Source organism: Solanum stenotomum, chromosome 1 (assembly GCF_019186545.1).
Source record: "Solanum stenotomum isolate F172 chromosome 1, ASM1918654v1, whole genome shotgun sequence".
In the NCBI taxonomy this organism is placed as follows: Eukaryota; Viridiplantae; Streptophyta; class Magnoliopsida; order Solanales; family Solanaceae; genus Solanum; species Solanum stenotomum.
In genome coordinates, this window is record NC_064282.1 from 16,323,787 (window position 1) to 16,391,102 (window position 67,316).

Below are 67,316 nucleotides of genomic sequence, written 5' to 3' on the forward strand. Positions count from 1 at the left end.
AGATAATTCAAGATTTGAAGTTTATGAATTTTTATCATAATCTCAAATTATATATAAGCTAAATGAGTTAATTCTCGAGAATTCGTACCTGAATAGTTGGGTCCAGTCCTGCCTCATCTCAATCTGTCTCTTTTTAGAACTGAAAATGCTATAAAAAAACTTCTATAAGGGAAGTTAAATTAGTTAGATAGCTTATGATAATATTTTCTACATATAATTGACCATAATTAGTTTGAGATTTAGTCATACATAATAAATTGGTTTGATGTATTTGTCTTTTTTAATTTACTTGTCATCTAAAATTCTAGACCACTAGCGTATTTGCTTCAAGGTAAAGTTTTTTCTTTAAAAATAAGTGTAAAGTTAAGAGAAGTAGCTAGTCCTTTTCTTTAGTGCAAATTAAAAGCCATGAATTCTTCCTAACTTTTTGTTTACAAATCGTATTTCTTAAGGCTATTTTCCGAAAAAGAAAAACATTGTAATAAACTAATATTTATTATTATTAAACTGCATAATCTTGCACATAACTAACTTTTATAATTGACTTGTGGTACATTAACAATTAATGTTAGAAGTCCTTAAATATTGAACAAAAAATTAAACTTATTACATATAGTTATGCAATTTGGTTGCCTTTGGATAATGGGATATTATCACAACAAAAAATTTGAAAAATCATATTAAACTTGAAGCTTTTTAACTTTGCTACTAATGTAAACAAAGTAAAAACTTGCATTTAAATCCAAGTTAGCCAGGGTTCCTTGTGTAATGGCTTTTTGGATATCAGCCACATTATTTCCATGCATTACAATTACAATATAATCTCTTTCATGGATATTAATTATTCTTTTGTATATATATGCTTCAAGATTTCAATTTACTTTAAAAAAATAAGAATTCTTTAGTTTACTACCATTGTTGTTGCTTCCAGTAATCATTGAGCATATTGTATATGACAATGTATTCTATTTCTAGAGTTAGTAGGTTCAGAATGAATATTTGTGTTGATATTGAAAGTTCAGTTGAACCTGTAGAACCTGTTCTAAAATAAGGAAAAATTATTACTCCTTTCATTCTCAACAAGTTGCACATAATAATCAACCAATCTTTATCCATCTTTCTTCTAAGACAACCAATCAAAATCCTCAAAATGAAGTTAAGTTAAAAGTGTCCTTCAGATCATCTTTCTTCTCATTAATTGCTATTACCATTATATTGTACCTAATAATACTTTTGCATGTCACCAAACCTTCCATATCACTAATGACACAAGGACTATTGTGTCTTGTGAAAATGTTGAGGAACAATCACTTCTGTTGGCTTTTATCTTATCAGCTACTACTTCTTATCTTGATCTTGACTGGCATTGAAGCTGTTGAAGTAGATAGAAAAGAAGTACTCTTTTACTACACTAAGCTAGTACTGTGCATTTTCATAATCTTGTTTTTGCTTGTGCTGATCTGCATTGTATTGCAGGACTTTTACATTGTTTTCTTGAAAGATAATCCGGTGAACGAAGAATCTGCATTTCAGAGACATATTGATGTCCTGTCATCTTTAAAGGGAAGGTTAGTTAAATTAGTCTGTCATTCTCTCATGTGATCCAAGAGTAATGCAGTTCTTGAAAGGAATTTTCTTGACTTGTTATGTTGTAATTTGTACTAGGGATGCAACAGAATCTCATGTTTATAGCTATACAAAAATCTTCAATGCATTTGCAGCAAGGTTATCTCAATATGAAGTTCACAAGTTATCCAGTAAGTAGCTAGGATCCCTCTGCTATAACTTTTGTTAGTCTTTGGCAAATTTCTTTGATGCTAAAATTGAGTTCTTCTTCTCTAGGCATGGATGAAGTGGCTTCTGTCATACCAAATAGATATAGGAAGCTACATACTACAAGATCATGGGAATTTATTGGTTTGCCTGCAACAGCGAAAAGAAGATTGAATGGGGAGAGCAACATTATTGTGGGAGTCTTCGATACAGGTTTAATATCGTTTGGATTTTTCATTTTGGCAAAGAAAATAGAGTGCAGCAATCATATTTTCTTGAAAATATTTTGACAGGGGTAACTCCTCAATCAAAGAGCTTTAAGGATGATGGGCTTGGTCCTCCTCCAGCCAAATGGAAAGGAAGTTGTCACCTTTTTGCAAATTTTTCTGGATGCAACAAGTAAATTATATATGCCCTTGTCATCAGTTTTGTCTTACACATCATTGACATCCATCTTGGAATCTACTTTTGTTCTAGAAGCATAACATGTAAAATCTAACATAAATAATAGGTAGTTCTGAGTCACACTTAACCAACCAGCCGCGCACAGTTCAAAAAGTGTGTCTGAAATTTAAAGTTAATACCTTCTTATGTTGTCCACATGGTACCCTAGCCTGCATCTGTTCCTCACATGTAGAGCATATTACTAAAGAATGTTATTGTTTGTTTTACTAGGATTGAAGACATAGTAGCCTCAGCCATTGCCTTAAATTATTTTTTTGATTCAGAAATTTTCTTTATCTGTATATCCTAACTTACATAAATGGACCTGCAAGAGATAATTTTTGTGCATGTTTTGTTTTTGTGATCATCAAGCAAGCTTATAGGGGCAAGATACTTCAAGCTGGACAAAGTACCTGATCCAAATGACATAATGTCACCAATTGATGTGCACGGTCATGGAACACATACATCATCCACCCTAGCGGGAAGTATGGTACCTGATGCAAGCTTATTTGGTCTTGCCCGAGGGACAGCACGTGGAGCAGTTCCTTCTGCTAGAGTAGCTATGTACAAAGTCTGTTGGGCGACATCAGGTTGTTCAGATATTGACATTCTAGCTGCATTTGAAGCTGCCATTATTGATGGTGTAGACATAATATCCATCTCAATTGGTGGTCTTACTGGTGGTTATACGACTGATGTGATATCTGTTGGGGCCTTTCATGCCATGAGAAAAGGGATCCTTACTGTGGCTTCCGCTGGAAATGAAGGACCTAACCTCAACACTGTCGCAAACCATGCACCATGGGTGCTAACTGTGGCAGCTAGTGGCATTGATAGGGAGTTCAGGAGTAAGGTGTTGTTGGGAAATGGGAGAACAGTCTCAGTAAGTCCTCTACCTTCTTAACGAAAGCTGAGTATGCAAAGGAGAAAAAACAAGTCTATTGGATCACTGCTTTAGATCAAAGTTTTACAGGCTTTGGGTGGTTGTATTTTATCCCCTTATCTCTTACGCATTTACTCATAGCAGCATTGTGCAGGGAATTGGAGTAAACGCGTTTGACCCAAAGCAAAAATTGTATCCTCTTGCGATGGGAGTTGATATCGCCAAGAGCTCTGATACTCGAGAGAGTTCAAGGTACTAATTAAGTTGCTATTAGGCATATCTTTCTTGGAAGTAGCCTTTCATATAATATGACACTGTCACAGGTACTGTAGTGAAGGATCAATGGACCCTAGAAAGGTAAAGGGAAAACTTGTTTATTGCCAATTAGGTTCTTGGGGAGTTGATTCTGTTGTAAAAGAACTTGGAGGAATTGGCACTATTATTGAAAGTGATCAGTTTCTTGATTCTGCCCCAATTTTCATGGCTCCTGCAACAATAGTTAACAGCAGCATAGGGAAAAGTATGAATAGCTATATGCATTCAGACAGGTAAAAATGTTATAACCTGTTTAGTCCATTTCCGAACTAGAATTACTGATTGTTATACTTAGTTGTGTGATGCTTTTGAAAAATGCAGATTACCTTCAGCAGTAATTTACAAATCACAAGAAGTTAAGATCAAAGCTCCATTCATCGCATCATTTTCATCAAGAGGTCCAAATCCGGGAACAAAGCACCTTCTGAAGGTAAATTTAGATGGAAGTCAGAGTTCATTGTTTATGTTAAATTTCCAAATTAGCTTTCTGATGCAGCATTGTACAGCCTGACATTGCAGCTCCAGGAATTGACATTTTGGCTTCTTACACCCCCATGAAATCACTCACTGGTCTGAAAGGCGATACTCAATATTCAGAATTCACCCTCATGTCTGGCACTTCCATGTCATGCCCTCATGTTGGTGGTGCAGCTGCCTATGTAAAGTCATTTCATCCTCACTGGTCTCCTTCTGCTATTAAGTCTGCCATCATGACTACTGGTAAATCTACAAAATCTTTGGTCTAAAAATCAGTACCCCTAAGCCAAATAGGTAGTGTAGCGAAAAAAAGATTAGTCCACTTGAGCATCAAATCATCTAAGACTGCACAACAACAAAATACTTGTCAAGCTGTAGTTTCTAAAATTTTGATCTTTTTCCTTATGAACTTGAAGCAAGATCAATGAGCTCAAAGGTGGACAGGGAAGCAGAGTTTGCGTATGGTGCTGGACAAGTTAATCCGATGAAAGCAAGAAGCCCTGGATTAGTCTATGACATGGATGATATGGCATATATCCAATTCTTATGCCATGAAGGCTACAATTCATCATCAGTCTCCAGTTTACTTCGACAACAGGTAAATTGCTCCACACTGATTCCTGCAACTGGCGAAGATGCTATCAACTATCCTACAATGCAGCTTGGCCTAAAGAGTGATCAAGAACCAACCATAGGCATTTTCAGGAGGAGAGTTACCAATGTTGGCCAAGCCAAATCTGTTTATAATGCAACCATCAGAGCTCCTAAGGGAGTGGATATAACAGTACAACCAATGACTCTCTCCTTCACACGCCCGATGCAGAAGAGAAGTTTCAAGGTTGTTGTGAAGGCAAAACCAATGTCAAATGCTATAATATTGTCAGGTTCACTCACTTGGAAAAGCTCCCGGCACATTGTAAGAAGTCCTATAGTCATTTATGATCCAAAGGTTTTTGATTAAGTTGTAATGTGATAATCTCCATGAAAAATGATACAGAAGAGGCACAAAAGAACATTAAGAAACAGAGATTATAGATGAAATTGAAGGTCATGATGTGACATATGTGAATAATTCTACATGTATATTCCTTCATATATTACTACTTTTATTATCACTTCTGCAACATTATACATACTACTCCTATTTACTTATGACTTCAAGAAACAAGTCTGAATTAAGTAGTTGAACACTTGTGCTAGAAATTCATTGGATCGATATATGCCATTTCATACTAGAACTTGCACATTAACCCTTTAGTACAGTGGATCTGATGCAAGCCTTATCTTGAATGATTGCGGGCATAAATTGTTTACCTACTACATTAGTTTTGAACCAATGTAGATTATTATCTATTATCATCACCAAATGGAACCCAAGGTAGGACTGAAAAAATATCTTTTAATAAAACTATTGGTAGAAGTCATCATCTATATTAGGGGAGCATAAAGTCATTTGTTATAAAGCTAAGGACATTTTTGGGGTCAGCATAAGGTGATTTATAAATTAAACTCTTATTAGTAACATATAAAAAGTCATCCAACAAATCTCTATAAAATCTTTTTCTATGTGAGTGCATAGCCAACTTATAATAAAGGAGGAGAGTTACTGTTAGGTTGATATCCAATATAAAACTGGTCCAACTATAATAACTAGTAAATCTTGCAAGTACATATATCGATGACCTGTTATATGAATATTAAAGATTTATATAGTTGACCTCGACTAATCAAAATATATATGGAGAGATATATAAGTGATTGATAATAATCCACAACTTTAAATAAACATACAAAAAAGTAGTAGTGCACACACAGCCAACAAGAGTCAGATACAGAATGCTAGGCCACCACAACCAATAGTGATATCTTGAAACACTTCCAATTCCATGTTTTTTCTTTGTTCAGCAATGCAACAAATTTAGCATAAAAGAAAGGGAATATAATTTCTAAGTGGACTGAACAAAATATTACTACAATGATTGTGTGCAACACTAAACAACCCCACTATAGTGTCTAGTGTTAGGTATTTATCATCTAGATCTTATTCTGCAATAAAATTCAACTTATATATACTCGCCTTTACGCTCTTTTATGTCACTTAACAGATGAGATAACTACAAGTAACTGCTCGTGATAAACAAAATTAGTAACTTTATGGTAGACAACCTGTTACAACAAGATAATATAAAAATTGGTTACACTAGCTAGTGTGTATATATATATATTTTAAGTCGAGCCGAATATTTTATCTATTTTTGTTTAACTCGTTTTTGATCGGCTCATATTCGACTCGACTGGGATGAGATGCTTTTGGCAGCCGCGTAATGCAAGAAAAGTGCCAAAGATAGCATTTATGCAAATGATGGAAAACAAAATAATGGGTTAGATTTTAGGTGCACCAACAAAATTATGGTCCAAAAATCAAGAGCCTTCTTTTATTTTGGCAGCACTCACATTTTTCAACTCTAAAGTAACTGAACAAGCATGCGTTAATTTTGTACTTTGCCCTATTCGGTGCCAAATGCCAATCATACCAAGCATAAGCAGTGGCGAATGCAGAGTATGATGTACGCGATTATGAACCTAATTATTATTGTATATTTACTTGAGGTTGTTGTAGAAATCCATAAATTTCAAATTTTAAATTTGATCCCTCTAAATTTTTATTACCAAGCCATGGGGGTTTTTGCATTAGGCATTATATAAAGCATTGCATTTATTTTTGGGAAAAGGGACGGATTTACCCCCGAACTTTAATAAATGGTATGTGTATGCCCTCCGTTTATACTTTGCGTCCACATAAGCTCCTGCCGTCCAATTATAGGTACACATATACCCCTCTCACTAACGGACCCCTAATTTCTTACACGTGTCTTAATCTTATTGAACTACCCGTTTGACCCTTTTTTTTAACTCATAACCCAACTATCCGCCCCATAACCCAATACCCACCCAATTTCCTCTAAAGGATCCTAATTAAAACACCAAAATCCGTCCCTTTTCCCTAGTCGGAGGTCCCCGCGTATCCCTCACACCAAAACCCTAGTCGTCGCCGGATTCCAGTTTGTCTTCGTCGATTCCACTTTGTCTCGTCGATTTCACCTTGTCTTCGTCAAATCTATCGTGTGTTGGTCATAATTTTGCAGTCAATTTTTCATCTATCTGTCGTCTCCCTCAAATCAGACCTAAAACCATGTCTGAAAGTTCTTGTGATTCAATTAGTAACTCAATTAGAGCTTTGAAACTTTTGGGTAGTGTACTTTTTGGCGCGGGTGAGTATAAGGCAGCTGTTAAGGCATTAGAAGAGGCCATTTATATGAAGAGTGACTATGCTGATGCACATTGTGATCTTGCTTCTGCATTGCACGCAATGGGTGATGATGATAATGCTATTAAGGAGTTTCAGAGAGCTATTGATTTGAAACCTGGCCATGTTGATGCCTTGTACAATTTAGGTGGACTTTACATGGATATGGGTAGATATCAGCGTGCTTCAGAGATGTACACTAGGGTACTAAGTGTTTGGCCGAATCACTGGAGAGCACAGCTCAATAAGGCTGTGGCTTTATTGGGGGCTGGGGAAACTGAGGAAGCTCAGAAAGCTTTGAAAGAAGCTCTGAAGATGACGAACAGAGTGGAATTGCATGATGCAGTAGCACATTTGAAACAACTTCAGAAAAAGAAGTTAAAGGGGAATGGTGGTGGCAATGGGGAGGAGACCTTTATCATTATTGAACCCTCTAAGTTTAAGTCCGTGGGTGAGAAAACCACATTGAGAGCAGATTTTGGTGTTTTAATTAGGATTTAATTAGGATCCTTTTAGAGGAAATTGGGTGGGTATTGGGTTATGGGGCGGAAAGTTGGGTTATGAGTTAAAAAAAAGGGTCAAACGGGTAGTTCAATAAGATTAAGACACGTGTAAGAAATTAGGGGTCCGTTAGTGAGAGGGATATATATGTACCTATAATTGGACGGCAGGGGTTTATGTGGACGCAAAGTATAACGGAGGGCATACACATACCATTTGTTAAAGTTCGGGGTAAATCCGTCCCTTTTCCCTTTATTTTTTTACCGACACAAAGAGGCAACACGGTTTGTTGCTTGCTTGCTGTTCACCATATATATATATATATATATATATATAAAATGAAATCTTGAAATTAAAGTACCATTTATTACACACAGAAGATATTAGTAAAATACAATTCAAGCAACAGAGGTCAACAATAACTATACAGATTTTCAGCCGTATTATTGGTTACAAGTAAGAATGCAAGTTATTGGGAGCTGACCAAAACCTAACATTTAATGTTTTTGCCACCACACATGATTGATTATATCTTACATTTTTGGTTGGTCACAACACAAGAAAAAAAAACAATCGACAAAGATTGTGGTGGAGTGGTAAGTACTCATTCATTTTTAATTAGAAGTCTCAAGTTCGAATCTCCTAACTACGGAGTCATTTTTGTTAGAAAGCTAACACAAATTTAAATTTAATCGAACTTTAATGTGAATACCTAATATTACTGAGCTGGAAAAGAAGAGAAAAAAGGAAACAGCAACACCACTAAGTCAAACATATAATACAGTTACGAAACAGCAATTAGATTGCTACATTTATGAGGGACGTCACCGAATGTCTTTCCGGCAACTAATCTTTTATCTTTAAGCAAAAATATTATATGTATTAACCCATTTTCAAGATAGGAGTGGAGCCAATATTTTTAATTTATAAATTAAAATTCACAATTATTTTTTTCGTATTATACATAAAATAGATTATGCATACATATCAAAGTTTTTTCAACTTAATTTAAGGATTGAACCAAAAATATTATGTTCGGTAGGACTCATAACTACAATTAGGGGTGTTTACGGTTTGGATAAAAATCGATCCAAATCGAAAAACTGAACCAAACTGATTAAATAAACTGATTTTTATTTGGGTTAGGTGTGGTTCGGTTTTAGATTTTTAAAAATCGATAGTATATGGGTTGGTTATGGTTTTGATCGTAAAAACCCGAAGAAATAACCAAATCGAACCGACAAATTATATACATATATATTATTAATATACATACATAATATATTATTTTTATAAACAATTTTAAAGATTGTTTTATCAAAATTTATTTATAATTTACTTATGAAGGAAAAAATGTCCAAGGTGAGGATATTTATCTTATTGGTTTTATGTATATGAGTGTGTCTATAACAATTCTTTATAAGATTGAAAATATCACTTTCTCTTTCTTCTAGGCCAAAACAATGAATTTTGAAGCTTTAGTCCGAGTAAATTCAATGATTGAAAATTCTGTAATGTCAGTCATTCTAACTATTTTCATCTTAAATGGATTGTTGTCACTTTTTTCATGTTTTGAGTGAATTATTTCTTTTATTTTTGTCTATGGTTAATAACCGAATAACCAAACCGAACCAAAACCGATAACAACCAAACCGAAAAATATATACTATATTTGATTTGGTTTAATTTTGATAATTTAAAAACCAATTAAGTTGGTTTGGTTTTGGTTTTGATTTTAACCAATAACCGATCCAAACTGACCCGTGAACACCCCTAACTACAATGGTAGTTCTGATCCTGATTCAAGATAGTACCATATCCTAGTTTATGTACACTTTCCTTTTAATTTATTTATTTGATTTTGACTTGACACGAAGTTTAAAAATATGACTTTTTTTTAAAAAAAATTCTTGTCTAAATATATGTACAAGAATCTAAAAAGATAATAATATGAACAACATGAAGCTAAGTAACTTTTTTTTTCTTTGGTGGGGTCTAATTATTTAACAATTATATTTAGTATCACCATTTTTAAGTGACCCAATGAATAAGAAATACAACTTCTTTGAACAATGATTGCACAAAAGTATTTTTATATATATAGCACTATAGAAGTTCCTAAAAGCCAGCATTATTCCATCATATCTCTATTTCCTCTCAATTGTTTAAGCTGTTTTTCCACTTTTTTTTTTTTTTTTTTAAGTTTGCTTTTAATAATATTTTTCTTTATTGCTAACTAGCAAAAATAAAGTGCCATAATTTGTCACACTCTTTCCCTTGGCCTATTTAAATTCTCCATCAACCTTTATCATTCCTCAGTACTTGAGCTGAATATCCCAAAACAAAGGTATGTTTTCTCCTTATATTCATGTTTACAACACCATGCACATTATAACATTCCAATACATGTACACAAGTACTAGTGGCGGATTGAGAATTTAAAGTCAGTCGATTCTATTTCTTTTTTATGTACATGTTTTTATATCTTTTTCTTAGGCAGTACACATGTAATTAAGCTTGTCGTGTCTACTCCAGATTCGCTATGGCACACAACTTAATTATTAGGTAGACAGACCTTTTAGGTAGAAATTAAATACATGTACCAGTTTCCTTTATGCTCTAAATATACGTGATATATAAGATATTTCACGTCTAAATAGTACAAGTTAGTTTTGCTTTAATAGCTTCACATTTTCAACCTTAATTAGATGTAGTGGTTTGTGGTTGAAGTTATTGCTTCACGAGTATGGCTTCAATTTAGGGGTGGGCATAAGTACCGGAAAAATAAAAAACCGGACCGAACCGAACTAATTCGGTTCTTCGAAAGTTTGATTCTTCGATTTTATTTGGTGTAAGGGTCTTGAAACTTTGATGAACCAAATTTTTAGTAATTTAATTTTTTTTAAAAAATAAAAATAGTATACTAGTATATTTTTTTTGACATTCAGATGGTAATGTCATTGTCTTGTCACTTTTAGAGTGCATTAGTTTTAGCTTTTGCTCACAAGAAGTGACTGCAATTCAAAGTACTCTGTTCATGTAATTAAATCCTACAAGTATGAATGCTTTTGTTTTTGTACGGAGTATTTAATATTTTCTCATAATCAGAGACGGAGCTAGGTGGGGGGTTCGGATGAACCCACTAGCTTTTCCGTAGACCCTGTATATATATTAAAAAATTAAATAAATATATATGTATATTAACTTGTGAACCTTCTAACAAAATTGAGTGAAAATGCCGTTTACACTAGTTATGTGGGTTCAAACCCCACTATCAATCTTTTGTCCTAAAATTTAGAACCCCAAACTCCTCCGCCTCTATTCAAAACATATTATAAATGAAGTGTTGTATGTATGAACTTTTCTCATATTTTTCTAATTTTGTCCCCTGTTTGGCCAGTGAAGATGAACTTCAGAAACTGCATGTTTTTGTTAGCATGTACAGTTTCAGTGATTTCATCTACTTTAGCAGAACAAGACATATATGTTGTTCATATGGACAAGACCAAAGTCAGATCATTAGACAGTAATCTTGGGATTTCCAAAAGATGGTATGAAGATATTATTAGTTCTATATCTGCCGATGATAGTGAAGAGGAACAAGAAGAAAAGCCTCCTCAGCTTCTCTATGTATATGAAAAATCCATTTCTGGTTTTTCGGCGAAACTCTCCAAGAAACAACTTGAATCACTAAAACAAGTTGATGGATTCCTTACAGCTGTGCCAGATGAAATGCTAAGCCTACACACAACTCATTCACCTCAGTTTCTTGGGCTGAAAAGTGGCAGAGGACTTTGGAGTGGTCCAAATTTGACCTCTGATGTGATCGTTGGGGTGATCGATACTGGAATTTGGCCTGAACATGTAAGTTTCCATGATTCTGGCATGCCACCGGTGCCTTCTCGTTGGAAAGGCAAATGTGAAGCTGGAACAAAATTTGCTCCATCAAATTGTAATAGGAAGATTATTGGTGCAAGGATTTTTCCCAAAGGATATGAAGCTGCTGCAGGGAAAATCAATGAAAAAGAGGATTATAGATCACCGCGAGACTCACAAGGACACGGAACACATACTGCTTCAACAGCAGCTGGAAATCTTGTCAATGGTGCCAACCTTTTTGGTTTGGCTAAAGGCTTGGCTGGTGGTATGAGCTATGGATCAAGAATTGCAGTTTACAAAGCTTGTTTCAAGTTAGGCTGCTCAAGCTCTGATGTTTTAGCAGCTATTGATCAAGCTGTTATTGATGGGGTGGATGTATTGTCACTTTCTTTAGGAGGCTTGCCAAAGCCATTTTATGTAGATAATATAGCTATTGCTGCATTTGGTGCAGTCCAACATGGGGTCTTTGTTTCATGTTCTGCAGGAAACTCAGGGCCTTTGAATTCAAGTGTTGGCAATGCAGCACCATGGATTATGACTGTTGCTGCAAGCTCGTTGGACCGCAGCTTTCCAACTACTGTCAAGCTCGGAGATGGACATGTTTTTAAAGGGGCTTCATTGTACACAGGCAAGCCTACAATGCAATTGCCACTTGTTTATGGAAGAACAGCAGGTGGGGAAGGAGCTCGATTTTGCACCAATGGGACACTATCTTCAAGATTAGTCAAAGGCAAGATTGTTGTCTGTGAGAAAGGAATCAATGCCAGAGCTGAAAAGGGAGAGCAAGTGAAAATAGCTGGTGGAGCTGGAATGATTATGGTAAATAGAGTTGACGAGGGCGATGAACTTTATGCCGATGCTCATGTCCTGCCTGCCACATCCTTGGGAGCTTCAGCTGGCATTACTATCAAGAATTACATTAACTTGACAAAAACTGCCACAGCTTCAATCAAATTCGAGGGGACAGTTTATGGCAATCGCGCACCTATAGTGGCTGCCTTTTCCTCTAGAGGACCTAGTGCAGCTGGACCGGATATTATCAAGCCGGATGTTACTGCTCCAGGTGTGGACATATTAGCTGCCTGGCCTCCAAATATCAGCCCATCAATGCTAAAGAGCGATAAGAGAAGCGTGCAATTCAACATTCTTTCTGGCACTTCCATGTCTTGCCCTCATGTCAGTGGACTAGCTGCATTGCTTAAATCTGTCCATAGAGATTGGTCACCAGCAGCAATCAAGTCAGCACTAATGACAACTGCTTATACCCTTGACAAAGAAAGAACTCCAATTGCAGATGCTGTTTCCGAGACTTCAATATCAGCTACACCATTCGTCTTTGGCTCAGGACATGTTGATCCTGAAAGGGCTTCTGATCCAGGCCTTATCTACGATATCTCAACCGAAGATTACCTACATTATATCTGTAGCCTAAACTACAACTCTTCCCAAATAGCCCTTTTGTTGAGAGAAAATTATACTTGTCCTAGTCATTCATTTCAGTCACTTGGTGATCTAAACTACCCTTCTTTCGCTGTACTTTTCGACAGCAACAAACAACATCTGATCCAGACATTTAAAAGAACTGTGACAAATGTTGGGACCCCCAGGAGTACTTACAGTGTACAAGTGAAGACACCTTATGGAGTATCAGTCACTGTGAAGCCAAAAATTCTGAAATTTCAGAAAAAAGGTCAGAAACTGAGATACAAAGTGAGGTTTGTTACAAGGGGAAAAAGGAGTCCTGGTGATTCAACATTTGGTTCACTGACTTGGATTTCAAGAACACATATAGTTAGAAGTCCCATTGCTGTCACTTGGCAGTAACTCAAAGGGGTAAGTAAATTTGATGACAGCATCCAATTCTTGAAACTGTCAATGTATTCTTCTGAATAAACTAACTATAGTATAATCAAATACTGTATTGCAGTTTCAAAGAAAAAGAAAAAAGTTAACCTTATTGGCCAAAGGAGGAGCCTAACACTCTGAAACATTCAAGGGATTTTCTTTCTTCTATTTGTGACATTTGAACTATTTCCCTATAGGGTCACTCGATCTTATCTAAGTATCACGAAAGTTGCTAAACTATTTTTTGTCAATAAAATGATTCAATTTTACCTTGAGTAGACATTTGGTCCGTGATAGAAATGGAACTTGCTTAAACTTTGTTGTTCTCCATATTTTTCCTAACCATTGTTATCGACACTACTATTAGCTATAACCATTAGTCACCACAATGATCAATCATCCAACATCAACCATCACCACCGCCACTAACTACCAAAAACCATAACTAACAATTGTATAAATTATTTTTCTATACTTTGTTGATATTATTAGATTGCTAAGTGACGAGAGGGAGTTGTTCGAATGGTAAGCACCCCTCACTTCCAACCCGAAGGTTGCGAGTTCGAGTCACCAAGGGAGCAAAAGGGGTGGGAGCTCCTAGGGAGGGTAAAAAATAAAAAAAATTAGATTGCTAAGTATTTTATTTGAGTTTATATTTATTAATTTTAATATAGACAAATTTCTATATTCAGATGAGAAAATGAACTAAAATGAATGTTATTACATTAGTTATTCTTCAAATTTTAGTATTATTTCTGAATAATCATATGTATATTTAAATTCAAACTTTTTAATCATTACAAAGAAAATGCAGGCCTAATACACTTCGATTTGGCTTTTACAACTTATCATATTGACCGTTGATTAGCCTAAAATAAAGAAAAGCCCACAAATTCATAAAGTATGTTACCATTACACCACTTAGTTAATTTTTAAATAATTTTAGAACCAAAAGTAAGAGCTAAAAGTCTAAAATTGGTTGAACTCATCAACAGTTAGATAATCTAACTTGTTTAATACTCTAATTAAAAACTAAAAATACAATAATCAATTAAATTAAGTGGTTTACCAGATACTTGAACAAGTGACGCCATCACAAGACAAATCTAAAGATTTTATAATGTGACAAAATTAAACTCAATACAAAATTCTCATACTTTGATTTTTTAATCGGTATAAATTTGTTATTTAATTTGATTTTAAGTGATATTTAAGTTATTTAATTTTGAGTATTTACAAATAGATATTCAAATAGAGTATGAAATTGAAAAAAATAAACACACGGGTTCTACGCGACATACATGCATAACGTCACGTAGGACACGTATATCTATTTATTACTCCTTTCGTTTCTTTTTACTTGTCAAATTTTGACTTGACACACCTATTGAGAAAATAATGATTAATATAGTGAGTTTAACATTTTATCATTATTAATTGATAAGAGTCCCAAATATATTTATTCAGTACATTTTTCAAAAACATTAACTCAATGTTAATAAATTGAAATATAATAAAAAAATATTTTTTCTTAATTTGTCAAAAATGATAAGTATAAAGAGAAATCAAATTAGGAAATATTTGACAAGTAAATATAGATAGAAGAATTATTTAACTATATACAAATTTAAGTGTTTACTTATGCGCATATCAAAAATTAGAGAACCATATATAGGTAAGTTGAATCGAAATTAAATGACTTTTATTATGCCTTTTTAATGTTATTATTTGTAATTTCTTATATCCTTGTATGAAACTGCCAGCAATGACGCTGTTAAGTGAATTGAAATGTGCAAAGTAGCAGAAAAAGTCTCTCACCGTCAAAGAACCTTTCGGACTCTGTCAAGATAACGGCACCCACCCTGAATCCCTGTCATTCTTCAATATCGCCGAAACACCTTACATACACGCACAAATTCGCCATTTTTGTGGCACAAAGTTCAATTGCTGTCCTTTTTGGGAATCTTCTCCTTCTCACCTGATCCTGTTATTCTCTGTGATCTTTTTCTTTTAAGTAATTACTCATAAGGTACTTTCTTTTCTTGATCTTTTGCGTTTCATTGCTGAATTAGCTTCTAGTTTTTCTTTCACATCATGAATATATTTCAAGATTCAAGGACCCCATTTGATGAAATCGATTTCTTCACATGATCAATTTTATGCATTTCGTCTAGAACATCTATCTTTCGCAATCCCCTCTTCCTAAAGGGACAAGGAAGTTTGTTTAAGCCTTGTTTCTTGTAATGGTGTTAATTTGGGTAAAATTCAGGATCTTACAGACCCTCTTGTTTCTTGATTCATTGGTTAGGTTTGATCAGTTTGTATGTTAGTGTACACCAAAGAACAAGAATAGTGCAACCTGGTAGTGTGTACTGATGGACAATTATAACAATTCTTCACATTCATACCCATATAACACTGGTTATGGGTACCCTCCACCACCTTCAAATCAACCATACCCCCCTCCCAGTTCTGGTGCTTATCCTCCACCAGGTTCTGGTGCATATCCCCCACCAGGTTCTGGTGCATATCCTCCGCAAGGTTCTGGTGCATATCCCTATCCACATCAATCCCCTCAATATCCTCCCCCTTACAACACACAACATTCTGGTCATTATAACTATCATCCCTATCCATCAGCTCCATCAGCACCTCCAGCGCCCACTCTCCATCACTCCAGTTCTTTCGACTATGGTTACCCTTCGCCATCACCTGGTGCCTCTCCTCCCTATCCACCCCATGCATATCCACCTCCCCCAACATCTGCTGTGCCTACTACTGAACATCAAGGCGGTTACCAATATGCTTCACCTCAGCATTATCAACATTCCTGGCCAGAAAGGCCTTTGGAGAGCCAACCGTCCAAAGTTCATGACTCTCTCCAGCGCCAGGATAGTGTTTCATCTATTAGTAGTTCTGGGGCAAGCTATGATTATTGTAAAGATGACTCCTCCACCCGCCCTTCAGCTTATCCACCAATACATGATCTCGTTGCAAATATGAATTTGTCTGAAAATCACCCTTCACATTCTTCTCCTCCTGCCCCGGCATCAGCATCAGTTCCTAGTTCCCCTGCAACTTATCACTTGGGGCCGAACCCTGTTTCCGCAAAGTACAATGCTCAAGGGAATATTTATGGACAGCCAAATTCATCCTTTTCAAGGTGGGAAGCTGAGTCAGCAAAACCAACCTATCCAACTTCATGTGCTGAACCACAGAGTACTCAAGCTATGCAGGTTGTGCCATTCATGCCTTCTAAAACCTCTTTAAAAGTTTTGCTCTTACATGGAAATCTGGAAATTTGGGTATACGAAGCAAAAAATCTCCCAAACATGGACATGTTCCACAAAACCATTGGGGATATGTTTGGGCAAATGAGTAATAAGATCACAAGTGATCCATACGTCTCAATTAATGTAGCTGATGCAACGATTGGCCGGACTTATGTCATAAACAATAACGAAAATCCCGTGTGGATGCAACATTTTAATGTCCCTGTTGCACACTATGCAGCAGAAGTACAATTTCTTGTCAAGGATGATGATATTGTAGGTTCTCAGCTTATGGGGACAGTGGCTGTCCCGCTAGAACAGATATATGGAGGGGGTAAAGTAGAGGGGCTCTTTCCTATCCTGAACAGTAGTGGAAGACCTTGCAAGGCTGGAGCAGTTTTGAGGATATCAGTCCAATATTATCCAATGGATAAATTAAGTATTTACCATCATGGAGTTGGTGCTGGTCCTGAGTATTATGGGGTTCCTGGAACTTATTTTCCACTGCGGATGGGTGGAACAGTTACTCTGTATCAAGATGCTCATGTGCCTGATGGATGCCTTCCAAATGTGATGCTTGACTATGGAATGCAATATGTACATGGGAAGTGTTGGCGTGACATCTTTGACGCCATACGCCAAGCCCGACGGTTGATCTACATTACAGGTTGGTCAGTATGGCACAAAGTCAAACTTGTTCGAGATGATGCTTCTGTTGAAGGTTACACTCTAGGGGATCTTTTAAAGTTAAAGTCACAAGAAGGTGTTAGAGTGCTGCTTCTAATATGGGATGACCCTACATCAAGAAGCATCCTTGGCTATAAAACGGTAAATGATAACATAATTATTTTGAACTTCTGGCTTTTTTATGTGCATAAAATTAATACTCAAGCATCATCTAAATATTAGATTAAATTTCAGTGTCTTAGGTTGTTATCAACAACATGCCTCAGATATAGGTTTGTTTATATTCCTGTTCCAAACAATCATTTAAAATGTCTGGAGAAAAGATTATGTGAAATTGTACATGTATCCTATACACACACCATCTGCTTATATGCTGTTAGTTACTCAACAACCCTTCTACTCAGAATTTTAACCATTAATCAGTTATGTGAGAAATATAAGAAAAGAATATTATTGAATTGTTGTTATGTCTACATTATTACATTGAGACTCTATTTATAGACCCTAGAATACAATCCTTTACCAAGTAGGATACTATTTAGTATTCCTATTTCTATTTCTATTCCTATTCCTATTCTAATAGGATTGTATAAACCTATTCCTATTCTTATAGGATTGTATAAACCTATTCCTATTCTAATAGGATTGTATAAACCTATTCATATTCTAACAGGATTGTATAAACCTATTCATATTCTAACACTCCCCCTCAAGCTAGTGCATACAATTCATGTACCTAGCTTGTTACAAATGTAATTAACACGAGGACCGATGAGGGGCTTGGTGAGATATCTGCAAGTTGATCACTCGACTTCACAAAATTGACAATAAATTTCAATGTGCTTGATCTTCTCATGAAATACTGAATTTGATGCATAATGCCGATAAAACACAGAGTGATAAAATTACAGTGTTGGAACTTCCCAAACCAAGCTTGCAAAGACTGTTTCAGACCATAGAGTGACTTACGTAATCAACATACAAGGCTACTAAACTCCCCCTGAGCAACAACATTAGGTGGTTGCTCCATATAGACTTCTTCACAATGCAGCGAACATTGTAAGTGCTCAAAATCTAGTATAAAGTACATGGTTCATGTTGGAATCAATAGACAGTCGATATTAAACAAGTCACCGAAAAAACTGGCCAGAACATGCTCATATGCCGGAGTATTAGATTTGATGGCTAAAAGTAGTCACAATCTAAGAAATAAAATTATATGGGTAGGGTCAGAATGATGTCACAACCCAACTAGAAAATAGAAATAATATAGGATAGTTCGAATTGATGGAACGACCCTATTGAAAAAGAGAAATAATATGGGTAGGGTTGGAATGATGGCACAACCCTACGCAAATCAGATTTGAGGAGTCACCGGAAAGACGAATGGAACTATGCAAATCAAATCTGAGAAGTCACTGAAAAGACACATGATGCTATGCAACTCAGATATGAGAAAATAGTTCGGAAAAATCCACGGTACTACACAAATTAAATATGAAAAGTAGTCCGGATAGATGCACGGTGCTACGCAAATTAGATATGCAAAAAAAAAGGTAGTCACCGGAAGGATGTCACGATGCTACAAAATTATATATGAAAAAGTAGTCACTGGAATGATGACACAGTGCTACACAAAAAAGTAGACACCAGAATGATGGCACGGTGCTACAAAAATTAAATATGAAAAAGTAGTCACCGGAATGATGGCACGGTGCTACACAAATTAGATATAAGAAAGTAGTCACCGGAATGATGGCACAGTGCTACACAAATTAGATATAAGAAAGTAGTTACCGGAATGATGGCACGGCGCTACACAAATTAGATGTGAGAAAATAGTCACCAGATAGATACACGGTGACCCAACTTTTGCTAACATAATCATTGGCCAGACGGGCAGCATATATGGGTGCCACCCGCCGGCAGCGGAAGCTCTTTAATTCTTTACCAAGTTCGTAGAGGCTTTGATACCATGTGAGAAATATAAGAAAAGAATATTATTGAATTGTTGTTATGTCTACATTATTACATTGAGACTCTATTTATAGACCCTAGAATACAATCCTTTACCAAGTAGGATACTATTTAGTATTCCTATTTCTATTTCTATTCCTATTCCTATTCTAATAGGATTGTATAAACCTATTCCTATTCTTATAGGATTGTATAAACCTATTCCTATTCTAATAGGATTGTATAAACCTATTCCTATTCTAATAGGATTGTATAAACCTATTCATATTCTAACAAGTTAATAGACCATTATATACATTCATAGACAATTTATTAATAAAGTAAATCAGAAGCCTGCTTTAAGTTAATGTTCTGTGACTGCCAAGTCAAATTACAGTCAAGGGCAAGTTTATCTTTTTTCAGCCTGTAAAACTAGTGCATCAACTAAGACAATTGGAAAGAATCCATGTCCTGGACGTGCAAGGTAGATTGTGATTCTGTTATACTTACAGCCTATGCATATCTTGATATCCATTTATTTCAGTAAGATTATTTGATGATCGACTTCTATTTTAGCATTTTTCAGCAATGCTAATAGGTGGTGGCACTCTAACCAATTTCTGTTTTTATCTTGTTGTTATTTGCTGTAGATTGTCCCCAAAGGCGTCATTAATTGTAGTTTCTAATGCTTAACTTTGAGCTGCAGGATGGTGTTATGGCAACCCATGATGAAGAGACTCGCAGTTTTTTCAAGCATTCTTCTGTGAAAGTGCTGCTTTGTCCTCGAGTAGCAGGGAAGCGCCACAGTTGGGTCAAGCAGAGGGTAAGTTAGATTTTGACATTTCTTTCCATGGTTCTTTGTGTGGTAAGTTATATGAGACCAGTAATCAAAAAGATTTACTTGAGATCAGTAGCCCTGCAGGAATTCTAGTTTAGAATTATTGCCACATTGAGCATCATGAACTGTTTTAATACATCTAGAAATGTTTATACTTGCATATTTGTTTTTGAATTAGCTTCCTTGTTCAGTGGATGGATAACTTCCTTTTTCCATACTGTTTTTACTGAGCTTCTTTGCTGGCATGTTCTGGTACCAATCATTGAAGGTGTGCCCCGAGTCCCTTATCATGTGGATAGAACAATTTTGTTTGATATTATTTTTGTATGACATGCCTCTTCCCAGTATATTAAAAGAGTTGAAAACTTTTGCTCGATACCACTAAGGTACATTTGATGATGTCTGATGCTGTTATATTGCTGGACTACTTCAATTAAGTTAATTATCTTAAATACTCCATAAGACTAATCTTTTGTGAGTTTTGGTCTGCAGGAAGTTGGAGTAATTTATACACATCATCAGAAAACTGTGATAATGGATGCTGATGCCGGCAACAATCGAAGAAAAATCATAGCATTTGTTGGAGGACTTGACTTGTGTGATGGGAGATATGATACTCCGGAGCATCCTTTATTTCGAACATTAAAGACAGTGCACTCTGAGGACTATCATAACCCTACTTATGCTGTAACTTATCATCCTTAATATCCTTTTGCTTGTTTTCAGAGACATTCATTGCCGTTGTTAATTTTCTGATTTTCCACTGCATATTCGAGTTATATGAACAAGTATGACAATCTTCGCAATGAGTTTTTCTTGGGTACTTGCAAGTTCTAAATATATAGGATTTGTCAGTAATACGGACAGTACAAAACTTGCTTATTTTTTAATTCTTTAGGATTCTCTTACCCCAAGGTATCAATACCTTTCTTCAATATCTCTGAGCTTGACCAACCCTAGCTATTGTAGAAATAATGGGTGTACATATCTACAATAGTTGGAGTATTTTTTTTGTGTGTGAAACTGAAGCAGTTTAGGTTTTCAGCTAGTGAATCTCGTCTTCTTTAAAAGCTTATTTAGTATAAGAACTGTTATATATTATGATAATGACCATACATCAGGTTATTGTCATTTGTGGTTCCTGTACCAAGCCATCTAGTTGAAAATCTCTTCCTGATTTCGAAATGAAAATCATTGTTCCCCTATTTTGATGTCCCTGTTCAACAAGTTAAATGAGAACCATTTTTTTCACTGGAGTAATATAAGATCTGACTCTTCGTCCTTATTTCCAAATAATAATAGAAATACGTTTTCGACTACTATCTTAATGACCATGTCTGGTCAAAGTACGGTCTAGCATTTAGAAAATTGAAGACTGTGATTTAGACCAGTACTGTTAAAAGCTTGTACCATTTTCAACCTTAAGATCAGATTAAAAATTTTGGCCAAACGAAGAGAATGAGACTTATCTTTCTACATCTTCCTCTGTTGACATTCAGTTTCTTGCCTTAGTACTTATCCTTAGTCTATATAATTCAATTTTGCACCAGGAGAAGATTTTACATACTGATCACTAGTGAACTGCATCAACTTAATTTGTTTTACTAGGCTTTACAATCACAAGTTGAAAAATGCATCTTCTGATGAAAACTTGTCTTATTACTTACCTTTCATTGTGTTTTTTTCCTTTTTGATATATTTCTTGGATGAAGAAGTTGTCTTCTCATCAATTACCCTTTCCCCCCTCAAGTAACATGTTTCTAAGATAGTAATCCATACCTGTACTTAACAGGGGAGTGTAGCTGGTTGTCCAAGAGAACCATGGCATGACTTGCACTCTAAAATTGATGGTCCAGCAGCATATGATGTTCTCACAAACTTTGAGGAGCGCTGGTTGAAGGCTTCAAAGCCTCGTGGCATTAGAAAGTTGAAGACGTCATTTGATGATGATTTGCTTCAAATTGGAAGAATGCCTGAAATTGTCGGTATTTCCGATGCTCCATCTGTGAGTAGTGATGACCCTAACAGTTGGCATGTACAGGTTGAGTGATTAACTTAATATCAACAGCTTAGAAGTTTAATTCGTGTGTTGTCTTTGATCTTAGAGTCATATATTCTTTTTTCAATCATTAAGCAGATATTTCGTTCAATTGACTCGAACTCGGTCAAAGGCTTTCCAAAGGATCCTAAAGAAGCTACAATGAAGGTGAGAAAGATAGATGGAAGGATTGTTTGTGTGCACCAAAACATATACTCCTTCTATCCCAATTTATGAGATGCATTTTCTTTTTTAGTCTATCCGAAAAAATGATACCATTCTATATTAGAAACAATTTAACTTGAAACTTCCATTTTTCCCTTAATGAGGTAATTTGTACCCACACAAATATTTATGGCTTGTTTTAGACCACAAGTTCCAAAAGTATTTCTTTCTTAAACTTGGTGCATAGTCAAAGTGCATCACATAAGATGGGACGGAGGGAGTACTTATTTACTAATTTAAAGTAAACTCGTTTTTTTCCCATCTTTTTTTGCAGAACTTGGTGTGTGGTAAAAATGTACTTATTGACATGAGCATACACACAGCATATGTGAAGGCTATTCGTGCTGCACAACACTTCATTTACATCGAAAATCAATATTTCATTGGTTCTTCATACAACTGGACTCAACATAAAGATGTTGGTGAGAAGCTGTTTTTATGCTGTGTATAAATATTTGCCAATTTCTGAATACATCGAAAAAGCAAATCCATTATTGTCATTTGCTACTTACTATAGAAAAGCCGTCGGAGTAGATTTAAAAATTTATTATTCATGCTCAGCGGAGGCAAAAAACATTAGGTGAATTCTTCTCATATGTTCCAACCCTTGGTTGGCAAAGTTTGTCGGTGCCTGTGCTAGTGGGAAGTAGGCACCCGATAGAATAGTTGAGCTATGCTCAAGCTGGCCTGGACACCACCGTTATCATGAAAAGATAAAAAATACTATTCGTGGCCTATTTGCATCTCTGAGTAGATACTCCTACTTTGTCACAATAACTTTATGGTACCTTTACATCCTTGTTACCTACTAATGGATCCAATGTCAAGCTCATTCCTGAGTTTCAAGTCCAATCAACTGCATATGCAGAGGATTCTTTGGGAGGACAGCTCACTATGTGGGAGACAGTGGGTCTTTGGCACACTGCAAGGATAGTGAAGGAACTAGCTGGAGATATAAGAGTTTTGGCAACAAATAATGGTTGGGTTCGTGCATAGGTTCTGCAAGTTTTTGTCTTTTTTTTTTAAACTGGTAACCTTACTCTATATATCCACAGGTATACTACAACCAAAAGTGAGTTGCCCTTCAAAAGTATTACAATCTATCAAAGCTCAAAACTATATCTGTTGCCTGCAAATAATCTAGAACATCAAAGATGTCTTCTGTTTGAGTTAATAAACTATGTTTACACCAAAAGTAAAATAGAACTAAACACTTCAGAAGTTTTTGTCTGATGTTGCAGGCAAACAAGTATGGATAGTAAATTCTGATGCGTCTAACTGTTTGTATTTGCTAGTTCTCTCTTTTTGATAGTTGATTTAGATCCACTAAAGATTACTTGTGGAGAGACCTGCATGAATCACGTAAATAACTTACGTCCTTGGGTTTTGACATAACCAGCTTTAGGTTATGGCTAATATATCATCTTCTTCCTAATCCTTTTGTATGCTTGTCTTCTTTATTATGTTGGGCTTGGAAGGGTTGGAAATGAAAAAAAATTCTTATACTTGTGAGATTAGATCTGATAGATTAACATGTTAAAAAGAATTTCAGGCTTCCCCTTATCTAACTGAAAGTCACACATAAGGATATAACTTAGCATTTGAGACTTAAACCAAAGCATTTGTGGGGTGCATTGGGTGATGCCACAAAATATTGGAGGTGTCGTGTAATGCTGGCAGACTAAAAAAATGAATAGAAGATGGATACAGATATGCAAAACGACTATTTAGTCAGAGAGGAATAAGAGATGCTTTGCAGATCAAAAACATAATTTTTTCCCCTAAAGAATATAGATGCCTACAGATTCCATACTTTTGGTGTAGGAGTTATATGATAGATAGTATGTCTCATTATTTTGATTTTCTTGACTTTGAGGGAGTGTAATTGTAACAAGCAATGTTGTAACTCCTTTTTGGAGTACCTCCTTGGTACTCTATTAGGGAAATTTATCTTTCCTATTGTTATTTTACCAATACACCTAGACCCAAGAGGGGGTAAATTGTGTCTTGCCCAATTTTTGCGAGTTAAACGTAAGTAAACTAGACACAAACAGAACGTGAAGTGTGGAAATTAAAGTGCACAAGTAGTTCTATGTGGAGAACTCCTTGCTCAAGGGAGTAATGAAACATGACCTACACTTGTAGGATTTACCTCAAAACATCATTGACTTCAGGAGCAGTTTTAGGTTACAATTCTATAATCAAAGGGACTATAAACTCTAGTACCTTTTTTTTTTGAACTGGTAACTTTTTGTATTCCTCAGCATTAAGGTATGTTGGCCACCTCCAAAAGATGATTACAAGAAAAGAAAATACAACAATACTTACAAAGATCCTATGAAGTCCACTAATTGAATCTCATCATCTATATCTTGTTCTTTACACCAAAAGCCTAGAGTAGTAATTACTTTCCATTTGATCTTCTGTATTGTACACTCCTTTCCTTAAAAAATTCTTTGATTCCTTTCCTTCCATACAGTCCATCAAATACATGCTGGAACTGTTCTTCAACATCTTTTCTAACTTCTACTGCCTCCCCTTTTGATCCAACAACTTAGGAGGTCAGAAGTGTGTTCTGGCATTCCAGTATTCATTGACTATGTTAGTAAACAGAGCCCACACCTGAGCAGTAACCTTACAGTGCATGAATAGGTGCTTGTTAGTCTCCAGAGCCTCTTCACAAAGGAGGCATCTAGATCCTAAGTTGATGCCTCTCTTCCTGCACTTCCTCTAAGTCCCCAATTGTATAGTCTGTTCACAGAAAACATCCCATCATTGTGATGTCTCCATGCTAATTTTTCTGGCTCTAGAGTAGTACCATGAAATCCACCGATCAAAGCTCAAGAACTCCACCACTCTATCAATCTCCCAGTCATTAATCAACCTTCTGAATACTAGGTTCCAACCTTGTGGAAACCACATCTCCTCTAATCTGCCATCAGGGTTTGTGCATATTGGGAAAAGACCAGGTCCCTTAGGATCCCATTGCCACACCCGTCATCTGTCCAGAACTCAGTTTTATCTCCTCTGCCCACAATAATCTTTGAGCTGCTTTTGAGAGCCATCCACAAGTTCCTGATGGTCCCCTACAATCAACCCAATTGTAGCAATCCATTTCAATACTATACTCCTAGTCTACTCTAGGAACGAATGAACTTCACAATTGATCATCTACAATAATACTTCTGAAAAGCAAAATAGGTTACAATTTAGAACCAAACACTCAAGCCTAACCAACTCAAGAACTAAACAACTTATTCTTCTGGAACAGGTTCTTTTGTTGAGTAGCTTGAATCAACACCTTCTTGCAATGACTGCTATTTATCAAGAGTAATAATTGTATTTGTGCGAAATAGAACTAGCCTCCAACAACCACAATATGGTGCTTTATATAGGAGTGAGGTTGGTCGAATTCTCTTATACTTTATTCTCCAAAACCAAAAGTATTTTGGTTAAGGAATCCAATCCTACTTGGACTTGGTTGCCTCATTTGCTTTGACCTTCACATGTTTTCTCCTATTTCTTAATTTCTTTCCTTTTGTGCAAATGTATCAACATTTTCACGAATTCCTTGATGCAACGTGTGTAGCCCATGAACCTAATTCTTCAAGAATCCAACTTGCAATAGGAATCGGCTTTGCAGCTTCTTATCAGCAGTCTTCTAAAAACTTTGTTCTTGCGATATCTACGTAGCATTCCTGGAATCCAGTTAACAACATAACCAATAACTCACTCCAAGAGACCTGGTTCTTTTGTAGTTGTTTGTTTATTTATCAAAACCAATTTAAGCTCCGCTCAACATATATATAAGGATATTACTTACTCCCTCTAACACACTTTCCTTTTTAGTCAACCCTTAAAAGAATGACACATTTCCTAATTTGACACATATTTAATGGCACTATCAACATTTTACCCATATTGGGTCCCACTTATTTGGCAAAAATTCCAAAAAAGATGTACTCTTCTATTTAAAAATTCATTTATTTTAAGGGTAGTTTTGGAATATCACTAAGTCTTTCCATATTTCTTTAACTCCATATCTAGTCAAACAACACCACATAAATTGGTACGAGGGGAGTAGCATTTTGAGCATAATCCTAAAAGACAGGGAAGTGAATATTTTCTGGAGAGATAACTCAGAAGGTATTTCAGTAATGAAAACAGGGTAAGAGGCATATTCCTTATTTTTTGGTGTGTGTGTGTTGGGTTGGGGTGGGGGGTGGGGGGTGGGGGTGGGTGTTGCAGTGTCAAGAGGGTAAGAGGCCTTGCATCATATGAACTAAGCGTGGTGTTTAAGTGGAGAAGCGCAGAGAGGCGGGCCTATTGTCCCCGAGTTTCGAAGGTTGCGGTTGGTCCTAAGAGTAGGACCCAGACGGATTTGTTGGTCATAAAGAAAAAGTGGTATTCCACTAGTCCAACACTAATGGTGCATCTTTATTTGGCAAAATGAGTCTGCCTTTTAACAGTTTTACATATCTTGGAAAGTAATATAGTTATCTTCTGGTAGTCAGCAATTCCAATATTTGAATTACCTGTGTGCTGCCTGCAGGTGCAAATAATCTGATTCCCATGGAAATTGCACTTAAAATAGCTGAAAAGATAAGAGCGCATGAGAGGTTTGCAGCATACATTGTCCTCCCAATGTGGCCAGAGGGTAATCCAACTGGGGCTGCTACACAGAGAATACTATATTGGCAGGTAAAGCTACTTAAAGTTCAAATTGCTTGAATTTGATGGTGAGGAATCGTGCCATACTAAGGAAGCTAGCATATGCATTCAGCTTATCGAATAATCAGCTGCTCTCAAATTATTACAAGTTGTGTTAGTGAAACCCCATGTCTCTATGTTGGTTTGCAGAACAAGACAATGCAAATGATGTATGAGACTATTTACAAGGCTTTAGAGGAGGTTGGGCTTCAGAATTCACACTCTCCGGAAGATTATTTGAACTTCTACTGTCTTGGTAACCGTGAGGCTGGTAAAGTTGAGGGAAATGAGAGTCCTAGCGCAGCAAACACTCCTCAGGTACTTGCAATGACCTCCATTATCCTAAATAAAGAATCTGAAAAATTCTATTTATGTCTTGACAGTTGGTCCACTTACCTATTTGTTGAAGTTTCTCTTTATTTTAATTTTATTAAAATTCTCTTTTCTTTTTCCTAATTGGCCATTGCAAGATGTTTTTTTTTTTTTTTGAAGTTACTAGCTCTCTGGCAAGTTTCCTCCTAAAACTGTGCCCTCGACCTGTCTTGCACTGCATACTATTGATCAGTGTCAGAGTTAATGATTTGAATATGTTGTTGCAGGCGTTCAGCCGAAAATCCCGTAGATTCATGATTTATGTTCATTCTAAAGGCATGATTGTGGATGATGAGTATGTGATATTGGGATCTGCAAACATCAACCAGCGCTCTCTGGAGGGCACTAGAGACACTGAGATCGCAATGGGAGCATATCAACCTCATCATACATGGGCAAGAAAACAGTCAACACCCTATGGACAGGTGATTAGCAAATTCAATATTTGTGCTGAATAATTTGGTTACATTATCATTCCAGGAAAAATATTACTTAAACATCATATGATACTTTTTTGATGTGTGTGCTAGCTAATATTGTATGTATTCTAGGAAGCTTAAAGACTTTTATTTTTTTTGTGTGTGTGTATCTGATCCGTTTACTGTCATTGGTGCAAATTTATCTTCCGCAGATTCATGGATATAGAATGTCTCTGTGGGCGGAGCATCTTGGAGTTGTTGAGGATTGCTTCAGACAGCCGGAGTCATTAGAATGTGTAAGACGGGTTAGGTCCATGGGTGAATATAACTGGAAGCAATTTGCATCTGATGAAGTAACAGAAATGAGAGGGCACCTCTTAAAATACCCCGTTGAAGTTGATCGCAAAGGCAAGGTGAAGAATCTTACGGGATGTGCAAATTTCCCAGATGTTGGTGGAAACATAATAGGATCATTCCTGGCAATTCAAGAAAATCTTACCATTTGATTTCCCTTTTTTTTTCCTCTCTTTATATCACCCGTTCAGATTTTTGAACCCAGAAAAAACTATACATCCCTGATTGGGGTATCTACAGCAGTTTTCAATCTATTCAATACAGTTAGCAGTTAGGCAGAGGAAGATGGTGATCGCGGTGAGTATAGTAGAAGTTGTACAGTTCGTTTTTTTAAATTTTTAGATGATTTTGAGAATCTGTACTAGCTACAATTTGTGAATTTTGGTCATAGATTGAACTATTAATCTGAGGAATTTTTAAAGCAACACTTATCATGCAAGAAGAGTTGTACTGACAGTTGATTAAAGTGATCATTAGCATTAGATTCCTGTGTGGCCAATAATGAACAATGAATTTGGCGCGATCATTCTAGACTCTCGAAATCTCACTTGTGAAACTATACTGGTATATTGTTGTTGATTCAGCGCGATCAACAATGACCGAACGAGTAGGAGGAGGAGGAGACATTGGTAGCAGAAGCAGGAATGAGTGACGCACTTGGAACACCCAAAAAAGTAGCTGCTGGCCTAACACTAACACAATTCACCTGAGCTGCACTTTGCCTTGATGATGGTATCAATGGTGTTTGCTGAATTAACCAAACCGTTGACGGTGCTGCCATACTCGAGTTTATTCTCGCCGGAACGGAAAACATTGATCCCACTGGCATTATTGTCTGAGGTGATACTATCGACATCACCGGAGCTAAAATTGTTGCCGTATTGTTCGGTAATTTTGCTTCATTTTCCCGAATTGCATGATTATTTCTCTGTTTAACGTCGATAAATTTAACGTTACCACAATCACAACGTTTGCGTTTGCCTGTTAAAGTGTCATTATTTTCAGTGGTGGGGAATTTGGTGGTGCCGTTAATTGAGACGGCGGTAACGCCAGTGCCAGTGGCGGAGATGATGGACGGTTCAGCACGTTCTAAGAGCCACTGAATAGTTTCACCGTCGGTTTTGTGACCGAGTTCACGAGTAAGCTGGAAGACTCTGGCGGCGCATGTTGCCGGTATTCTTATCCTCCGCCCTCCTCCGTCTACCTTCGTAGGCCGGTCCGCATCATTTCCACGCGGTGGAAGCTGTGGTGGTGGTGGTACCGACGGTCTCGGTTTTGGGGTGGGTAGTGTGACTTTGATAATGGATGGAGCGGGTGATTTCTCAGCCATTTCATGAGGCTCTTGCTTGGGAGATATCAATGGTGGAGCCACCTGTCGCCGCCATGCCGACGATGGCGCTGCCGTGAAGAACTTCATGTTTTTAGATTCCATTAGAGATATGCAGTGTGTTATAGTGATGCGCTCTGGACTGTTTGTGCAGCTTAGCTTATAAATAGAATGAGAACGGAACACCAATAAATGGGAGAATTTTTTTTTTTTCAAACGAAAATAACATAGATGAGTCAAATATGTAACGAAGAATATAAATGAGCATTTTCTTGAAGTTTCATGACATTTTTAAGTTTTTTCCTATAAAACAAATTAGGCCCTAGTTAATTACGTGCCATCTCTAGTTGACAAGGGGCTAAGAAGTAGAGCAGGGAGTGGGGTTATATAGTAGTAATGGTTTGTAGGTGATGGACCAATCTAGTACTTTAATGTGATGAGAATGGTCCATCATCTTAACCTCTAATTAACTAACATAAGATTAAGTTAAATCTATGAATCAATTATATTGTAACTTCTGATCTCACACTCAAAATTTTTAAAGATATGAAACTTCTTGTTGATAGGTTTCTATCACTTCAGTTTTGAAACTTAACCAAGTTGGTCTGGGAAATCAACCAAGTGTGCATTTATTCGTACTCGATATTTACATCAAATTCCATCTTCTACAAAAAGCAAATCTAAAACGAAACTAAACAAAAAAAGAATGCCACCAACATCTAATAGGACTTGTAGTTGGGTATGGCTCACCTACAAGACCAAACTCCATCATATATAGGAGAGTTAGAGTGGGGGACTTAGCCCCTCTACTAAATGGTCCCAAACTGTACTTGTAGCCCACTTCTAACTTAGCTAAGCCACGCTTAATTAAGTAATATTTATACTATCATTATATTTAATCGATTATAACATGTTCCTTGCTTTATTTTTTTTAATTTGCATTCAAATTACCTATGGCATGCACCTGTTATTGTACACCACTTTAGCCAAATGATATAAATATCTAACAACAGATTTAAAAGGGTAAAACAGTTATATGAGTATTTGAAAAAAGACACAAATAATATTATCATGCATATTTTGCCTATTACCGTGTTTGATATTTGTTTTGATGTTTGATTAATATGAATTTTCACTAAAAAGTCATATTTTAGGTGATAAAGCATCATAATCCAGATTCGTGATGGAAAATCTTACTTTGAAATAATTTAATCCGCAAACTAAAACCAAAGGGTTTATTAATCATAGGCGAGGACAAATTTTACCAGCAATAAAATCCAGTTACCTTTTAGATTTAGTTACTTCCTCACATCTTAGAATCGGTCTTCACGCTCAAAAATTACTGTCAAAATTTTCAACTATTCACCAAAGATTCCAGTGAAAAAAAGTTCCATTAAATTGTTTTATGATTCAAATATAGAATGTTTCACGCATAGCTCCTTTTTTTTCACTCTCTAATTTATGAGTCGTTTCCACATCAACTAATTAAAAGATAATTATGAATTACCCCATCTATATTAAATGAAATTAAACTAAAAAATAATGCAAGTTACTAATGCTAGTATAGATATATTCATCAGACTTCCGTCTATATAATTTAAACAGAAAAGGGTCAAATATACCCCTGTACTATAAGAAATAGTTTATATATACCATTCGTTATATTTTTGGGCCAAATATACCCCTCCCGTTATACTTTGGGCCAAATATACCATTTATCCATTAAATATGTGGATCCCAACCTTAGAATAAACATGTGAAAGGTTGTGATTAATTTTAAAAATCCAGATCATTTTTATTTGGTTAATACCCAAAATACATAATTACATAAAGGGTTTGAGATTAATTAGAAGGACCCAAATAATTTATGTCCCTGCGAACAACAAAAATAACCCATAGCCCAACCCCAACAAAGCTTCAAATCTCAACAATGGAGTAATGTAAAAGTTGTTTTCTTCAAATCAGCTTTGATCACTTCAATAACAATAATTTTCAATACTCGGTTGATTTATAACAACTTTCAATCACAAACTTTAAAAGTTCATCGGCCACAAATTCGAAAGGCAAAAATCGAACAACTTTGTTTTCAACTTCTCCACCTAATGTGCATTCTAATTTTGGCACATCAATCCAAATCAATGGAGTTTCAAGCACCACCTTGATTGAAATTTCAAAAACTTCACCATTGAACTCAGATGATAAACTCAACAAGAACAGTATAACACACATTTTTTTTTTAATGTTCTGTATTTTAGAGAAAAAATGGGAACAGTAGTTATAAAATGAGTCTTCATGTATTAGTTGAAGCTAATCAATTGACAAAATTTTTTTTGACAAACAATTCCTTTTGATTTTGTTTGACTTATAGATGGATTTAGCAAGAAAGTATATTAGTGAGTTATTTTGGGTATTAACCGGATAAAAATGATATGATTTTTTAAACTTGATCTCAACCTTTCCCGTGTTTATTCTAGGAATAGGACCCACACATTTAACGAATAAAGGGTATATTTGGCCCAAAGTATAACTGGAGGGGTATATTTGGCCAAAAAGTATAACAAATGGTATATTTAAACTATTTCCTATAGTACAGGGGTATATTTAACCCTTTTCCGTAATTTAAATCCTTATTAAATAGACAGCCAGCAATAGCATTTAATTGTTGCTCCATCTGATGCAAGCTGCCTATGTTGCTCTAACTCTTTAAAAATGTCAAATTGTGTGTCAAATTCTCCAAAAGTATATATATTTGGAGAATCCGAAGGAGTACGACATCAAAAGTGAAGAGTCCGCACAACTGATGCAGCATGGAACCTCAATGCACTTTTGGATAAGAACAAAATTATACACCTTTATTAGTTCTAAATTTCAACATGCTACACCTTTGAAGATTATGATATCAAAATGCTACAACTGAAGAAAAAAAGAGAAGTTTGTTCCCCATTGTCAAATAACAAAGAATGCATAAACACACATTCAAGTAGCTTCCCTTCAAGAACCAGACATGTAAGTGTGTCTAGTCTGGGCTCCAATAAGGAGTTCAATAAGTTTTTCTGCACATGATCAAGGAAAAAACATTTTTGTCAAGAAGGATAATGTCAATTTTTACATCAACGATGTCAACTGAATCAACTTTTGAAACTTGGTAGGAAAGTGCATTAAAAATACCTGCAAAAAATCCAACTACAGGAACAGGTTCTACAGTCTTTTGAGTGCTTTCAAGTCTTCGCCTGAAATAATTTTAAGGCGTTAGCATTTGCTTTGATCCCCATTTGGTTATCTTTTCTGCTGTTTTCTTATATGAAACAATTAACAAGAAATTAAAGGAAAAGAGTATCTTTACCGCGTGTATTTGGAGAAAAATGGATCTCGCATGAGGTAAAGCACCCACAACAGCTTCCTTCTTTTTAACTGCAGTGTTTGGAGTAAAACATATCATTTAATGAAGAAAGTTATATTGCTGCAATAGATAAACTCAAAAGCTATTGAACAAATCAGTTGGATCTTGAAATGGAATAAAGGGTGTGAAAGCAAGTAAGAATTGGAATGAGAATCCGCAGTTTCCCCAAGACAAAATAAGAAACACAGATTGACAAGTGAAGGATTCCTAGTGGAAAGGGCTCTCCTCCTCAGGCAGGAAGTACGAATCACCAAGGGGGGACTGGGAAAAAGACACGTTTAGCCCCCAGGGAGGTGGGGTATTTGCCATATCAAAAGCATAAGATATGCAGCAGATTGGTTCAAGAACTGTGATTTCCAGGACAGTCAAGAAGAGCAACAGACACCAAATAACACGCTGTTCCATCTACCATTGAAAGAAATGTGTCTAAAGCAACAATGCAGAATGCTTAATATGAGATTGGGTAACCGGAACAGTACGCCTCTTACTTTTCCTTTTCGAGGGGATAGAGGCCTTCTTTTATTTGGGGTGGGGGGTGGGGGTGGGGGTATATATACAAAGATTCTGTGCAATGATCTATAATATTCCTTACCTCATCCTTCTCTGATTTAGAAAATTGAAAATGCTGATCTTTCCTGCTGTCTTGGGACATTGTTGTGGCTGATAGCATGCTGTTTCCTATGAGATCCACAGCCAAGGAGATGAACCAAGGAAACCATGATTGTGTTCCATACTTCCTTACCAGCAAGACATATATAAGTGGTCTTAGGACAAACATAGTCTCCCCAGTCACAAATAACCCTCCACGAATACCCTTCTCAGATAAGAAGGTTGACAGACTAGGATTTCTGATTATCTTAGCTGTAATAATATAAGGAAGCTAACATATTAGAAAATTATGGTGTCATCATCAGAAGTAGTTTGAATTTAGCTGAAACCAGCAATTACCTGGAGGTTCCAAAATTGCTTGCTGCAGTTGAACCCTGCGCAACCAAGTCGGCTCAGAAACCATCCTAGCATTCTGACCAAAGCTACTTAAGGCGGACATTGCCCTACCCTCAAGATTCCACGAGTTCAAACCCTGAGGGTGATTGACACCCAGTCCTTGATTTTGGATAGGCTTCCTTAAGTGCCCCATGTTTCCTTGGGGACTCAAATCATCTGAATGTTCCAAATTCTCAGTCTCCCCACCTTGCAAAAGCATTTTATATCCTGTAGTTCTGAAAACAGCCAATCTCACGCACACCCTGGCATCCATTCAAAACAAATTATTATATTTTAATAAAAAATTATCAAATGTTTAAGTAAATAAGCTGCGTTAAGTTAAATATATCACTTACTTGGCAGCCTCTGTAAGAGCAATCAAATTCCATTTTTTATCTTCGCCATAGAGCTGCTCAGCTACTACTTCAATTAATGTTTCCAAGTCTCTCAACAAAGTAAGGCATAATGACAAAGGGAGAAACGAAGTCTCTGCAGAACTAGTATGCACCGAAGTTGGAGTTGTCTCTATAATATGCTCATTTACTGTGGTAACCATTCCAAGGATCGAGGAGACTGCCAAAAATAGGGCGCAATAAATATACATAACCATGTGAGGTAGGAAAACCAACATAAGCTAAACCAATTACTTATCTACATTACACGGCGCTCACAAAACCACTTACAAAGGGTAGTAAACCATTATATTAAGAGAATTAGAAAACCCAATATGTGCAAAATTTTCACAAGATGAAAGCAGAAATATTAACTGCCAATTGTGCATTACTTTCAAAGAAGATAAGAATGGTAGACTTATTTTGAAAAGAAACAATGTATTACGCTGAGTTTTATAAGCAGAAAGAAGAAGCTCAATGTTACCAAAATTTCAAATAAACCTGCTTCTGGACCGATTTCTGATGCAGCAAACCGCTCTGGAAGAAGCCATGTCATTCCCTGGTCATACATTGGAAACGAGATTATTATTTATCAACATCTACAAGATTTTCATCAAATTGATGATTAAAGTGTGCTAATGAAAGTAATGGCAAACCTTATCAGTAAAAGTGAATGACAAAAACTACATGGTACATTATTGCATGAACCAAAAGTAAAAAACAAACAAATGTTTTAAAAAAGGAGACCAGGCAAATTTTGGTAATCTCTTCTTTATGTTCTGATCAGGCCACTATACTAAACAAAATGGTTAATGAAAAAGAGAGAGAGAATACATGTCCTTTTTTAATGATTGTCTTTATGCTAGAGTATATTTTTAGCAAAAGAGGGAAAAAATGTTTGCTTCATTTGTGTAAAAGTAAGATCTTTAAAAAGGATGGAGCAAAGATGGGACCCCCTATGTTTGCCATCACTCTGGCACTTCCTTCATATCACCTGTCATTGGTGAAGGTTTAGCAAGTGAGGTTATCAGTGAAAGGCATATAGCAGAAAGGTATCTCTGTCATGACTGGATCTCATCATATGAGAATAGTGCAGAAAAATGATACTCCCTCCATTTCAATTTGTTTTCTTGGTTTTTGCAAGCACAGAGTTTTAAGAAAGTAAAGGAACTTTTGAATTTTGTGGTCTTAAACAAAAGATATGTAGAATGTACCAAAATACCCTTTAATCTTGTGGTCTTAAACGTGCCATGTGAGCGGTTAGAATAAAAGAGTTGCCAAAAAAAGGAAAGAGACCATTTTTTAAAAACTAACTAAAAAGGAAAGTAACACAAAGAAATTGAAACAAAAGGGAGTAATATTTTTCAATGCCGTAGCAAAAGATTGACATATTGTGATCTATTTCTTCAGTTTGATAGACCAATAGTATAATTTACCAAAACTGATCTAATGCAACTCTAGGGGGGAAAGAATGTTCTGCTGCAATGGTAAGTCATCCGGAGTATCTTATACAATTTAAGACCTAATCTATGTTGGTTCAAGCTAAAAAAATCATTAAGCAAATAAGCATCAACAAGAATGGAAAAAACAACTTGTGCTGAATGATAAACATGTAAAACCTTAAGAGCATGCTGGAGATGAACTTTGGACTGCTTGATTACTGTTTGTAAATCAGCGCCCAAGTAATTCTCCCCATATTGTCTTATATAAAACCAAATGTAATAAGACAAAGGCACCAGAATCCCTCTTTAGTTAAAGATAAGATGCTCAATCTTATACCTATGATAAGTCTCCAAAATACATTATGGACAGCTCCTTGGGGCTGCTTTTTGCTTTTTGAATAACATAACCTGGTTAAAACTATAAATAATTTTCCAAAAGGCCCGTCTTTCCTCTTTCAAATTCTACTTTTTGAGAAAATGATAAATCTTTTTTTTTGGAAAAGGCAACATGGAATGATAATCTTTACAGTCTTGACTTTTTCAATCCCAAACATAGGAATATATGCTTTTCATTTTCTCTTGATGATTGGCTCAACCAAGATAGAGTAGAGTAGAGGAGAGGTAGGGTAAAACATAAGAAGAAATTATACCAGCAGTAATATCAAAATTAACTTCAGGACAGAAATCATGTATAGACATCAGAGTTCCTTCAACTAACTAATCCCCAAGAAATATGCCTCACATGTTTGCAGGGTAACATTCCATAGGATCTTGCTAACAATCCATGGTTGTAACCAGTTTCATTTCTCGAGTTAAATTAGAAAAGCCTTCCAACAGAAGTCTGAATGGAGATTGAAAACCAACCCTCTGTTACTGCCCGCTAACTATATCAAAACCTAGATGACGAAACAACCCGTTCTTCCTTATTTAAATCCAAAAGAAGCATATAACGCCAAAAGAAAAAGGAAGCATCCAACTTAATAAAGATATTTTGGCTCATTAAGAATATTCAAACTATGCCTCAATCCCCAATTAGTTGGGGTCTGCTATACATATCCACTATACCATTTCATTCGAGACATGCCATTCCAATAACAAACAATTGGTTCATCAATAATCATCTTAAATTAGGAGCCAGCTATGTAACTACTCATACACCACAAACAGTGCCAATCTGAAGCAGAATCAAGAATAGCTCTCTCTCTCTCACACACACACAATTGACACTAACAAAACTAATATCAAGATTGCAAGTTGACAGAAGCCAAATAATTAACTCCATTAAAAACCAAGATGCAAGAAAACACTTGTTGTAAAAGGTACTTAAAAACAATAAATGTTAATAAGAAGGGGCATACACTGGCTAGAGAACTCAATTGGCGGACATAATCACGATTCCTTCGGACCCATCTCTTGTAAGCCTCCATAGAAGCAGAAATTATGAATCTTTATTACAAAAACAGTGTCTTTAGAACAGCTCTCGATTGGCAGCAAAAGAAAACCTAAATATTGAAGCCTTTCGAGGATTCAGATCAAACCCAGATGGATAATACGCTGACGGAATTGCCCTTGCTGCTGAAATTTACAGCAAGTTGCAGTCTGCTCATGAAGGAGCCTGCAGAGAAAACCGTCTCGAACAGATGAAACAAGAACAGAAAGAGCGTTGTGGGTGATGAGAGGTGTCGTATTGTTCAGTTATAGTAACATTTTTTTATTTCCTCTTTCATTTCTTTGCATAATCCAGAAATAACTAATTTAATTTTAAAAAAATATTGAATCAAAGAAAGTTACTCAATCTGTCTCAATTTATATGACATTTTTCATTCTTTAGAGTCAAAAAATTTGATTTGATTGGAAATTTGCGTTTGAAATATTTAATTTTTTTGAAATAAAATTTATATATTTGTAAACTATGTAAAAAATGTTATTAATTGATAATTCAAAATGTTTAAAAGATCTATGAAAAATTTACTATCAAAAATATATTTGTTTGAATCTCAAAATTTGAAAAGTGTCACCTAAAATGAGACGGAGAGTAGTATTTGTATGCACCCAAAAAATGATTTCTTCTTATTTTTGCACAAGCACTATTATTTTCATTTTCAATTTCTAGTTTAATTTGTAATTAGTAATAACGGTATAATTCATGACAATATCTTTTAAATTTCACTGACCATTTGTATTGCAATCAAGAATATGGTAACTAAACAAATCAACAAGATTGATATAATATGGTATTGTAATTATGAGAAAATATTTATTCACATTCCATATTTATATTTAAATAATAATATAATAAATTATTATTTTATTTATTATACTTTAAGTGGTGTGCGAAGTTAAATTAGACCAAAAAAAATAGATGGAGGGGTATAAATTATAGTTGAACCATTATTATATCTTTTAAAAAAGAGAAAAAAATACATAAAATCCCCCCTTGAACTTGACAATTAAACTTACTTTAGCACTTTAACTTTACATATGATTGTTTACCCTCCTAATTTCATTTCAAGTGAATTTAAATCCACCTTAAGTTTATAAGACCAGTCTCACAATGGCAAGTGTATTCCACACATTGATAATTATTTAAATTTTGAGTTTTTTATTCCTTTTTTTGTTTTCTTAATTCACAATTTTCGAAAGGAAAAAAAAAATAATCCAAGATTATAAAAAAGAAAAATAAAAAGTAAAAAATTCTCAAAAAAGATCAAACTCCACAGATCCAAAATTCTCAAGACCATTTCACTAAAAATATTCAATCTTTAGGGCACATTATCAAAGTAAATACATAGTTATAACTAAAAATTTAATTTGAGATAAAAAAATTATAAATTTTTCACTAAAAAGAGCTTTAAGTTCATCAAATCAATAAACACCTTCATAAGTAGTGATCTTGAAGCAATAATAAGTTGTTGATTTTTTTTCTTTTTTTTCGTTGTTCGTCACATCTAAGAATAAGTGAGAATAATTTGAAATTATTCTCATTTAGTGATGGAAAATAAATGGGGGTATGAATGTTCCAAAGAAGGAGAAAGAAAGGGGAGAAAGAGGTTCATCGAAGAGGAAGAAGAAAGGGATGAGGCAGGTGGTGGCTGAGACAGTGGAGTTCGAAAAAATAAGAAAGAGGGGTGAGGATGGAGAGTTTGAAGAAGGAGAAATAGGGTGAGGGTGAAGGATTTCGAAGAAAGAAAAAGAAAGTGGGGAGTTCTACAAAGAAAATGAGGAGGTGGTGCAGGTGGTGGGGTGGAAGATGAAGAGAAAAAAAAATTATTGGCTGAAAAGAAAATAAAAGTAGCCCAATTATTTTTTCTCTTTAATTTTTAACTTTTTACCGTGCTTTTCTTTTTTTTTATTTGCCACATGCATCAGCCATTAAGGGGGTATTTAATTAACTTGAAAGTTATTTAGGAGGTATTTGAACGTTCATGTAGTTAAAGTATTAAAGTAAGTTTTGTAGCCAAGTTCAGAGGAAATTTGATATATTTAAAAAACAAAAAACTTTGAAGTTATCTGTTTTTTTAACATTTAAAACTTCCTTTTAACTTCTTTATTTCAAATTAATTGAAGTTAAATTAATTATCACCTATTTTAAAATATCTATATATTAAAGAAGATTAAAATGGAAGTCCAATTCTCATCTCTTGTTATTAGGGAAAAATAGAGAAAATGATCAAAATGATCCTTAATGTTTAAGGGTTAAATTATTTTGATTCTCTATATATATCATCTTATCTAAATAGTCCTTAATGTATACAAAATAATGATTATTTTAGTCCTTATCCCTAAAACTAACCAAAAAGATTAAAAAAAATGTTAACTTTAACAGTGAGTCCCTTGAAATTGAGACCCTTCTTCCTCAATCTGTTCTTTCACCATCACCACAAGCACACCCTTTTCCTTAATTTTTTTTCTTTCACCATTTCAAGTCATGCTCCATACACACTACACCCATTTCTCATTTCCCTCTAAAAACTTCTATTTCATACATAATAATAAGAAGAAAATCAAGATTACTAAAATAAATGTGAACTAAATAAATTGGATAAAAGTCTACATTTTTCCTCCAAGGAGATCGCTATAAATAAACTTTTTTTTAAGTTGTAACTACTTATTCTCTCATATTAAAGTGATCTATGGGAATATAACTATCTTTTCGTTTTAACCTTTTCAAAATTACTAAGTTTTTCTAGCATTGTTTTTTCATTCTATTTTAAGAATAAAAGAGTAAAAATTGAACAAATAGAGATAGAAAATAAAAATCTTACAAATATTCTTTTGAAATTTGAAGAAACTTTTATGAGTATGAGAAGATTTTGGCAGTGGAAATTGTGCAAGAAATGGCAACAGAAAGAAGAAGAAGGAGAAGACATGGCGGAAAAGGATGATGGAGGAAGAAGCTCTACCAAGTGTGGGACCCACTATTAAGTTTAATAAACTTTTTATTCGTTTCAATTAGTTTTTAGGGTTAAGGATCAAAATGATACTCTTTTAATATACATTAAGGATTATTTGGATAAGATGAGATATATAAAGGACCAAGATAACTCAACCCATATACATAAAGAACTATTTTGATCATTTTCTCGGGAAAAATACCTCAATATTGATTGAATAGAATGTGTATGTTCGGTTGGTTTGACCTTATTTTTTCATTTACGTGAGTTTTAAAATTTTTTAAGTTTAGTTTAAAAAACACAGCTAAATTATTCATTATTTTTAATTTTTTATCCAAATTATTAGGAGTGTGAAAAACATACTTAAATTATCATTCATTAATTTGCATAAAATATATTCATATTGATTGGACCTTGAATTTTTGTTCATGTGACTTTTTTTTTCTTATTTATATATATACATTTCAATTGATTTATAAAGAGTGAAGTTATGTGTTTCAATCGATAGTTTCATCTGAGATTGTCACATGTGTTAGTTATGTGTTGTACTTTTTGGCAAGGATAGAATTGTTTTTTGTGTGGCAATTCATGCGACAATTTTTTTTATTGTTAAAAGAGACTAATATATACATTATCATATATTAGTAGAGGGTTTTTTTGTCAAATTATGAGTTATTGTTTAAAGTGTGTTTGTCATCCTTCAAATAAATCAAGTATGAAATTTAAAGAAATTGATAATTTAGGTGTATTTTTTTATATTTGAATTGATTACTTGGAAAATATTTGGAAAAACTTGGAAAGTGATGTTTGGCTACTTATATTTGCGAGAATTCAAAGTTTCCAAATACTAGAAAAAATTAGTTTTTGGGCCAAGTTCTAGTATTTAGAAATATTAAAAAAAGTAAAAAACTATCTATTTTTTAAATATTTTATAAAGATACCCACAATATTAACTTGAGTGACAAAATTGAAAAAAAAGAACAATTTGTTTAAGTGACGAAATTGAGGAAAAAGAACAATTTTTTTTAATGGATTATAATTATAACCGAATCAATGATAAATTTGAATATGAGATTAATGTATTTCTCTTGCATATATTGTTATTTGTTATTGTTGAGTGTTATCAATTATGTTATAAGGTTATTTTTAATGGAATATACTCATTATAAATAGATAATATAAATTTATGAGTATTTTTAATAATTTTTAGAACTTAAGGGAATCATGTTTGTTGAAATAACCAAATATTCTTGAAAAAATTTGAGTTCAAACACATGATATAATTTCACCAAAAATTTGACCGAAATATTATTTGTCAAAATAGTTGGGAACATAGGGCCAAATGGTAGCTATATTTTGAAGAAAAAGTGAGGAAAGTGAAAAAGGAAGAGAAAAAGCTTATAGCCGAAGAGCCTGTTTGGATAGGTTTTTAAGCTGGTCAAACTGGCTTAAAAGTCAGTTTTTGATTTATTAGAGTGTTTGACAATTATCAAAGTGACTTATTTTAAGCCAAAAGCTAAAAGCTAGGTGAGGGGTGTTTTTTTTTTTTTTTTTAACTTAAAAGCCCTTTTATGTTGACCAAGTATATTACTTTTTTGCCCTTAATTCTTTTATACAATTCCCAAATTGTCCATATTGAATTAACCCTAACATCTTCTTCTTCTTCTTCTTATTATTATTATTTTTAAAAAAATAAAATAAAATTTAAGTATAAAAACTTTAAATTAATCAACTTTTTATCATGTTAACAACTTTAAGGATATTTCAGACATTTTGATAAAAAAAAGTGTTTACCAGCACTTATTTGCCAAACACATCAACATCTTTTTTTCAACCGCAATACTTTTATTCAAACACATAACTACTTATTTTAAAAATAAATTTCAGCACTTTAACTTTTTAAAAGTTGTTACTTTTTTAAGTCAATCCAAACAGGCTCTAAAGAGCTCTAAAAGGCTGCCTGTTTTAGGTTTCAATCCTCCTGATAAACCCTACAACATCAAGCCATTTATCACTCTAGGGTTTTGAGATTTTCGAACTCCGTTTAATTAGAGATGCAACTGACTCTTGAATTCGGGTAACTTTTATATTTTTCTTTTATGTACTACAGCCGTATTCAACTAATTATCCATATTTGATCCAATTCTGGGATGTAATCCTTGAAAGACAAGATTTTTAGCTGAAACCCTTTTCAGATTATTTTGTAGAGTGACGATTGCTGAAAGGGGGAGTTGTTTAAAAGGAATTTGGATGGGTGGATTATGAATTTTAGAAGCTGAAGTTAGAAGACTTACGTTTGGGACTAAACAAATTGTTGAAAGATTTAATCTTGCTTGCAATATATGTGTCTTTATTCTGTTTCCTTGTAATTCCTGGCTCTTCCCTGTGTATGATATTTATTACTTAGATAGTCCTCTTAACTGCTCCAGAAGTTGATCCAATATGATTTCTATTTCCATGTTTGAGTGACATTAGCAGTCTATCGAATGATGAAAATTGGAGATACTCATATAGTCAATCCCTGCTGTAATATCACTGTGTGCTTGTTTGTGCTATACGTAAGAGGACTGTGTTTGAGTATCAGCATAATGTTTGCAAAAGATCATTTGCTTAAAGATAATAGTTTCAGTTGTTCGTGCATTAAAAGATCATTAAATGTGATATTTGAGATAATCAAAGTGATTAGTTAGTATGAGCACGCTATGCTGATACTCAAACACAGTCCTTGTGAGCACGTTAGTTTGGACACCAGCAAATTGGGATCTTAAAATCGAAGTGATTAGCAGTGGCAATTTAATAAACAATGAGCACGTTAGTATGGACAACGGAAATCCTGTCTAACTCATGAAACTTTCAAGAGATGGAACTTATACAGTGTTTGATGTCCTCTTTTTCTCTATCAGGTTGGTTAGTTAAACCGCGTCCAAAATCCTTTTTTTGGTTGATAATTAGGACTTTGTTCTAACATGTGACATGTAAGAGATGTTGTTCTAATAAACAGCCCTTCAAGGCTTATTCAAATTTGAGATATAGCGATCTGCTTTTTAGTGTAATGATTTTGTTCAGCACCTAGGAATGTTTGAATTTTGACTCCAAATTTAAAGGCATCCTTATTACCAGAGTGGGATCATTTACCATCTTTCGCAAATGCTTGTTATATATGACGTGATGGTTCAGTGACTATTGCCTGTGATTCTACCTGATTACTTCTATTGTAGTTGTCAGCGACCTGGCACTGTTTCAAGGGATAACTTCTGTGTTCTGCAAATGTGGGTACAGTTGAAAAACTCATACTCCCTCCGTCCCTTTTTAGTTGTCCACTTTAGAAATGGCACACAGATTAAGGCAACAATGATTAGCACAGTGAAGTTACAATTTTACCCTTATGACAACTTTTCACTTCAAAATTACAACCACTTATTTGAATTCAACTGAAATAAATTGGAGGGAAACAACATACACTTTTACAATTTTCAAGAAGTGTAAATAAGGGTATAATAGGAAAAAATTTGTTGTCCTTTCTTGATTTGTCAAAATGGACAACTAAATAGGGACAACTAAAAAAGGAAATATGGACAAGTAAATAGGGACGGAGGGAGTATATCTAGTGACATTGGTTGTTGATAAAACGGCTTAGCTTTCAATCATCTAGCACCAAACTATTACACCACCAAACTTCGTGACCTTAAAATGAAGTACTTGAGAGTATAGTCAGAAACTGTCATTTGTCGTCAGTATGACTGATTGGTTAGCTTTTGTACATTCCTTATCTGTTGGTCTTTCTGCTTCCTTTTAAAATGCTTTACCATGATCTCTGTTAACATCTCTCAATTATGTTTTTACTTTGAAAACACAGGGGAGGACTGGAACTTCTTTGTGATTCTGTGAAGAGCCATAACATCAATGTTGACCCTCAAGATGGGGAGGAGCAGGTGCAACTTCCTCTCTAATGATCTTGTTCATACATAGAACAGATTTCGCATATAATTTTGTTTCTAGGGGAGTATTTGATATGATTTTAGTCATTCTTTTCTTTAACCAGTTGACGATGAAAAACTTGCTCTCTTGGGTACGCACCAATGTGATCAAGGAGAGGCCTGAAATGTTCATGAAAGGAGACTCAGTGTAAGTTGAAATATCTTTTTACCCACCTCGGCAACACTTAAATACACGTCTTTATGCCGTTGTCTCGATAACCTCATCCCCTGCTAAAGTCCTCTTGTTCCCCCTCCAGTTATGCATACCTTACTTAATGGCATAACAGAACATGTTAAGTAAAATGGTGCCACCATCAAATATAATGCAAATCATGTTGAGACCTCCTTATACTCGTCTTGTTTGAATAGTACATACTTGCACAAGCTAAAACATAACTGAGGAGAGCTTTTTAAAACTTGTATTTGTTGCAGGAGGCCTGGAGTTCTCGTCCTTGTAAATGACACTGATTGGGAACTAAGTGGCCAGCTTGAAACTGTGCTGGAAGAGAAGGATAACGTAGTTTTCATCTCAACATTGCATGGCGGTTGACATTGATACTATACTTTGCGAGCTTCTGAAACTTGAGTCTAAGAGAACTCTGGTCATTAATTATGTCATGTACTAGTCAAGAATGAAGTGTATTGAGTTTTAAAAAAACAAACAGAATGAAGTATATTGAATGTATGATGCTAATATAAGTGCATTTTGATGACTGATTCCTTTCTTTCCTGACAGAAGGAAAAATGATATAACTGATTTACCTTGTTTCATTATAAAGAAACTTTTTAGTTGAGAAAAATGCATACAGATTTACTAGTCTTGCTCAAGAAATACCATAGCAAATATACCATAGAGCAGAACTAAGAAAATATCTAATCCAAAAGGTGGCGGTTAAAATCTATAGATTTAGAGGTGCATCCACTGCTCTCATTAGAGCTATCTACACATAGTTTGTGCAATACCACAAAATTATGTAGCCATACTAAATTTGCACCCCCTGCCACAAAAAACATAGAGGAATCCATGGAAGTTGATGGACAAAAGATTAGAGGAACATGGTAGCATTTTATTGGATACTGTTTTAGAGGAATATGGTAGCATTTTATTGGATACTGTTTTGGTTTCTTTGTTAATCTCTTGATGCTGCGGGTCCTCTGAAAACAATCTCCTCCATGAGGTAGGGTTATGGCTTGCGTACACTCTACCTTCTCCAGACTCCACTTGTGGGATTACCTCTCCAGAAATCTCGTGGTGTATGATTGTAAAAAATAAAAATAAAAATAGTATAATCTCGTGGTGTATGATTGTAAAAAAATAAAAATAAAAATAGTATGTTGAGAGTGGGATTTGAACCCACGCCCTTTCGGACCAGAACCTTAATCTGGCGCCTTAGACCAACTCGGCCATCTCAACTTTGGTTATAATGTTCGTGAAATATTTATTTGTACATACGCCCCAACGTTCAAGTGTGCTGTAGTTAACTAGGAGCATTATAAAAACACTTTAATTCTAAAAGAACAAATCGTTATAACAAGGTAAACATAAACCTTCACATTGTAATAAAAATTGCTCATCATCTTGAAAAAACTTCAATGCTTTAGGTTTCACTAACTAAAGACTGGCTTCATAAATCAGTTTACATCTAAAGAGAGCATAGTCCTCCTTCCTCTACTAGTACATTGTAAGACTAAATAACCTGACTTATTAGCTTTGTAAAGGTACAAATGAACTTCCTCAACAATAAATAAAACAATCATACATGAAAATCCTCTTGAGAAATACACAATTATTTGTTCAATGACAATTCCTAAAACATAAAAAAAGCAAAAGGCGACAAAACAGCACACTCCATCGCCCAAGTTTGTATAGGATTTGATTATATCTTCTGTTTGCCTTTTTGAATTTTCTCTAATTCCGCTTCAGCATCTTTCAACTGTTCTTTCAATGCAGCAACTCTATTCTGCAGCTCCTCTACCGAGCCTCGAGCAAGAGAAGGCTGGTATGGCGTTACAAAATGATGCGAAAATTCTTTCAGGGCTTCAACGCCACAAACCTATCAAAAAATAAATCATCAGTAAGCACACTGGCAAAAGGTTCTTGCATTGGTGGTATACTGCAGTATTTTTCATGCTATTGCTACTAGAGAAGATTCATGAATTTATTGTCGGCACTTTTTTTAAGTAGAACGAATATATAAATCAGTAAGAAAAGGAAGCAGATATCTAGCTATGCACAACGGCATCTTCATACCTCTTGTGGCAACAAAGGCAACTTTGTAATGTTAAAGTCATCATATAACATGTAGAACTGATCCAAGTATTTCTGTTGCATCCGCATTCTAGCCTTCAGCAGCTTGGATTCAACAACTGAAAAGGATTACAATGCCTACGAATTAGTTTATCACTACAAGTGGAACATTTATCACTTCAAGTGGAAGAAATTAGAATCCCTATTTAATAAAAGCCCGATTGAGAATTTAAAATATCAGTTTACTATGTATTTTAAGTAGTACTAGTTGAAGAGCATATCGACATACTAATTGAATAGTTTAAAAAGTTGAAAGAATGTCAAATAATGGGGCATGGGGAGATTAACAAGTGATGTGTACAAGCCAAAGAGAATTAATGGAAAAAAAGGGAAAGAACTGCAGTAGTTAAGATGGGAAATGTACCTTCTTCGTCAAAAATCACCTGGTTAATTATAATGTTGTGTGTATCGATCTCAAATTTAGCAAGTTCCTGAACTAGTCTTTCAGTCTCATATAGGGAGAGGAATTCCGGAATGCAAACACAAACAAATGTTGTCAAGTCCTATTAAAAAAAGAAAAAGTACGTCGTGTTAATGCATCAGTTGAACTTGAAAACATAGAAGCGTAAGTGGACAAAGAACGCAAGGCTAATTGGCATTTCATTTGTAATGAGATATATCTGTAATCCTTTTTTTTCCTTCTTTTTTGAAGGGTAAGGTGGTGGACTCCAGCAATCAAAATAAAAGCCACAAAAATTTGAATCAACAGGCAACAAGAGCAAATTCCTCCACAATCAAAGTAAAGGAAGTACAAGAAATGTATTGACTATATCAACATGCTTTTCTCCCGACTTCAAAATTACTCATTGTTTCAAACTTAAAAAGCACAAGGAAACCAGTTTGGTATTATTAAAACCTTGATGGTGAAGATTGAAGAACTAAATAAATAACGAGTGTGAACTATTTTCTGCTGAAACAATCATACAATAATTACATAACCAACAACACAAGGCTGGGTGAACTCTTCACCTAGAGACTAATTTTGATGACATTTCAGAGGCGAAACAGATATTTGAAACAGTAATAGCATCCAGCAGAAGACTTCAGAAAATTTAATGAGCCCATTACTCGCATTACTTCAGTTTTTAGGTTTTAACGACTTCTGATCTCACCCATGGTACTCTAGCGTAGTACATGCATGATATTAAAAAAATTAAGCCCCCTCCTTAAAACAACCCCGAAAATAAAGTGAAACAAGGGGAGAAATACTAAAAGAAAAGGTTTGAATTTCGTTCTATAGATTGTGTTTATCTCTGATCGATAAGTAAAGGAGCTGTATTTTCCACTAAACCACAATAGATTTTAGTATACCAGATCCTGCTAAAGGATATTCTGCCACCACATTCCCTGATTTTGTTGATTGCTCTCTTAAACTTAAGGTTCCCATCCAGCAATAATAACTCCGTCCTTCCCAATTGTTTGGCAATATTTAACTAGACAGAAGGTTTAAGAAAGAAATTAAAACTTCAAAGTTTAAGAAAGAAATTTTACTTGAAAGTTTAAGAAGGAAATTAAAACTTTTGACACATAAAGCCAACATATATAAAGTACCAAAAGTACTTTTCGGGTGGGGTCCATAGCAAATCATGTCAATTCCTATAAAGCATATTATTAAAGGCAATATGGTAACATAAAGATCATGAAGTTACTAAACACGTGAAGGTGCCAATCTTTTTAGGGAAAAAGGGAAGAGTGTCAAAACGAATTTTGGGATAGAGGGAGCACATCAAAAAAATCTCTTTGTAAGAATGACAGTTTCGCTCCACGAGCTTTGAACCAATGGTAAAGATGCGCAGCACGGGATATGTGGATTGGGGCGCACATCATGAGTTCAAAACCTAACACTGAAATGTAACTGGAATTTATGTGGGAACTGAGTAGAGGGGTGGGTCATTACTCCCTGAGTTTCAAAGTTGTGGACCAACTGGATTGGGATAAGCTATCTCACAGAAGATTTCTCCATTACCAACCCCCAAAAAATATACGGAACGTTCAAGTTACCCGTTTCAAAAAAAAAAAAAAGAAAAAACAGAACGACGATTTCGAGGTAAGAATCTTACTGGGTCCTTAAACTGTCTGTTCACTTCTTCAATAATATCTTTCATGCCTTCAAGCTTGCCAAGGATAGCAGCCTCCCCGAATTCCTCATCAACACCCAATAGTCGAGTCATCTGAGATAGACAGAAATTGACTTCAGTAAACTTCATGTTTTCCTTTCCCAAAAATAGCATCAACCTTGAACTTAAAATCAACAAAGCTTAGAGAGAGGCATTAATAGAAACAAGGAAAATGGATTTTGTGTGTTAGGGGTTAGGTGGGTGATTTTATGTGGAGGAGAGATTACCTGACTCAGCATGCCCCCAAATCTATTCTTCAAACTCATCACTTTGGCGAGCCCTTTCTCTAGAGTCGACGGGAATTGTAACAGCCGAAGAGTATGTCCAGTTGGGGCCGTATCAAACACTATTACTGAATAGTCCATTGTTTGCACCAATCTGGAAAGAAATAAATGCCAAGAATTTATAGCCCGATTTCATTAACAGCCCAGCAGTGTTAAGCTACCAACAAACAAATATCTCCGCCCTCTAGACAAATGTAATAAAGTAGTCACATTTAAGCACTACAGATGTACCATAAGTAAATGCACTTTGAACTAAATATGTTAGAAGGATCTAACAAATTATCATTTTTGATAACCGTGGTGTTCGGGCTAGCTTGCATATACCTCGACTAATTCCACGGGATACCTGCCACCTCCCACCAGCAATAGGTAACTCTGCCCACTAAGGTTAGAAAAGATATCACCTAGCACTTTTGTCTCTGCTAGGAATTGAACTTGAGACTCAACCCACTTCATTGACCACAATGTTCAGGAAAAAACATATTCAGGATGAGTACTTTCAGTTGAAATAACATCCCTTGTCCTATTTCGTTAATCACTAGAGGGGTGTGAATACAAGGGCCGTTTCATGTTCAGTTTGGTACCTCCTTAAGGTGATGCTTAAACATCATCTAGCGGAATCACTCATGGTCCTTTCAAATTAAAGGAGAGCTCTTTGAATATATGATGGGGGCAGGTATTATAGATCCACATACACCCAATCGGGTAGGCTTCCTGGATCATGTAGAGGTTATCCTTAAGTTGTGGCGTGCTTTGAGAGAGTCCCTCTTCTAGTGGGGTATAGTACAGTAATGATATGGCTCCTTTAATATGGGATAAGGTCTCTTGGATTACACAGATCACGGCAACTAGGTCTACACACTTTCTTGATAAGTAACTAGGCCTAAATACTTAGAGATTTATTTATTTTTTTTTAATTTCATCTAGATAGGAAGATTTTTATGGGATCACCTAAAGTAGATCATTATTGAGTCTATCGACCACATTACAAAAGCAGATCTTGATTCATGGATGCATATATAACCATTGAAGGCCGGCTTAATATCTTGTTATTTTGATAAGCAAGTGAAGGACAATTCAATTGTGAGGAGCCAAGAAAAAATCTTTATCACTTTCATTGGGGATTCATAAAAACATTTCTTATCAAATGAGTTAACAATCATGGGATTTATTACAAAGGAATACCAATTACTTTAGCATCTCTGCAAAACTCATAGCTTCATCAATTCCAGGAATTGCGTTTGTCAAATCAGACAAAAAATCGTCCATCCCATCTGAACTGACTGAGTCTTCTTTCTCCACAGTTGGATCGATTTCCTAAAGAACACGAGTTCAATTAAAAAATCATGACCATCAACAGCATATCAGGGATAAAAAAAAGAAATTGAACATACACTTAAACTGCCAAAAAGTTGTCACCACACTTTGAATACAATTATACACCACAATATAAGCACAAGACTTCAGAAGGCATGGTAAGGCTGAATATTACCTTAATTCAAAGAGCCAAAGTTTAATGCCAAACAAACAACTCCTCCACACCCCAAAAAGAAAAGAAAAAATTACATGCCTTTTGAGGTCTAACAATTTTATTTTATTTTTGTCTCAATTCATACCTGAAGAAAACCCATAACTTTTTGTTACATTAACATAACATATAACAAAATTGTACAATCTTTCATTCCCTAAACAGTAAAGGTGTCATCTTTCAACATAACAACAATCAATTCACAAGCAATACAATTAATTTCAAGAAGTAAACAAGATCCAAGTAAAAATTGAATCTTTTCAAGAAAAGTGGATTGGGTGTCAAAGAAAATACCATGGCATACAAATTGGTGAAGCCATTAACAAGAGTGGGGGACTTGGTAAAGCGTTGCTGGAAGGCATCACTGAGATTGTGAGCAGGGTCAGTAGATATGATAAGAACAGAGGATCTGAACTGAGAAAGAAGAATACCAAGAATTGAACTACATGTAGTTTTTCCAACCCCACCTTTACCCCCTACAAATACCCACTTAAGGGTATCTTGTTCTAGCACGTTTTGAACTGTGGCTTCTGGTAAATCTTGATTATTGGAAGCCATGGATATAGGGGAAAATCCAAAAGATTAGGGAAAGTAAATAGAGAGACCAAAGCAAGAAGAGTCTGGTTTGTTATAGTTGAAACTTGAATTTGTTTGTTTGAGACAGCGGCAAGGGATCTGGACGACTTGTATAAGAGGTTTAGGGGTAATTGTATAAAGATTTTCGCAATCTAGTCCAATTTAACTGGAAAAAGGCTTCATAATATACACACGTATGTTCTTATCATCATTACTCAAATATATCTTTTTTGACTAATGGAAGTAAACAAATTAATTTTTTGAATTTTACTAAAATAAAATTCATATAGAAATATATTTGATCATTCTATATGTAAAATATTTTATGACTTCTTTAATTTAATGCTTAATTTGATTTTAAATATCTTCGTGTATGAATCTCTTTGTTTATTATTAGATGAGTTTCTTGTTCTTATTTCATTTTTTACTTTTATTCGTAAGTGTGAAAATATGAGAAATAAAAAGTAAGAAATGTGAATAAAATAAAAGGAGAAAAATGTAAGAAAAAATTAATATTGTTTATAGTCCTATTGTAATTTATTTTTTCTATATGTGAATTTTTTTTTTTTGAGATATATGATAGATTTTACAAGAAGATGAGTGGGGAAAATTGATTATCAAGATAATAAACTCAACTTAGTTGGTGAATTAAAGAAGGTAAAAAAAAAACATGTGTGAGAAGGATTAAATATACCTCTATATAAATTAAATTTAATAATTTATTTATTTTTAATCTCTCCCTAGGAGCTCCCATCCCTTTTGCTTCCTTGGTGACTTTAACTCGCAACCTTCGAGTTGGAAGTGAGGGGTGCTTACCATCCGAGCAACTCCCTCTCGTCTAATAAAAGAATTAAAATATACATTTATAATGAAAAAATTTGACTTTCATAAGCCAACAAGGATATATTTGATCATTTGTATAACAATAAGCCAACTAGGATATATTTGATAATTTGTATATATGAATTATTTTTTTTACCGAGTGGGCTTTAAGCTATCGGTTGATCCATCTCTTAAGAAGGATGCTGAGGGTGGGGGTGGGCTAGGGGGCATACCTTGACTTTTTTAAAACAGAGTCAAATAACAATGATTCAAAGCACTTTTTTTACACAATTTTTGAAACCGCCTTAACATAAGGATTGTAACTAGAAAGGAAAGGCGATAGGAGAATGAATACCTTGCACATTTTTGTTGTGATATCACAACTATAAGGAAATCAAAATAAAATAATAGACTAAAAGCTAGAGAAGCTGAAAACTGAAATTGATTGAAAAAGAGATTTTGGTAGTCATAATTTATTTAACTTTATATTGGTAGTTTTTCAAGTTAGATAGTCTCTTACATGTAGTTACTATGTACAATATGTAGAGAATTAAAGGTTGTATATGATGATAATTAATACATAGAATTATAAGTAAAACAAGTGGCTATGATGGAGAAGATGCAGATAAATAGTGAAGGTAGCAATGTGACATTCAAAAGCCTACTCATTCCCCAGTATCCTGCCAGAGTTATTGTACTATCTGCAAATACTCGAGCTAAAGTTCCGGCTTCTGTTGAAAGTAGTCCACCATTATAGGTTCCTTTAGAAAGCCTTGAAGACATGACTCGAGATAGAAGGTTAAGGTTAACGCCTGCATGTTTGAAGAAACAAATGTGTTATTGTATATCGTTAACCATGATTAGTTATGTCTGTTGCATTTGAAGTCATTGGTGCTATATATCACGAATTACCTTCGAGTACTTCAGCAGCTACAAATGTGATTAGAGCTGAACATACATATTGTGGTACGGAATAAGGAATTACGACATGGAAACTCAGAACTATTCCCAAGCATACCAAGATTTCTGATGCAAGCAAAACTTGTCTGCAGGAAATCATTGAAACTTAGTGTCAGCACCAGATAATAGACAAACTTGTCTGCTCTTCTCGTACAAAGCAAAATTGACTTTGATATTAGTTCGTTGGGCTATTCTGGCAAACTATTGGCTGCTGATGGATTACAAGTTCAGCTAATTATGATCGGAATCTAAATGTGAACTTAGTATAACCTAGTACTATAGACTCGTTCAAATTGGATAAAGGAATATCTCCCGGGATGAATAGCAGTTGATTCAACCAATGATACAATGGAAAACAATTTCATGCATATTGAGTTTTGTTCGATGATTACTTTCTTTTTAACGTCAATGCATGTGTTATTGACGAAAATGTCAGGAAATTAGAGACAAGATAGCTTCTGTGTTTACCTCTCCTCAAAGATGTTGCTGAGGTAGCTTCCAACAACAATGTTCACTGGAAGGACAGTCAACCCAAGACATGCAAGAAAAACGGCCACATTGCTTGTTGACCATATGAAGTAGTACGTGGTGACAACACTTGATTCAGCAAGTAAAATCTCCATCGCATACTTCAGCATAAAGTATATGAGCAGTTGAACCTGTTCAGAAAGTCATTAGTACATAAACAGTTAAATCCCGTCAAAAAGACAGAGAAAGAGACAAATATGCAATTTCAGTCTCAGAAAGATGCAGAGGCATCAATGTGTTCCTAAGGCTATGAATTTGTGTACAACGTTGAGTCTCGAGAATCTAATGGATACAACCAATTTAGATTGACTTTCTAACACACACTTAAACAATTCTCTGCACTATTGCCTCGTGTTTTCATTTCACCTGAACCTAACAATTCCATTTACCAAGAAATCCATGGTTAAAATATGCACAACGGTAAGATATTAAAATCTGAGATAAAATGGTTCAATATCACACTGGAAACTGTCATCATTTTGACGTGTAAGAAGATCTTCAATAGATGTCAACAAACCATATGTCATTTATTAAAATTACTTATTCGCAATTTGGTTAACCTCTACTTTTTAGCATAAGCAATCATATGAAATCAACAGAAATTCAAACCTTCACTGATGGGGTAAGCAACTTATACGCAGAGACGATGGAAGTAACAGGTTTTTGGATCTCCTCTGCAGATTCTTCACTATTATCGCAATCTTGGTCTTCATCTTCGTCTTGTTTCGTCTCCTCTTCACTTAAAAGCAGTGGCTGGGTAATACCCTTCTGCACTAAGCCATTTTCAATCTTCCCTGAAACTTAAAAAAGAGTTCTTTCAGATGGAATTCTTATTATAGCAGATGTTAAATTTCCTGAGCGAAATTCATAAACGACAAGCAAGGAGTTGTTGCATATAATGTGCCTTCATCAATCACAGATATTGGGTAAAAGTAAAACTGTTGAATGAAGTAGCTATATTTAGTAAGGATTACTTAAAAGTGATAACAAGCGCACGAAAAAGGCGAGATTAGATAACATATGGTTGTTGATGTCTCCACATGTAGAGTTTGGTTTCGTTGCTTCGACTCAAACGTCTACATAATGAGCATCAAAATTCTATATTCTTTGATTATTGAGGAGCAGAGGAATCTGGGAAAACTCACCAGCAGTAAAAGGGATAGATCATCTATTAAACCATCAGGCCAGGCAAAAAAAAACAGATCTGAGCCATTTACTGTCACCCCAACAATTTGGCAATTTATATGTTGTGTTTGTTTGACCCATGCAAGGACTAGATCTACAAAGCCTCCTAAGAGATTCAAACAGTCCTCCAGATGGAAATAAACAAACAGTAAACAACAGGTTTGAGACTTTATGGAAGAAACAAAAGAAAATGAATAGAAATATTTCTAGGTTTCAAATGATCATAAGAATAGGAAATGTATACCACGAGATCATGACATCTCTAGTGTTATTCACAGGTGGCAACAATCATTCTGCTAAATGAGGCGCATGAAAAAGAAGACTATAAAAATCTGATTTGCTCCATGACTGAGTTCTCAAAGTAATGCGTATCACAAATGCACTTGTGCATAGTATATATTACCACAGATAATTTCATCATCTTCTTTTTCTCTTTGTAAATAAAAAATTGGGGGTGGGGAAGGGGATTGAACCCTCACCAAATTGAAAGTTCAAGTAGCCAACCAACTGAGCTACTAAGATTCCCCAATAGATTCATCTCACTGTGACAATCATGTGACTTTTCTATCAAACAGATTGTCCATTAAACTTGTCTATGTATATAAATTGGGAATACATGAGACTAGATATGCAACAAGTAATTTGCAATTAATCAGGAGGTACCTGGTGTAGCAACTTATAGAAGGTTCTCAAGAAGTGAATAACGAATCAAGTGAAAGAGCCCAGAAGGAAGAGGTGACTAAGTGTTAGTGTAGATGACATACCACTATTGGATTTTGGTAGCAGAACATCCTCTATTTCCTCCATTGGAGGTTCTCTAAAGGTAGTCCACACGCATAACAGGTAAATAAACCATGCAAGAGCCATTATCCATCCTGGTAAAGTGTCTTGGTTAAAAGTGATATTCAGGAACTTAAAGTTAGTTTGAAGCAAGCAGGCAACAGCTGGACCACATGCCATTCCGAGTGCACTTGCACTTACAAAACCAGCTGAAGCCTTCATTCGCAAGTGCAGAGGAACACAATCAGTGATATAACGCCTATTAACTGCCCTTGCTGAACCAAGCCTGAAATAGTAAAAATCCAACTAATGATAAAAACTTACTGGTCCTGAATATGCAATTGAACTAATTAATTGAAAGTTTTAATCTCGATGAAGTGGAAAATAAGCACATATCGCATCGATAATTAGATGATTCCAATTGAACAAACAGTATTAAAATCAATCGCCATTCAGATAAATCTTTTAAGACCAAGAAAACAAGAATGGAATAGATACTTAGAGCTACTCCCTTTTTCTGATATAGACAAAATCTCTATTTTGGAAACCAAGAAGAAATTATTGTCCTGACTCCTGCTGATGGATATATTTATAAGACTCCAACAAAAAGAATACAAGAGGTTCTTCCAATTCCTTTTATGTTTTTCCCGAATATTTCCTACGATCTTCTGCCGTCTCATCCAAAATGTCCAGACTCCTCTTCAATAAATTTATATATCTAAGGTTCTAGCTTATTAGGGGATAGATCCTTTCCATAACTCCAACTATATACCAACTTATGTTGATTATGCTCAACAAAGTGCAAGTCAGACTTGTCAAAATGTTCAATATTACTGTATAACTTATGAACAGTAATGATTATATCCTCCTTCGGTGAATAAGGAATATCCTTTCAAATAATTACTATCATAAAAAAAGCTAAGACCAAAAGCTAAAAATATGATTGTACAATAAGGGATACGGAATTACAGATTACTTAAGTAGCACTATAGTTCGTGTAACACTTACCCACAAAATAGACGTCCAACTAGAAGTAAGCATATCGAGTTGAAGTCATAAGCCAGTGCATATAAGGTATTCCCGACAAGAAGGACAATGCTGCTGAATATAAGAGGCTTCATGTAGGATTTATTTGACCATGCACTAAAATACACTGAAGAGAACACCTGAGCAACAGCCATAGACCCAATCACAGCCCCACAAAGAGTTGCTGCAGCTCCAAGACTCATAGAGTAGTCATCTGCTGTTGGGACTATTATGTATGTGTTAACCATATACAAGAATGCATTTGCCAAGTTCAGCAGAAGTGACATCAAGTGATATCTCTCATTGGCAGCATGATCCTCAGAAGGAGTTGGTAGTTCTTCTGGTAAAATGAGTGCATGTTTCCCCAAATAGTGAAGGAAATCAGTTGAATTTGTTAGTCTATCCACTGCTTGATTAATCGAACCAATGATCGGGTCCTGCATCGTAGCAATAGGCTTTTTTAACAAACAAAATCAGGATGAATGAAACTACAGGTAAGTGATATTTATATTAGCTCATGTCTCCTTTGGATATTTCATTCTCTTGGAGGCAATCAATTTATAAGAAGGTATTTTTCTTTCTGATACCACAAACCTTGACGGATTTCTGTAGTTCTCACACCATATGAGAAGTGCAACTACACCTGACCAAGACTCCGGCGGAAGACTTTTTTTAACACAAGAAGTTCGAAATTTCCACTTAAATCACTAAAACATACAGATATTGTCCTAACAAGTGGAGTTATCTCAGGTTACAGACTACAAACTATTGGGTGGTATAAATATATTGAGTAGAATTATTTCACGTATTTTCTTAAAGTTGTATCTCCTGGGGAAAATAAACAACGAGAAGTATCTTTTGTGACTTTTTTCCATGGGATATACTTTTTAGAACCAAACTTAGTTTTAAGTATAGTCAAACTAAAGGTTTAACTAATGATAGAGTCGTTGTGCAGTTGTGTCAAACATGAATTTGTGTGCGAAAATGAAGAGGAGTCAGTGTAATCTTTTGAAGATATTAGATGTAAAGAGTGAGTTCTCTTTCTATCTGCTCATAACTCATAAGTTACAGAGAAGAATAGCTGACAAATTATGTAACTAAAATGGAATAACAAAAGAAATTAATAATCTTGTGTCAAAGTAACCTGATTGGTTAAAAGGAAAAGAGAGAACCTGAAGAGGCAGACCCGGGTGATCATATATTGAAGTATAATTCCCCTTGTTATCTTGAAGATCCGCCAGATTGCGAGATATGGTTCCAACTACAGCTGAAACGCCCTGCATGTGACTTGCGTGGCTGTAAGTTAAGTTATGTTTTTAATTGATTCTAAAGGGTTAAAGAAATAATGTCTCAGCTAATTCTGTTTACAATTTCAATTATCCAAGAAGTTGCATTTTAAAGTAATTTAGCGAAAACAAAATAAGTTATTAAAGAACTCATGAGAAAGGAAAAATAGAAAAGTTGAGTTCAGTTGTCGTACCACATGCTTAAATATTTGTCTCAGCTGGGAATAAGGATGATTAGCTCGAGTCTTTACATAGTAATTGGTGAATTTATAACCACATCTCTTGTCAAACTTTTTCAGTATCTTGCGCACACCAATGGCATTCATTTCAACGAAAAAGAGAAGCTGTAGCAGTTCTCTGCCTACATCTCTATATGACTGTTGAAGTTCAGATAATTTTGAACCATCTTGTTGCTGTACTAGGACATCATGCTCTTGCCCAAGAATAAATAACCTGCTTGCCAGTTCCCCTTGCTGCTCCAACAGGAATAAGACAATCTTTTCGATCTGAAATCATGAGGTAATGTTTAACTAATTAACAGCAGCGGCAATTGTATAACATATAAAGTTCATTTGCACTTCTGTCATGAGTACTTCTTCTCTTATCCATACATTACAGTCCAAAACTTTAGTATAAATTAGATACGTTCTGTTTATGTTTGTACCTGCTTATCTAGAATCCTAGAGAAGTCCTTGAGAACATACTCGCGACTTTGTTCAGAAACTTCAATCTGCTGCACATAGTTCTTTACTTTCTTCTTCATCAACTTATAGTTAATGTAATATCTGAAACAAGTCAGTGTTACCATCAGCATTAAGCCGCTCTGCGTTTAATACTGTTTGAAGCAAAAAACTTAGCAATGATTAACTAATTTACAGTTAAGTTGTGACAGCTAGGCTGAGGGGATATTTGTTACAAGTGTACATCATCCTGCATATAAACTTTCCTTGAATACACCAACCAAACCAAAAAGGATAAGAAATAATCCAATATAACTAATCTCAACATTACTAATACTGGAATACACCATATACATCAAATAAATGACCCCTTAAAGTTTCTAACAAATGAGATTGTAATTACTAATACTACCAAATTAATTTTCCAAAATACAAATTACAGAGAAATTAAGCATTGAAACATGATATGAAAGATAAATGGTAAATGTACCCTTGCCATTCTTGAATTTGAGTTTCTTTCAACCTTTTCCCAAAGGCAACCATCTTTCAGAAGCAGGGGAATGTTAAAATCTGAGAATATGAAGAAAAAATAAAGTAATTAAAGATTGAAGAGCTGATACTTCAAACTAGTAAAAAAGTGAAATCAATTGTGAAAATCATGTAATACAAACTCCATAAAGTGTTCCAGATAACATAAACTTATCACTGTTTCGAATATTATATTAATGTTGGGATTAGATATGCCGGAACACGATTAAACGTCCCAATTGAAATCTTGATTGTGTGCGTATATAGAATCGAATTGCATGTACATGTGGCCAACATGCATGATTACAAATTTTACAGAACACGCCAAAGTTTCCATCTTTTCTACTTTTTTTTCTCTCTCTTTTCACACACAGAGAAATCAATTTATGGAACCACACTAAAATTAAAACGCAAATGATCATACAGGAAATTGGGAAAAATAACCTCAAAATCTGAAAAAAAAATAAATAGAAAAGCTGTACTGATCTGCATGTAGAGTAAAAAAACATAGATTCGTCCATAAGGGCAAAGGGATTTTGCAGTTCAGTTGAGTAGTGAAATACTCAAACAAGTTGCTCTCATAAATCTCGCATTATATTTTCTTTATTTTTAAATATATAAAAAATTTAATTGAATTTACAGTTAAAATAAATAAATCCAGTTCTCGATATTTGAATTATGCTAATATAATTTTCCGTAAAATATAGCAGAAGATCCCATCCCATGCATAGGAGAAGGGAATAAATTTCATCTAGAGTCATCCATCTCTAAAGAGAGTGTTTGGATTGGCTTAAAAGTTGGTCAAACCTACTTTTAAGTCAGTTTTTAATCGGAAGTGTTTGACAAATATAAAAAATAATTTAAAATAAATTAAAAATGACTTAAAATAAGTTGGGAAGTTTTTGGCAAGGTAAAAAATGATTTAAAATAAGTTAAAAATAACTTAGAATAAGTCAAAAATCAAAAGTAGGTCTTCCCTACTTTTTATTTTTTGACTTAAAAGTCATTTCAGTTTAACTTTTTATTTTTGATTTTATAGCTACTTTTTTTAAATCAATTCAAACAGGCTTTTACTCCCTCCATTTCTATTTATGTGACATCATTTTAAATTTCACGGTGCATTATGAAATTAAGAAAGTTTATTATTATATCCTTATTTTTATTTTTGGGAGTCAAGTTTTCAATCAATGAGTATGAATTAATTAATTTGACCAATGAATCTGAATTATGTATTTAATTTTTCTAGGTTGGTCAAATATCTATTTTCAAGAATAATTAATTATCAAGTGTATAATAGGAAGAATATTATAATTCATGCATTAATTTTATAAAATAACAATATTATGAACCAATTATTTATAATAAGAATGACATATAAAAAAAATTAAAAAAGGGGAAAAGAGTATTAATTTATCATTCTCAGACTTTAATTACTTTTCTGTAAGAGAAATCCACCTTTTGAGTATTCAGTTATGATCCCATTTTTTTCATTTTTCTCACTCCTACATTTTTTATGTTGATTTTATAGGTACTGCTCATCCGTCTTATATTAGTTGTTTATATTATTAATTAATTATTTGTTATTTATAAAATTATAATAAATTAATTTTTATAAAGTTTTAATAAAATAATTCATCTTATATTTAATTTTTTAAGGCATAAATGAAAAAAAAGATAACTAATACTTATGAGACAAAGAAAGTAATTAGTAGTGGAGCTAGTCCTTAAACAAATTAAATGGTTCAAATACAAATAGTTACAAGTATGATTTAATAGAGGATGTTTTACTTCTAATTATGAAATTTCTAAGCTAGTTTTGATCGTTTTGAGTATTAGAGCTTTTTATTGCATAAAAGACTCTTTTCAATAGATTCTAAATGGATATTTTGGACTATTCGTAATTACATTTATGAATTTAGTGGGGTAGTTTTAATAATTAATTTAATTGGTGATTAAAAAAGATAACTTTAAAATTAATAGTGAATCACTTTTACAATTTTAAGATATACAATTAGGGTGATAACTGATGTGTAGAAAAGAGGCGCATGGTTGTAGAGAAAGATCGGAAGGGCGGCTTCAGGTGAGATATTTTGTTTTCTTACTCCAATTTTTCCTAGAACATTACCCATATGGATATTAATTATTAGTTAATGGTTAAGGATGATCCATTAGCCGTTTATTGGATATAGTTTTTGGGTGCGGATAAATTACGGTGTTGGTTGATTTTGTTTCCATTCAGGTTACTGTTGTAACTTGTGAATTATCAAGAATTTCTATTGGTTAGTTAACATGTAGGGGTTTTGATTATATTAGAAAATTTCATATTTAGAAAAGAATTGTACTAAGGTATAGTGTGCTGGTTGAAAGACATTGGAACAAGTGTTAGTGGGAAAATTTAATTGTATTGAAAGGGAAGGAAATTTGTTAAAGACAGAATGATTGCTATCTTTAAAATAATAAAAGTATAATGATTAGGCACGGTTAAAGGATTTGATGAGTTGAGTGGATTACAGGAACTCCTAATGAGCTGTTAGTTTTATTGATAAATGATTTGAGGAATTGAGAAGAATAGATTTGATTAAATTGTGGCCATATGGTAACGTTCTGTAATCTGTTCTCTGGGCAGGCTATTAGTTCAAAATCAATTAATTTTCGTTCTAAATTTGGTTCTTTTAATTATCATATTATAAAACAAGTTTTGGATATGTTAAGGTAGGTAATTAAATATTAGGTGTATTGTATTATTTAAATTTCATTAAAGTTATGCTAATTAGAGGAATTAAGATTTACCCTTAGGCTTGAACTTTAAGAAATTGATTATAGAATTGGGTGAGTTTTGGGTCTAGGCTAGACTAGAATAATATGAGTGTTTATAGACTTGTTAACTTACAAATTATGCATATATACTTGATAGATTGAAAAGGTTTGGAAGCATTGAGAAAAGGAAAAGCATTGGAGAAGTAGCTTGCTTGATTTCGGTTCTCCGGTGGAGGTAGGTTATGGTTTATTCTATTTGATAGATAGACTCTTAATAGCGATTGATATGCATTGAATGATATTGCGAAGTTCTCTATGTACTTGATTGTGTAGCTTGGTTGTGTGGTTTGTGATTGGTCTGAAATCCTAAGATTGTGGAATTTATAATCTTGAACCCTCTCTATCGAAGTGATGCCTTGAATAAAGAAGGCTTGATGAAATATTGTTAATGAATTGAAAAGTGGTGATAATAAATAATAAATTAATGATATTATTGGATCGAAGTGTCACATTTCGACATAGTATAATTGGATCGGAGTGTCACGTTCCGACACTGTATTATTGGATCGGAGTATCACGTTCAGACACGATATAATTGGATCGGAGTGTCACGTTCCGACACGTATTATTGGATCTGAGTGTCACGTTCCGGCACGATATAATTGGATCGGAGTGTCACGATCCGACACGGTAACATTAAAGGAAAAAAATATTGAATTAACTTAATGCACTCAATCTCAAAGAACTCAATTCTTTGGTTTGGAGGCATGAGTCCTCATATGTGTTCTTGATATTGTTGACTGATTACGTACTTATTTTAGTGTTGTTGACACTAGTTCATGTGTTTGTTGCTTGCCACCTGCTAAGTGTCATAGTTGATTTTATACTATTATTCATTACATATTAGTTTCTATTTTGGATTGGCTAATGATATCAACTCAGTACATGTTTGTAAGACCCCGAAAATTTCGTAGGTTGAACTAGAGCCTAAACGTAGTGTCAATGAGGTATAAAATGAGTTCCCCTAAGTTAGTAGACCATCTAGGTGTGCTATGGTGGTCTATGAGTTAAGGCCTAAGGGAGGAGTGCCAAACAAAAGGGGCAAGCCAAGGCCTAAGGCCAAGGCTGCCCCAAATTTGGAGTGACTGCCTCAAACTCCACAGCCATCACCACAGCTCATGGTCATGACCACAGACCGTGAGAGGCTTCGTGGAGTTTCCTTGGTCGAGGGAGAGGGACCTTCAAGTGTCCAAGACACTACCTCACCCTTAACCAGAGGGACCACGTGAAGGTGGGCGTGGAGTTCTCTTAGCTTTTAGGGAGTTGGGGGTTGTTAGGGTAGCTACTGCCCAAGGCACCACGAGCACCACTACAGGCCGTGGTGCACTTGACGAGGGAGAAGGGTGGCTCGTGAACATCACTTGGCACCAAGGCTTGAAGGCCTTGCCTCCACAAGGCCAAGTCATGACCAAGACCATCACCACCGGCCGTGGTCATGACCACGGATCGTGGAAGGCTCCGTGGTCTTGCCTTAGCCAAGTGTTGGCTTGTGCACGAAAAGGGATCTACTGCCTCCAACACCACAGGCAGTACCACGGCCCGTGGTGCACTTTCACGGTCCGTGAATGTTGGTCGTGGTCCCGGACGGGGACCATTTAAATGAAGAGTTTTGGGACTTTCCTTTTAAGTCCTATTTAAGTGGGGGTGTTTTGGGTATTTTTAGAGGTTAATTATATATTGATTTTTAAGTCTAAATTCACAAGTTTTGGTCATTATACACAACACCCTATTGAAATAAAAAATCTCCCACTTCTCTCTAAATTCTCTCTCTAAAAACCTTAGAAGAAGAAGAATACATTGGAGCTAGGGTTTCAAGGTTCTTTCCCAAATTGCTTGGAGTTTCTCCATTGATTCTCAAAGAATCAACTAAGGTATGGTTGCTTATCACTCTTGGGATTCCTTTCCCCAAGAGGTCCCTTCAAGATGAATTTCAAAATCTCCAATTTCTAGGTTTTCAATCCAAAAACGTGGGTCTTCTTTCTAAAGTGAAATTGATGTTATAAACTGAATTTGATTGATGTTATATGAACAATTATGAATGAATTTATGTTGTATTTGTGGTTTCTTGAAGAATTCTCCATGAGACCCATGTTTCTCCTTCTTTTCCTAATTTTAACCCTAGTTTGTGTTGGATATTGAGTGAAGGCTATGAATCGAATGTGATGTTATGTAATTCATGTTTGTATGATGATTCTACTCTAGGTTATGTATAATTTCTATAAAATTAAGGTTGAGTCTTTGAATAAAGCCTAGAAGGCTATGGAGTGAATATGTCAATTGCTTATATTGATGTTGATTATGTATTACTTCATGAATTACCTTGTATTATGTATTGGTTATGAACTGATTGGTGATTGAAGTATGAATGTCCTATGAAGGGCAAGAAGGTATAAAAGTTGGTTCTTCTTTGAACTCAAGTATGAAATATGAATTACTTAGATTGTAATGATGTTATACTTAATGTGTTGTTGTGGTGTTGATGACCTAGTTTCCTCATCCTTAACCCTCTACACTTGAATTAGCTATTAAATATGTATGTATGTTATGGTATGATTGTTATATGATTGAAAGGTAGTTCTCATGATTATAGTGTAATGTAAAGTGAAAGGGTTACTCACTTACTAAGTGTTTCTAAAGTGAAAGGATTGTTACTCACTTATGAACACATATGAGCTATTATGGTAAGATATTTACATAAGAGTCTAGTAAAGGCTAATGTGAACTTATGTGATGACTAAAGATGATTACAAAAGGGAATTAAATACTTAGCACCGAAAGGGCATGTAAATGAGATGGGGGTCTCACGTTTAGTAAGTCCGGCTCCCCACATGGGTTTCCTTACGTTTAGCAAGTCCGGATTATCCACGGTATGTGTTGTCTCATGAGATGGAAATCCCCCACGTTTAGTAAGTTAGGATTTCTAGGAGCAATCTCTTTGACCCTTAACTATGTGCCCACACAGGACTTTAGCTTAGCGGATCCACCTAGATAGCTATGTACAAATGGTTACACCTTAGGCAAGTGTTAACCCTCTCTTTTCGGTGTGGGAGTAGAACACCAGATTCCATGTAACTCTCATGGTCTATGTCGGTTATGGCAATATCTCCCTAATGTAAAACTAAATGAAGGTATGAAAGGTGTGAACTCTTACTAGGGCTTTCTTAAGGGTTTCTACATTGTGTAAGGGAGGGTATGGGACTTCTCTTGCACATTGCACTTGTGGGATCCTAAGAGATGGTTGTAGTAGTGTTCTCTTATGATTATGATGATTATGACTTATGTATGTTGAAGTTATGTTATGTATGATAATTATGAATATGGCAAGTTATGATGAAGTATGATCTTATATATGTATGCATAAAGTAGGTTGCTTAATGTGATACTTGGCTTTGAATAGGGTTATGGGATTTTATTCCTTGCATTGCACTAGTATTACTTGGGTTGTCTACGTGTTGGGATGATATTATGTTGGTTTGTACTATGATGCTTACTTTGTGTGCATATTGGATTTACTTGGTAAAAAGCATGTTTTGACTAACATGACCTTTTATGCATGTTTCAATGGTTTTTATGCATAGTAGCCATACTTAGTACGTGTGTTTTACTAACCCATATTTTCTCCTTTTTCCCCAAACATTTAGGTTCGGGCCGTTGAGGAATCAAGCTTACTTCTCAAGACACTTGGAGTTGTTTCCCCAAGTTGGTGAGTCCTCAAGTCCGAGGACAAGACCTTATGATCTAGCTTCTATGTTTAGTTCTTTGATTATGTTGAAAGACATTGTTGTACTTTCCTATTTCTAGACTTCTTATTGATGTAAGGGCTAAGTCCCATTTTCGATACTTCTATGTCTAGATGGTACATTTTGACGAAGTTAGATTCTATTTTCATATATGAAGTGAAGTTGAACTTTCAAAGTAAAAGTTTTAAATTTTCCGTGTTTTTATTCTATGATACATGCTATGATGAATGATAAGGGCTTGTATAAGGCCTCTTCGAGGTCGAATACGCCGGTAACGACTAGGGGCTGCTCTCGGGTCATTACAATGTTCCCCTGTACTGAGCCCTACTTGTGTTTTTCTTTGTTTTCTTTTTGTGAAGTGCAGCGAGTGTATTAGTGACTTCGACTCGCCCTCAGCTCTAGCCAGTCTCCAGCACATCAGGTTCCAGGGTAAGCTATTCATTCCAGCTCGTGTTGGATTCTCTTGGTCATGGCATGATGTCCTTAGTTTTCGGACATAAACTATTTTATTCATTTATTTTGGTGTCTTTAATACTCTTAGACTTAGTATTTGAAGATTAGATGTCCTTAATGTGATAGACTTTCAGATTTTTGGGATAATAAGTGTTAGACTTTAGAGATTTATTTGATTGGTTACTTTAATAAGTTTTGAGCTTCCACATTATTGTTGTTATTCGTAATTGAATTATTGATATATGTTAGGGTTTGGATTCCTTGGTTCGCCCACTTAGGAGGTTAAGTGTGGGTGCCACTCATGACTCATTTTGGATCGTGACATAAATTTAATAAAATTCCAACACAATTATTATATAACAAATGAGAAACCTAAAAAAAAACAAAGTAGTAACTCACCAAAAATATTGAAGATTTATTATATACTTTGTTCACTTTATTTGTTATCTTTTGTTTTTCAAGAGTCAAACCGTATATATATATATATATATATTAACTGTGCAAAGGGATTTTAAGTTGCTATTTAAATCTTGTAGTTGCAATTTCACCTTTTATATATATATATATATCAAATTCAAAGTGCACAATGTAAACTCGATCGACATAGCCTTGTCTATTTTATCTTTTCCCACTTCCACTCGAAAGAATAAAAAAAAAGATAAAAATGACAAGGCAAAAAAACAAAGCAGCAGGTCCACACAATAATTAATTAGTAAGAACTGTATTTTTGCTTACATTCAAAGTGGTCAAGCAGGAAAAAATTAGTCTACAGATTAAGATATAAAGTTACTATAATTCTATAAAGCTACTCTCTATAAAAGTGCATTACTTTTTTATTAGTCTATATTAAATAATGAAAGTACATTCTAATATTTCCTTAAAAGAAATTTTTATAGTACCAACGTCTCAGAAAATCTCAGGATAACAAGTTTAAACGTCTTTTTCTAACAACAACATTTAACAAGTTTGTATCAAATAAAGCTAGTGAAAAACAAATTGGAACAAAGGAAGGTACGTAGTACTTTTCAACATACAAGAAACAGAAAGAAAATATGTAAATGTAGCTAATCATGATCATGATTCGTGAACAAGAATTACTATTAGAATAGGTATCTTTATTTATACGAATAGTCAGACAAATTTATTGCTTAATTTTTCTAATCAGTATATATAGATTATACATGATCATAATACATGGATTATACATATATTATACATGCATCCACCAGGAACTTTTAGTTTATAAGGCAGTTGGATGGACGGCTATTTAGGTTTGGTTTCCAAGATCATTGTATGGGATAGGTGATATTTTCTGAGTAAAAGTTAGTACTCACCATCAGAAAGAAGAAATGCATGGAGATGATATAATTAATATGAAGAGACATATATATATAGAGAGAGAGAGAGAATAGAAGTGCTTACATTTTTAAAGCTGCTTAAGAGAGTAAATGAAGATATATATATATTGTTGATGCAATCTCTTC

The 67,316-nt window shown here is 34.7% G+C and overlaps 8 protein-coding genes and 1 non-coding gene across 11 annotated transcripts; 4 read left to right on the forward strand and 5 right to left on the reverse strand.

Annotated features, from left to right (window-relative positions):
• The first annotated feature begins 1,076 nt into the window (after positions 1-1,076).
• Positions 1,077-5,030, forward strand: LOC125862784 (subtilisin-like protease SBT4.14). Its single transcript, XM_049542912.1, has 11 exons — positions 1,077-1,395; positions 1,477-1,568; positions 1,666-1,757; positions 1,843-1,986; positions 2,067-2,172; positions 2,590-3,103; positions 3,258-3,355; positions 3,427-3,651; positions 3,740-3,848; positions 3,925-4,138; positions 4,312-5,030. The coding sequence occupies exons 1-11, from the start codon at positions 1,264-1,266 to the stop codon at positions 4,854-4,856; spliced, it is 2,271 nt and encodes a 756-aa protein (XP_049398869.1). The 5' UTR covers positions 1,077-1,263; the 3' UTR covers positions 4,857-5,030.
• Positions 5,031-9,921: 4,891 nt separating this feature from the next.
• On the forward strand, positions 9,922-13,672 carry LOC125862774 (subtilisin-like protease SBT1.1). The gene is made up of 2 exons (XM_049542902.1): positions 9,922-10,050; positions 11,104-13,672. The coding sequence occupies exon 2, from the start codon at positions 11,109-11,111 to the stop codon at positions 13,404-13,406; it is 2,298 nt and encodes a 765-aa protein (XP_049398859.1). The 5' UTR covers positions 9,922-10,050; positions 11,104-11,108; the 3' UTR covers positions 13,407-13,672.
• A 1,543-nt stretch (positions 13,673-15,215) lies between these two features.
• LOC125862752 (phospholipase D gamma 1-like) lies at positions 15,216-28,782 on the forward strand. The gene is made up of 10 exons (XM_049542892.1): positions 15,216-17,527; positions 20,049-20,165; positions 20,673-20,867; positions 21,973-22,221; positions 22,318-22,386; positions 22,718-22,865; positions 26,996-27,144; positions 27,304-27,471; positions 27,753-27,950; positions 28,157-28,782. The coding sequence occupies exons 1-10, from the start codon at positions 15,803-15,805 to the stop codon at positions 28,448-28,450; spliced, it is 3,312 nt and encodes a 1,103-aa protein (XP_049398849.1). The 5' UTR covers positions 15,216-15,802; the 3' UTR covers positions 28,451-28,782.
• A 105-nt stretch (positions 28,783-28,887) lies between these two features.
• On the reverse strand, positions 28,888-29,812 carry LOC125862878 (transcription factor TCP9-like). The gene has a single exon (XM_049543003.1). It carries the CDS (start codon positions 29,728-29,730, stop codon positions 28,888-28,890), a length of 843 nt encoding a protein of 280 aa, XP_049398960.1. The 5' UTR covers positions 29,731-29,812.
• Positions 29,813-32,436: 2,624 nt separating this feature from the next.
• On the reverse strand, positions 32,437-37,557 carry LOC125851682 (peroxisome biogenesis protein 16). 2 transcript variants are annotated; one of them, XM_049531457.1, is made up of 8 exons: positions 37,202-37,557; positions 34,903-34,960; positions 34,366-34,582; positions 33,974-34,272; positions 33,618-33,886; positions 32,969-33,036; positions 32,794-32,855; positions 32,437-32,678 (listed from the first exon to the last, which is right to left on the reverse strand). In XM_049531457.1, exons 1-8 carry the CDS (start codon positions 37,268-37,270, stop codon positions 32,617-32,619), a joined length of 1,104 nt encoding a protein of 367 aa, XP_049387414.1. In that variant the 5' UTR covers positions 37,271-37,557; the 3' UTR covers positions 32,437-32,616. The 2 variants fall into 2 exon arrangements, with proteins under 2 accessions (XP_049387414.1, XP_049387418.1); XM_049531461.1 differs by having other exon boundaries at positions 34,886-34,960; positions 37,202-37,297.
• Positions 37,558-42,172: 4,615 nt separating this feature from the next.
• Positions 42,173-44,927, forward strand: LOC125874587 (ubiquitin-related modifier 1 homolog 1-like). The gene is made up of 4 exons (XM_049555502.1): positions 42,173-42,314; positions 44,094-44,169; positions 44,280-44,362; positions 44,647-44,927. The coding sequence occupies exons 1-4, from the start codon at positions 42,292-42,294 to the stop codon at positions 44,762-44,764; spliced, it is 300 nt and encodes a 99-aa protein (XP_049411459.1). The 5' UTR covers positions 42,173-42,291; the 3' UTR covers positions 44,765-44,927.
• A 620-nt stretch (positions 44,928-45,547) lies between these two features.
• Positions 45,548-45,628, reverse strand: TRNAL-AAG (transfer RNA leucine (anticodon AAG)). Its single transcript has one exon. It is a non-coding gene; the product is annotated as a tRNA-Leu (tRNA).
• A 255-nt stretch (positions 45,629-45,883) lies between these two features.
• Positions 45,884-51,166, reverse strand: LOC125844683 (ATPase GET3A). Its single transcript, XM_049524005.1, has 7 exons — positions 50,746-51,166; positions 50,116-50,240; positions 48,867-49,017; positions 48,583-48,693; positions 46,887-47,025; positions 46,466-46,581; positions 45,884-46,268 (listed from the first exon to the last, which is right to left on the reverse strand). Exons 1-7 carry the CDS (start codon positions 51,007-51,009, stop codon positions 46,092-46,094), a joined length of 1,083 nt encoding a protein of 360 aa, XP_049379962.1. The 5' UTR covers positions 51,010-51,166; the 3' UTR covers positions 45,884-46,091.
• Positions 51,167-52,321: 1,155 nt separating this feature from the next.
• LOC125852119 (SPX domain-containing membrane protein At4g22990-like) lies at positions 52,322-58,929 on the reverse strand. 2 transcript variants are annotated; one of them, XM_049531858.1, is made up of 10 exons: positions 58,785-58,929; positions 58,279-58,399; positions 57,809-58,120; positions 57,501-57,605; positions 56,311-56,765; positions 55,287-55,588; positions 53,947-54,131; positions 53,278-53,468; positions 52,762-52,895; positions 52,322-52,661 (listed from the first exon to the last, which is right to left on the reverse strand). In XM_049531858.1, exons 1-10 carry the CDS (start codon positions 58,835-58,837, stop codon positions 52,423-52,425), a joined length of 2,097 nt encoding a protein of 698 aa, XP_049387815.1. In that variant the 5' UTR covers positions 58,838-58,929; the 3' UTR covers positions 52,322-52,422. The 2 variants fall into 2 exon arrangements, with proteins under 2 accessions (XP_049387815.1, XP_049387810.1); XM_049531853.1 differs by having other exon boundaries at positions 53,947-54,137.
• Between the last annotated feature and the right edge of the window lie 8,387 nt (positions 58,930-67,316).

Excerpts from the sequence above, each read along its gene's own strand:
- LOC125862784 (XM_049542912.1), top strand. The coding sequence starts at position 1,264 with ATGACACAAGGACTATTGTGTCTTGTGAAAATGTTGAGGAACAATCAC. Across the intron at positions 3,356-3,426 it reads GATACTCGAGAGAGTTCAAG|GTACTGTAGTGAAGGATCAA; the intron begins GTACTAATTAAG and ends ACACTGTCACAG. Across the intron at positions 4,139-4,311 it reads GTCTGCCATCATGACTACTG|CAAGATCAATGAGCTCAAAG; the intron begins GTAAATCTACAA and ends ATGAACTTGAAG.
- LOC125862774 (XM_049542902.1), top strand. The coding sequence starts at position 11,109 with ATGAACTTCAGAAACTGCATGTTTTTGTTAGCATGTACAGTTTCAGTG.
- LOC125862752 (XM_049542892.1), top strand. The coding sequence starts at position 15,803 with ATGGACAATTATAACAATTCTTCACATTCATACCCATATAACACTGGT. Across the intron at positions 22,866-26,995 it reads GACTCAACATAAAGATGTTG|GTGCAAATAATCTGATTCCC; the intron begins GTGAGAAGCTGT and ends TGCTGCCTGCAG. Across the intron at positions 27,145-27,303 it reads AGAGAATACTATATTGGCAG|AACAAGACAATGCAAATGAT; the intron begins GTAAAGCTACTT and ends GTTGGTTTGCAG.
- LOC125862878 (XM_049543003.1), bottom strand. The coding sequence starts at position 29,730 with ATGGAATCTAAAAACATGAAGTTCTTCACGGCAGCGCCATCGTCGGCA.
- LOC125851682 (XM_049531457.1), bottom strand. The coding sequence starts at position 37,270 with ATGGAGGCTTACAAGAGATGGGTCCGAAGGAATCGTGATTATGTCCGC. Across the intron at positions 33,887-33,973 it reads AGCAATTTTGGAACCTCCAG|CTAAGATAATCAGAAATCCT; the intron begins GTAATTGCTGGT and ends ATATTATTACAG. Across the intron at positions 33,037-33,617 it reads CTAAATCAGAGAAGGATGAG|TTAAAAAGAAGGAAGCTGTT; the intron begins GTAAGGAATATT and ends CAAACACTGCAG.
- LOC125874587 (XM_049555502.1), top strand. The coding sequence starts at position 42,292 with ATGCAACTGACTCTTGAATTCGG. Across the intron at positions 44,170-44,279 it reads CTCAAGATGGGGAGGAGCAG|TTGACGATGAAAAACTTGCT; the intron begins GTGCAACTTCCT and ends TTCTTTAACCAG. Across the intron at positions 44,363-44,646 it reads TTCATGAAAGGAGACTCAGT|GAGGCCTGGAGTTCTCGTCC; the intron begins GTAAGTTGAAAT and ends TATTTGTTGCAG.
- LOC125844683 (XM_049524005.1), bottom strand. The coding sequence starts at position 51,009 with ATGGCTTCCAATAATCAAGATTTACCAGAAGCCACAGTTCAAAACGTG. Across the intron at positions 50,241-50,745 it reads TCACCAATTTGTATGCCATG|GAAATCGATCCAACTGTGGA; the intron begins GTATTTTCTTTG and ends CGTGTTCTTTAG. Across the intron at positions 46,269-46,465 it reads TGCCTTTGTTGCCACAAGAG|GTTTGTGGCGTTGAAGCCCT; the intron begins GTATGAAGATGC and ends ATTTTTTGATAG.
- LOC125852119 (XM_049531853.1), bottom strand. The coding sequence starts at position 58,837 with ATGGTTGCCTTTGGGAAAAGGTTGAAAGAAACTCAAATTCAAGAATGG. Across the intron at positions 58,400-58,784 it reads CAAATTCAAGAATGGCAAGG|ATATTACATTAACTATAAGT; the intron begins GTACATTTACCA and ends GACTTGTTTCAG. Across the intron at positions 58,121-58,278 it reads CTAGGATTCTAGATAAGCAG|ATCGAAAAGATTGTCTTATT; the intron begins GTACAAACATAA and ends TCATGATTTCAG.